General features: G+C 39.7%; 1 protein-coding gene across 1 annotated transcript; it reads right to left on the bottom strand.

Moving 5' to 3' along the window:
* Positions 1 to 657: 657 nt before the first annotated feature.
* BOD1L1 (biorientation of chromosomes in cell division 1 like 1) lies at positions 658 to 37,702 on the bottom strand. The gene is made up of 25 exons (XM_071556787.1): positions 37,070 to 37,702; positions 36,631 to 36,755; positions 35,143 to 35,333; positions 33,295 to 33,900; positions 32,686 to 32,832; positions 31,214 to 31,383; positions 30,121 to 30,244; positions 29,625 to 29,769; positions 28,926 to 29,001; positions 21,980 to 28,055; positions 19,866 to 19,933; positions 18,325 to 18,394; positions 15,792 to 15,835; positions 14,786 to 14,873; positions 13,662 to 13,741; positions 12,939 to 13,020; positions 12,197 to 12,270; positions 10,847 to 10,922; positions 10,732 to 10,766; positions 8,810 to 8,855; positions 5,665 to 5,699; positions 5,467 to 5,551; positions 4,870 to 5,023; positions 3,069 to 3,212; positions 658 to 1,901 (listed from the first exon to the last, which is right to left on the bottom strand). Exons 1-25 carry the CDS (start codon positions 37,262 to 37,264, stop codon positions 1,793 to 1,795), a joined length of 9,045 nt encoding a protein of 3,014 aa, XP_071412888.1. The 5' UTR covers positions 37,265 to 37,702; the 3' UTR covers positions 658 to 1,792.
* Between the last annotated feature and the right edge of the window lie 23,246 nt (positions 37,703 to 60,948).

Raw genomic sequence — 60,948 nt, 5'->3', positions numbered from 1 at the left:
GCTCCCATCTGAAGACTGGAAAGCACCCTTTGAAAAACACAGTTCAGCCTGGTGAGATAAAATCTACAGCTTTGGCCTATGTATACTGCAGGGAGCAAAGGGAGGAAAAAGGGGAAAAAACCGAAGATTCAACTTATCCTACAACTGCTTATGAAGAAGCGCATAAACATTACTATTAGTAATACATGGTAACTATCAAGCCGTATGTTAGCAAGGTATGTAATGGTATGGCAGCAGAGTTAAGGTAGAAAGCAAAAGCAGTTATTTTTCAGAGCCAAGTGTATTTTCTTCTTCTAGACTAATTTGCTTAGAAAAATATTACGTGTGTACTTGCTGTTATAGTGTACTAAGCCAGGTAAACAGTTACATATTTTCCCTACTGTTTATATATCTAAAATACAAGCGCCTGCAAACATTTTTCAAAGATACTAACCAGGTAATGCTTATAGTTAGGACTCCAACCAAACACATTTGTAAAAACAAGTTCCACAGCAAAACAATTAAAGGAAAATAAAATATAGCAACTCAGATTTTTGGCAAACATTTTATAATTTTTTATATAAAAATCTCAGTAAGAAACCTAGCAGAATATCTGACGGAAACATCTGCCTTACAACAAGTTCAAAAAAACCTCACAAAAGAAAAAAGAAAAAAAAGTAAAATTCCAATCCCCAAAATCTTTTTTAATTATAAACCAGAATATCAACAAAACACTTAAAATAATCTCAGATTGTTTGGCAATTTATCACATCATAACAAGAGACACATTTGATCATAAGAAAAGTTTAACTTTATATACAACGTCACTTGAACATTTGCTCTTACCAGAGTTAATATACATTAAAAAAAGATTCTGGCAATAATACCAGGTTCTATTTTTAATACCTGTGTATAAAATGTAACATAAAATGCTGAAGCTCTATAGTTAAGTGACTTTTGATTTCAATGGGTCCCTCTTTGTTGAAAAAGATAAATACTGAAAGAACATGTGTTTAGTTGCAAAATAAACTGTTCCATTTTAGAGTGGTGTTGGCTGTGAATAAAGCTAACCTAATACTATTTATTTCTTGAGGTCGGTAGTAAATTTACAAGTGAAAATATAATCTAGTAAGATTACATTTTAAATTTTATACTTTGTCACAAAATGTGAACAGAAAGGAGTCAAGTCCCTTTCACTATGCTAAACTACTTTAATGCATGCGAGAAAAATACTTTACCAACTGTCTGAGCGCATTTTAGAGAACTTCAGACTGTAGACAGCCCTGGGGGAGTGGAGGGGAAGTTTTCTACTGACATCTGCATAGAATGTAAAATATATAATTAAAAACCCCTAAGGTATATACTAAAGTTTACAGACCAATGCTTTCCATATAATAAATAAAATGTCCATCATTGATTAGATTCATACACAGAGTAAAATACAACCTATTTTTACAAGTTTATGTACAAAGTGTATTAGTAGGCACATGGGTGCCTTATAGATTGGAAGCATCTGCATTAGCTCATCACATTGGGTAACTCCAACTTTCCAAGTCAGTGATAAAATATATAGTTACTTTGTTTTTCATTCAGATACAAAGTAAACTTATTTTTCATCTGAAATAAATGTACATAATATTTTGTATAAACAATAGTTTATAAAGCTGTTTAAAATGTAACTTAAAAGTACTGCATTGTTTAACTTAGAGCTCTGAAACAAGCACGTGCAAATCCCTTTGCTTTAAAAAAAATAGAAGCACAGATGTTTTTTTTTCCTTTTGACTCTTCCACAAACAGTATGAGCTGGTAAAGATTATCGTTTTGCTTTCTTTACTGCTGTTTCCTCTGTTTTCTGCTGGCTTTTTCTCCGTACCACTGTTGGGCTGTCCTCCCTTTTACGCTTGGCAGGCTGCACCTTTAACCTGAAAAGAATTATTAGTAATTATTTTAACAATAGTAGGGCCTGTAAAACAAAAAGAGTGGTGAGGCACAATTCTGTTTAGAGGACTGAACTAATTTGTCCATCTCTATGAATTACGAGGATACATTATTTGAGAGATCTTACTATTAAAAACACTTGCATGTTCCCATCACACCTTAACAGGATACTGGGTACTCATTCTGTATTTTGGAGAGTGTTCCATATGTACAATTTGGGGCTAGAACTCTCCTTCTCTTTCTTTGGAGAGATTTGATTACATTACCTTGTACCCTGTCTTGCAAAGACAGAATAGCAGCAATAGTGGCTCAAGTCTTACATAGAGAAGAAGTAAAGGGCAGAGATCATGTACCCTCTCTTCTATTTAAGCATTCATCCATAAGCATACCACATTTCAGATGCAACTAATTGTAACTGTGCCTTAAACTCTTGGCCATTCTAACCATGCCAAGTAATGAACATGAGGTGAACTGTGACAGCCCATCAGTGCATGATACACGTGTGTCCCAGGTTCAACTTGAAGACACTGCCAACATCTCAAGAGAGGATAACAGCTACATGTGTTTGGCACATAACACATTAAAAAGTATACCAGAAAAGGAGGAAAAGCTTCGTATGAGGACTCAAAAGTTCGTATGAGGACTCAAAAGTTCGTATGAGGACTCAAAAGTTCGTATGAGGACTCAAAAGTTCGTATGAGGACTCAAAAGTTCGTATGAGGACTCAAAAGTTCGTATGAGGACTCTCAGAGTTTCTCCTCTTTTTATCAGCTAAACTTAGAAAGATCTTTGAAGCATTAGAATCATGTCATTGTATTTTGTTTTAATCTGAACTACTGATGTTCTTTATCCTCACCCAGAAAAAAAATCACAGCTGAAGTTAAAATACTGAATAACAGTATTTTCAGACTCCCCCAAGAGGTTTCTGAGTATGTAAAGAAAAAATCTAGTCTTCCAAATTTTGAAGAAAGGAAGAAAAAGAAAAAACATAAACAGAAGAAAATTCTTTAAAAGCTTCTATATATCACCAGAGAACAGAACAAAACTAGACTGCTGCTCAGATTTTGAAGCAGTATACTACATATATTACATACTGCCATGTAGTAGCTTCCAAAACAAATACTCGAAATAGATTCAACTTTAATACTTACTGTGTCAATGGAGGAGATTTATTAATTTTTGTATCACTTGGAGATCTTTTTTTAGCAGCTATTTTCTGTTGTTGTCTAGCAGAAACTGGACTTGGACTGCTGCCTTTAGAAGTTGCACGTGTGGTTGGCTTGCTGGGCTGTTTTCTGTAATACAAGAGAACGATGAATGTATAATATAACAAAATACTTTTACCAAGTCACTTCCTTCTTGCATTCCAAGTGCAGAAAACTAAGACTGCACAGCATTTGCAGTAAGTATATCAAAGTTGCCAAAAGGACCAGTGACAAAACCATATTTGTTGCTTGAAGACACAAACTTCAATACCAAACTCTGTATTTTCATATCAAATGTAGAATTAAAAGGCTACTTTGCTGACAATATTTAGCATTTAACTAAATAAATATACTCATTCCAAATTTGCAATAATTTTAGTATATAAGTGTCCATGTTTAAAAAACCAACGTGTTATGAACTCACTTGTTTAAGCTTAGGTATCTCACTACTTCAGAAACATGAAAAACTGGTCACTGGCAATTAACTTGATAGCTTGGAAAACAGGTTAAGTCAGTGAAACTGTTAATCCAGCAATGCTGACAATGAAGAAGCATCCTCTTCAAAAGAATTATTCCCAAATGCTACTTATAAAATGCAGACTTTATGTAGCACCTTAAGATAGAGATGCTTTGTTACCATTGGTGCTAGAAAGGTAGCATTAGAAATCTGAGACACAAACCCAAATCTATAAAAAAGTAGATGTTTCCACAATCTATCAGAATGAACCCACTAATATCTAAACCTTTATTACCATTTTAGAGTTAACAATTATGAGAGACAAAAGGAAGTCCCTCTACCTTCACCAAAACAAAACTATTTTTTACCAAGTGGTAGCGGTAAACCTTCATAGTTTTTACTAAAATGAAGATCACACAACTACTTGCTGATTCAGCTCTGAAATTATCAGCTCAAAATCATATTGCGAAATGTGCTTCAAATAAGGACCAAAAGTTAACATATAATACAATTAATATAACATATCTTTACGAGTGAATTAAAACTGGTCTATTTAAAGAAATCTCACCACCAACATAAAAACAAAAGTCTGCACTCCAGTTCTGTTCTGGAAGGCAGCAACATAAATCAGAACTTCCTAAAGCTGTTATCTTTCATTGTTTCTCCCAAAAAACCACGAGGATGAACTCTGCTAGAACTCAGTTTGCTTACACAAAGGCAGACCTGTGCTAAGGAAGATGAGAACAGCTTCATGAAAACGGAACTCTTGCCACCACCCTAGTCTTTTACAGTAATATTCCTCTCCAAGATTGCATATCACTGTACTAGAAATTAAATTCTCCAGCACTGCAGTGTCATGTATTTTAAAAAAGAAACAGACATGGATAATTATATTGTCACCCTGTTCCAACACCAAATGGTGAACTGCACAATCAAGACAGAGGTCCCATTTTTACTTATCAGAACTAAGTGTCCTCAGACTCAACTTCTCAGGCATCACTAGGATGAAGACTGTCAACAGGATCAATTCTTAACCTTCTTACATACTCAAGTATGCCTTTTTGAGACCCTGACAGTTTCCCAACCCCCTTCCCTTTTGTCTCTTCATCTCTACAAAAGCGGTGCCAGAATTAGAATCAAAATTATTTGGGAAGCTCTCATCAATTTAAAACAAATAAACAGAAAAAGGCAAAAAAATAGAAGTAACAGCCTCTTCCCTGAAACAAACCCCACAACAACTGAGAACAATGTAGAAAAAAGCTTGCTATTGGTGTGTCTATGGACAGTTACCTTTGAGCCTCTAATCTTGTGGCTGACCTCGTTGTGGCCCCGGAATGTGCATCATCATCTTCCTCACCATCTCCTTCCTCGCCTTCCTCTTGTTCTTTTAGTTCATCTTCAGAAGACACTACTTTCCGACGTTTTTTCTCTGACTCCAGTGTTTCTGCCCATGTAAAATTTTACACATGTGCTATAATTTTCCAAAAGCCCTCCAAAACAACATGAACACTCAATTTAGGAAAGGTATTCTAGTCATAAATCCCATTTTCAGTAATTTTCCATTTCCTTTATGCTTCAACATTTTTAATTCACACTTGTTTGACTCAATCTTGCCAACACATTCACCCTAGTTTACTTACATAGCTCATAGCCAGAAGTCATAGAAAATTCATGAGGCTTTATAGAACCATCTGGGATGTAGCAATTCTGACATGAGATTACAGTAATTTACACATATTTACATAATATTTACACCAGCTGTAACTCAATGATTTTTTCCTCAAGAAAGGAAAATTGAATAAAGCTTATCTTCTTGCTATTAGTAAAGAGAAAAGCACAGTAATATCTTCTCATTCTGTTAGAAGTAGTACAGTTTCATGCTTTTACCAGTTTCCTCTGACTGAACCAGCGAACGCCTGGGTTTTCTTCCCCTTTTACGCACAACCATTTCTGCTTTCTCAGCTTCATCTTCCTGAAAAAAAAAATGGAAGCAAGTAAGTCAAGAACAATTTACTTTATGGGGAAGACAGACATCTTTCATTACATACTGCTTTTAAATTTAGAAATTAAAATGGTTGCACTTACATTTGCTGTTTCTTTCTTATCAGATATGTCTGTACCTAAAAAGAAAGAACAAAACTTAATCCTGAACTTCAAATCTTTCACCAGTCAATTCAAAAGGGTGTTCTTGCATAATCTGTCAACTCTGCACAAACACCACAGAAACTCAGAAAACATTTGAAGTCTCTTTTTAATTTAGAATCTGGCTTTGTTGTATTTTGTTATATACAGAGACTGGGACAATGATTAATTTTTTTTAAGTACTAAGGCTTTATATGACTGACTGTATTTATTGCTTTGTTGTATATGCTGTTTTGTTTGTATGGGAAAGCAAAAGTTACTCACCCCCTTTTAATTACTGTCAACCAATTACAGAATCACAGAAAAATTTAGCTTGGAAGGGGCCTCTGGAGGTCATCTAGGACAACCTCCTGTTCAAAGCATGGCTAAATTAATTGATCTGATCGTATTGCTCAGGATCTTGTTCAGTCCCCTTTTGAAAGTGTACGTGGTTCCTCCAGGCAACCTGTTCTAGTGTTTAACTGTGCCCATGGTGAAGTACTAAGATGACTGTAGCTCAAAAAGACACTATTTAAAACCTGTCTAATACCTGGTATGCAAATTACACGACTCTCTGTTGAAGTATTTCTTTTTTCCAATTCAGTGTTTTTTACAGACTGGCCTGTGCATGTTAAAACATTTTTAACTCCACCTGGCCTCAGTGGTTACCACTTCTACCCTGGATAACTCTATGATAAGAAAGAGATTATTTTACAAGGCTTTTGAGCTTTGTCAAACCAAATTATGTCTAACTGCAAGGTTAACAATCCTTAGTGACAGAAGGAGAAGCAAATCAAATAAAAGGTTTTATATTTTTTTCCCCTTTCATAAAATTGCTATCTAATTTTGTGAAAAGCTATACAAAAGGTGATACAAACTCTAAATCCATCACCAATTAGACTCATAGAAAACAAAAGGACATCAATGCAATGAATCTAAAATAGACCTCAAAGAGCAGAACCATATTATAAAGTTCACACAGAAGCTTTCTGGCACTTTTGTTGAAGTTAACGGTGAAAAACTTTTACACAAAAGCAAAGGAAATAAAACACAAATATGTTTAAGTATTTAACAAACAAGTGCAATAAAACTTTGAACTGTCTACTGTATAGACCTCTTCTCACAACATAAATACAGACATAATGTATGTGTATGTATGTATGGCCAGGCTTTGCAAACAAAGATTCTGGAAGGGCTCTCCCCACATGGGTGTGCCCTTCGAGCCTGCAGAGTGGATTTTTTAGGTGAGGCACAGCGTGTGTGGAACTGGCCCCACCCTTTAACTCCTAAGGTTCATCTGCCACAGCCAAGTGAGCTTGGACAGTGACAGTGAAGTCCTCAGGACTAGAACTTACAGCCCCCGGTATTCCCAGGAGGTCTCCCATCCAAGTAGTAACCGGGGCTGACCCTGCTTGGCTTCCCAGATCTGACAGGATCGGGTGTCAGGGAGGCATTTAATTGCCTACTTATAATATATCCAGCAATTATTAGTTCTGTTGTGTTCAAAAGACAAACTAAAATTCTGGTACATTTTGGCAAATTTGGGCCAAATGTGTTTTTGACTGAAGAGTACTCCATCTGCATCCAAGACACGCCTTCCTTAACAGATACAACTCCAAGATGTGAAATGTAGTACATTTGACTAAAGATAAGTATAAAAATAATAAGACACAGAATTTAAAAATCTTAGTAATTTTAGAGCAGCAACTGCTGATTAGTACTAAATAATTAGTTTCAAGCTCAGTGTCAGTGTCATGGGAGGATGCTGCCTTCAGAAAACAGAAGTTTACCAACTTCATCTGCTACACTGACCAAAAAGAAACTCTCTGCACCCCACTCTATATCCAGGTCATCAGAAATCACCAGAGTAAGTGAACTGCACAGAGGGATTCTACTTTGTTTTCTTTTCACTGCCAGGGGTTTTCAAAGCCTTTTCTCACATAAATGCGAACAGAGGATGAAAAGTTTAAGTCTATTTCATCCATTTTATACACTCCTTGTAACATTGCTGTGACATCAACAGCCTTTTACCTGGAAACCGGAATTAAAACTTTTAATTACACAGTCAGGTATCTGTCCTTTTGAATAAAAAGCAAATCAGAATGCAGTTTGACTCCTGTGTCACATTCTTGTCTGTTCTCTTTGCAGGTTACAGGCGCCAAGTACCACACAACCAGGTAACCCTCCAGAGACAATTCTGAAGGATATGGATTAAAGCTGACATTTTAACGAATGTGGAGAAAATAGGAAACACTCCGTCTGTGCAGTGCAGGCAGATCTAACTGGAAACCTAAGCTTTTGGAAACTCCAAAGGACTTGGTTCGAAGATTTGTTTTCCAGGTTTGTTGCATGTTTGTTTGTATTTATTTAGAAACCATTTTTTAACCTGGCTTTCAGATTCATCTGCCTCCTGAAATGGGTCTTAAAGTCTGTTGAATGAATGGCCATAATTAAAAAGATACATTTAAACAACCAGTGCAATTCAGACTCTATACACAGGAAAAAATTAGGAAAGAAATAGGAAAGTATTTCAGTTAATTTGATTTTAGTTTGAGGTGCCAAAAGTACATTTTTGAGTCAAGCTAAGCAATCATTTTCTAAAGATCTTACAGCAGTTGTGAAAGGAGAAAGAAATACCCCCTCCTCAAGACAGCACTAAGCTCTTTAGACACACATCCACAGACAAGCCCATTAACTGAACAAAATTTTAAATTTTAAAAGAGTTAATGTAGTAAGTGTGATTGACAGTCACTGTATGAAAGAAAACAAGCAGAAAAGCTGCTAGGAACTAGTCTGATGGGGTACCTACCTTTCTCTGAAGCTCTGCCATGTGCCTAGTCACACAAATTAATTATTTGGTATATTCTGCAATGCATTATTCAGCTTTTAACAGTGCTGCTCCATCTTTCAACTAAGCTGCTCTTTATGAAATTAAAAACTTGGTAGCTCTTAGGGGCAAGTCTTCATCTGTTTACTCAGATATTTTCATTCATGAATAACACTGACCACCAGAGATGATGTTTAGGAAGGACATGTGATTTTCTTGAAAATCTTCATCTATTTCTTCCATCTTTTATTTCATATGTTAAAGCAGGTATCATTTGCTTACCTGTTTGAGGTGTTTTCCCTCTACTTGGAAAGGCAGAAAACTGCAGCTGAAATATAAAAAAGCGAGTTTCTTAATTTAAAGAAAATCAGGAAAATACAGCATTGTATTACATAATCACAGAAACCTGGTTACATGCATTGTAGAACTTATCTGTAAATCTAGAAAACATGGACACTCTAATGAGCACACAAAATTTGTACTCAGTTTAACAGGACACATTTTACCATTTCTGATAAAAATTGTAAACAAGTAAAGTTAGCCCACAAACAAATCATGGCAGTTTCAGTAACGTAACTGACACTAAAGTCATTGCAATAAAAGACCCAAAAGGTAAAAGCAGTTTCAGTCAAATACATTTCTGAGAGTTTAACTATCAACAATACAAAAATCAGTACAGTCACCTGATACAATCACAGATAACAAATTTACAGAACTACGAATCACCAAAATTTTTAATTTACTCAGAATGCAAAAAAAGCTATGTATAATTACACAATCTCTTATGACGACTGTCCAAAAATCCTATTCTTTCTTCACTGAACAACTCCACTAGGATGCCTACACTTCCTCTGAAGTAGCAATAAGTTCCCAAAGCAGCCCTGGGAGAACTGTCATGCAAAGGTACCCAATGTTACAGAACTCTTATCTCAGATGGGGAGCAAGTAATGCTTCTGCCAGAGCCAGCCTGTAACTGACTGCCACCAATCACTCATCACTAAGAGGTACAAGAACTTTAAAACAGTTGAACGAGAACAAGATGGTTCTGTTCCAGTACTGAGGGTGCCAAGGTACATCTATTTCTGAGGGTGACTTTAAGATTAGTTTTAATTTTTAATTGGGGAAAACCTCCCAAAACCAACCAAACAAAAATCATCCTGAAACACCAAAACAGAAAAACCAAATCCCACACATTCAAATTACATTTCATAAAATTAATATTGGAAAACAAATCAATTAGGAAATGTTAGAAGTTTTGAAACAAAACTCCAGCAGACCTGTAGAAGGGACAGGACTCAAAGGGCTGCCTGAAATGCTGTGAGGACACAGCAAGTGGGGACAAGAACTCCTGCTATCTACATCCCAGGACGCCAGCAGGTGCCTCACCAGGCAAGCACACAGAAAACACAAGTTTCAACACAACTTAATTTTTAAAATCATCCCTTTTCTACACTGTAATGTTGCTTCTGATATACAGGAAATCCCAAGGGAGGAGCCTTCCACCAGAATAAATTCAACTAGTCCTACTCCACAAATATGCCTGATCCATTACTACCCTGTGTTGTAATCCAATTGAATTGCAGAAACAATACCCACAGAACACTTTCTAAGCAGTGAATGTACTTCACAGGGGTTAAGAAATTAAACTACTGCTGAGCTTTAAATGACAGAGGAATGTTTCATGAGCTCTTAAGTTACCAACCAGCGTCTCTATCTCTTGAATAAACTATAACACAGGTAATACAACTGCTTTGCATAACACTTTATTTTACAGCTGTTAAGAGATACTATGAGCTATTATTATGATAGATTCAGTACAGGAAAAAAAATTCAAGTTTTTGAAACAAAGTCATGCTCACTCTTCATGACAAAATGACTCTCAGCACAAATTAAAAGACATGTGTGCACACAAAATTTCACCCTGCACATGGGTATATACTGCCAGCCAGTGTAACACTTGAGATTTGTATTAAGTGAACTAAGTTGGAAGCTGATAGGTTATTTGCTACATTCTGACTTAATACTGTATTTTGCTTAAAAATTTCAGCTATATTAGGAGATGCTATTCATAGTTTTTGTTTGCTTAGATGGAACTCAATTATCAAGGTTCCCATAAGATGTTTCTGAAATGCTAACTGGTAAACAGACAAATGGCTTTTGAATTACTGTGTTTAAAAGCACCCAAACAAAATAAAGGCACTTACATTCCCAGTGCTCATATCAGCTTTTGACTCCCCACCTGAGGGAAGAAATATGAGTTCAGAACTTGAATGTCACTATTTTCCTTGGTTTTCCACACAGGTATTATGAACTACTTACCACCAGGTTGTACTGCTTCAAGAGGGTATTTACGAGGCCGTCCCCTTTTCCTTTTCACTATTATAGGCTGATTTTCCTATTAAAGGACAAAAATATTTTAGTTACTGTAACTGACAATTTGAGCAATACAATACAAAGATTGCTGCTAACTGAATTCATAATGTGATAGTGGCAGAAGGAGTGCTGGTCAGTTAAAAAATACAGATAGAGCAGATTTCATAGGAAGAGACACTGCCTGTTATGAAATCAACTAATATAGCTGAAAGGAAACATCTTCCAAATATGCAAAATCGTCTGTGGCTGAGCTCAGGCACAAAGCATGCTTGACAATGCAGTGCCTTCTGCTCCTTTTTCCCCTAAACCTCTATCACTTGGTCTCACAAATGCTGCTGGGTTATCCTATCTAAGAACTCCAAATTTGGCATCTCTTTTCCCAGTGCCATATAGCACAGGCTACATCCCACAGCAGTTGAGCAGGCGCTATCAAACAGTTAATATCACAGTTATTCCAATACACAGATTGCTGATATTCTCTACCTACACGGGGTCTTTCGCAAAAAAAGGCCCCTGATTTTGAAGTTTAATTTTTGAAAGACAACTTTAAGTAACGAATATGGTCAGATGTTCAGACTGCAAAATATCCGATAATAGACTTTCTCCTGTGTACGAGGAAAGAAAATTAAATGCCTCATTCAGCATTTACTGAAGTCTAGCAGTATCTCTCCCAGAATAGTTCGTAAGGACTCAAGCCTTGAGCAAACAAACAAAAATATCTTCTTAAAATTTTCTTCCACTTCCAAATTTGAGGCAAAAAAAGCAAATGATGAAAACCAGGGCCTTTAAGAGAGCAGTGCCTATTTCTAGAGGCCAGCATCAATTTTCATCTCCAGGATTCAGACATTTGTTTACAACCACCATTGTAGAATACCACAAGTATATGCTTAAGTGATAATATAAACAGTTTTAAAACTGTTAAAAGATCCCATTTTTGTAAAGCCAAGTAATATTTGTTAATGACTAAACTATACACATCAATTTCAAGGCTTTCACAGAACTATACAATTACTACACAATACAACTCCATAGAATTGCTTTTAGGCAATTTGTAAATACTATTAAGTGTAGGAAGGGAGTTACTTCCACTTCAATAATCAGCCACTGATGTCTATGGTCTGTCAGTTTATAATTTGTGACACAGAGCTACATGAGTCTTTGGTACTTTACAGTACCAAACAAATTTCCACAACTATGTAGGTGAAGTCATAGTTTTAATATTGCTGTCAACAGAATACAAAGTACTTATTTTCAGTGTGAACTTGCACTGTAGTTTACATTAATAAAATCACTCACCTCTGGAGAATTTTCATTTGATTCTAGACAGTGTTTTTTGTTTTCAGACATTTCCTGTTCGATGGTAAATTCATCTTCACATATACAAAAAAAGAAAGAAAAAAAGGAAAAAAAGTTGTATACCTTTATTTTATTAGGCACAACAGGCAAAGAGAAAGGTGCAAACCACAACCTCTGCACTGAAATCACTATTTTATTCTCTAGCCCAAAATTCCCTAAAAACACCCATTAGATATTAATACTGTGGACACACAATCTTTTATTTTAGTGCAATTTATATATCAACTACAACAGTGCAACTTGCATGTTCTTCCCTAGTTTGTTTCTCTACAGAAGCAAACAGGATTAATGATGGTGAATTTTGATTTTGATGGTGAGTATGTCATGGATTTTTACATGAAAAGACACCTCCTGTGGTCTGAATTAAGAGAAGTTCTTGTCACAGAACCCTACTCATGCAATTTTTCCAATTAGCTTTCGTACCCAAGGTTCATACTGAAGCAATAATGTGAATGGATGATTGCACAGCAGAAACATCAAAACTTTTAAAGAACTAAGAACACCATTAAAGAACTAAGACTAATGCAGGATTTGATAGCAGTAATAGAACAGACATCAACTAGAGAATACATTCAAGTATTTGCTGGAATCAAGTTCCTAATATCTCTCGAAATCATTCAACTGAAAACAACTTAGCATTTACAATGGGTTCATAAAATTTGCCATAGCACAGTTTCATTACCTTTCTCTTCTGCAGTACTTTTAGGAGATGCATTAACTACATCAGTTTCTCTGGTCACTTCTGTATCACCTGAAATAATGTCCTACATTATTTTGAAACAAGAAAGAAAAGAGGATCTTACTACAGATTAAAGACCATTGTCAGTTACTTTACTAAAAAAGCACCACACTCCAATAGACAAGTAATTTTACTTATAAAGATTTTGTCATGTCTCTTAAACACTTTGATGCCGAGAAGCTTCATCAGAAATCAATGGGTGTGCTAGTCCCCAAAAAGTCTGCATGTACTCAAAGAGAACATCTATTTTGTCCTGAATTCCTGTTTCAATTCGGTAGGAATCAGTGCAAACCCAGAACTCACATAGAGTCTGATAGTCTCTTGATCTCAGATCAGTATGACCATGTAAACACTGAACAGACTGGACAACTGGGATCCAGCAAAGCTCCACGCTATCCTAGGCTCCCAACTATTGGGCACATCAGTCCATCACACCTCAAAGGGATTCAACAGAGACCTCTGCCTTTTTTCCTATTTTGTTTTTTAAATAGCTTCTGCCTCAAAAAGTATCATTTTCCAGTAATTTTGTATTCAAGACAACGCAAAAGTAGTTTACAGTTAATAATGAAGACATCTCCCAAAATAAACTGCTAAAGAAATAAAGACTTAGATTTTAATCTTATTTAAATTACAGTTGCAGAACATAAAAAAAATTCTTGAAAATACCTTGATGTTATCAGGTTTTGTTTTGGAACACTGACTTTGTTCATCATATTTTTTCACATCCTGAGCAATTAGCTGGTTGCCTGCAAAACGAAGTAACAACTGAAGTGTTAAAAAATGTCTTCTGCATTTGTTGTATTTTCATGCAACTCTTTTATCAGCTCATTGTTACTGAGATTCAGAAGTCAGAAAAGCAGCATCTTACAAAACAGGAGCAGAAGTTATTCCAACCACTCTTCAAAAAAGGAAGACAAAACTATTACAAGTGTGGTTTGTTTTGTTTGTTTGATGTTAAAGATAAGCTCAAAACTGAAATTTGACAGAAGAAATTTGACATCAAGAAACAGAACATCAACCTTAACTTCAACTCACCCCGAGACAGAGAAAGCAGTTAATGCTATCTGGGAGACACTAATGAATACATGACTCCTAATGGCTTTTAATTACTTATTTCATCAAATCAAAATTCTTAAAAGAACTGTAAAAGCTGTTATAAAAAATTATACTATTAATTTTACTACTTTTTTCTAAGTTGTTATGATGCTGAAAAGACAACAGCAGTTAAGGCCAGAGCTTGAACAGGTATTACATACTCTCAATTACTATGTCAATAAAATGTGTAACTTATTACTACATTAACTTCATCTAAATTTAACTTAGAAATGTTTCCCACTCAATAGACTGTATTCCTTCTCACCTTTTGCTTCTACACAAATAAAAGGTTACACTCAACCTTAGTTCTTTTCAACCTAAGGATGCATCCAGCCCCATGAAGTACACTCAATGTTTATATTTTCCTCTAATGATCAGCTTCCTTCCCTGTGTTTTATTTAAGAAGGATAGATGAGTATTTTGAAGACTCAACAAAATGTTTGTTCACTTATGATTGAAAAAGCTACTATAATACTCTGCTGTGCAGTAATTAAATTTATAATTAAATATTTAACAATATTCTTATCAAATATATTAAATGTAATATTAAAAGTAGTTTTGGGAAGATAAATCGCTTTGGAGATGGAAATTCCCCATATTCCATCCTTTCCTCCAAAATATCATTTTATGGCAGTAGAACTTCATTCTGCAGCAGAGAAGCTCTGCACAAATTCATGTAGTTCTGTATCACTTACACTTTTCTGTATCTTTTGTTTCTGAAGATTTACATTTTATTCCTCTGGATTTATGTTCTTCGGTTATCTGGGTATTCAAGTTTTCCACCTACACATAAAACACAAAGAAAGATAACTCCTTACCTTCTTTTTTTCCATAAAGTTTAAAAACACAGAAGGGAGAAACCTTTTTGTTCATGCTACTTTCACGTACAACATGCATTAAAATTTAAAATAGCAGTTTACAAAAGGCATTGATTCCTAGAGCTCAAGCAACATTACTTCTCCAGAACAACACCATGGAAGAATTTCTAACTCATAGTATTTTCAGAATTTGATTGATATTTTTACTGAAAAAAGTCTCAGAATTAATTAAGTACCATACTAAGTGTTTTAAAAGCAGTTTATCATGGCAAATCATGCAAAAATATTTCAGGATTTAAAAGAACACTGTCCTACATGCAGGAACAGTGGAAGTATCTCACTAGCACCAGACATGTGGCCAATCAGCATGACAATATAGTAATAAATAAATTTACTACTCAAGTTTAAGAAACTAAAAACACTTTTTCATCTTGCTAGCTGCATTAAATGCCTTGTTTCTGCTCCATGAGATACACTTTACATTTGCAACTTTCCCAGTTATCCCTTTTATACTTTTGAGTTCCTTCTGAAATCACAGAAGACTGCATTAAAATGGCATGTTTCTAGTCATGACCAAAAGCTCCGAGAATAATCCCTATTTTTTTTCCCTCTATTCTCATGGAGGACAATCAAGCTTATCTTTTCTGCCAGTTAACAGTCTTGAAATAGTCACAGACTGTGGACCAACAATACAGGATTTATTTACTGGCAGATTTGAAAGAATAATTAGACATCAACCTACACAGCTGCACAGTCTCAATACACATAGCATATACAAAAATAATATTTTCTTTTAGAGAATATTTAATGTAAATAGAAGTAAATGCAAGTATGGAAAAAGCAGCACAGACTTAGAGAATAAATTTAAGAAACAAGAACTTACATGACAAGTTTCTCTTTCTAAAGCAATATTCCTCTGCAGCAAATCTATTGAAAAATAATTACAACACAATCAGAAAAGCTAAGCACAAGCAAAGCATCACAGTATCCTCTACCTCACATCTCTAAAAGGATTCCCAAGAACCTAAAACTATATAAAACTTATTGTCAGTGTTGGAGATAAGAGACATCCAATCATCTTCTTTTTAACAAATACAAAAACACAAGACAAGAATATGGATTTCTAAAGCACAGGATAACTGAGAATCACTTTATGATTGAAATACAGGCAATCAAGGGGCTTTTATCTTTGAAATACATGATAACTTTTGACATTTCAAATGCATTTTAATGAATCAAAATTTCATCCATCAGAATCTTAGATGCTGGATCATGGGATGAAGTGAAACATGATCAAACCTATACTCCAGCGTTGCTCTTGCAGAGAACTAAGGTTTGCGTAATTGCAGTAGTGAGACCTGCAGCTGCTGGAGTGCACGTAAGGAAATTATCTAATTGCTAGGCTGTGCCACGCTCTAACTCCCATGAAGTAGAGCCTTAGCCTTCCATATCACAAAAATTGGGAGAATAATTATGAGTGCTGATTAGTGTTCTGGAGTTCGGAAAGAATTCTGTAACTTCCAATACATAAAGAAAATCACAAAGAAGCTGCTGTATTGAATGTTCTTAAAATCCGATTCATAAAAGCACTGAATTAATATTTTAATTAAAAAAAGCTGCTAAGGCATTCCAAGCAGCTTTCCTTTCAGCTACAGTAAGAACATAAACCTATAAATCCAATAAAAACTTTTTTACATACAGTTTTATATAATTTGTAGCTTATTTCTTCAATGTACCTATTTTAGCAACAATTATTCCACAGCTATACTGCTGAGTAGCACAGTGTCAAAAGAAGAGTTAGTTCCTACCCACTCAAACAGCAATGATTTGTTTACATTCCAAAGAATCTTGAACTACTAAACTACTGTGTCTGCTGTTCATACTCATGACAGGACACACATTTGTCTTTTAAACAACTTCCTTTTACGTACGTTGAGCTGTCTGTATATATGCATGCATATATACATACAGAGAGATTATTGTGGGGGAGAGAAAGAAAAAACTCTACAAAGAGCTACAAAGCATTATTCTTCAGTCCCTGTCATATCCAACATGATTTACACAAGAAATGGATTTTGGTTAAACATTTTACAAGAAACAAGATTATCACAACTAGTTCAATCTGCACATTTTAAATTTTAACTACTGTCTGTCTGGGAGACTGAGTGATGGAAAGTGGCACAGTATTACAGGCACTTCAAAGAAACCTCACAGTACAGAAAAACTGGTTCAAATTTTAGATCTGCAGGCCTGAAGTCCACATTCTTCTAACCCATGCTCTGGTTTACGTTTTCTTTCTTGTGATTAGATCATGTCTCTTATCACCCAGATGAATATACACCATTGTGAAACCAGGTATGTGAATCTGACCTACCCTGAGAATAAAAAAGAATTCCAAAGTTTTATACCAATGCTCTTATCTCACCTTACTCCTATTTTTGTTTTCCATTTGATAAATGGTTATTTTGGTATGCATGCCTAAAAATTTAGAAGTGAACTTAACAGTATGTCCTTTCAGAGCATTTAGGCTTTCAGCTGCAACTTTCCAGGAAAAAAACCCACATTTTTAACCTCCCTAGACAATTTTGCAATAGTAACGTTGGTACCTCTTGGGATTAATTTCAGTTCTGCTTGTTATTCCAATAACTGAGGATCAACTCTCATCTGGTAGTGCTGCAAACATCTTTGTAATGCATCTGGAGCACAAAGTCCATCAAGATGGGCACAAAGCAGGTGTTTGTTCCTATTTTCACAGGAAAGTCAAACAATTGCAACACATAATGTGGTTTTGGAAGAAATGGATTCTTGTTTTCCTTTGGTCCTACTGAAGATTCATATGTGGAAAAGGAATTACTGAGCACAAATCCAAGTTGGCTACTTGAGATTTCTAGCTAGATGACTACCTACTTATAACTGCTCTTCAAGCTTCAGTGGATGGCCACAAATATTTTAATCTTCTGGAGAGCAAGAAAGAAAAAAAACCCCAAATTTCTGTAAAGTCTCTGTGACTTGCCATATAGTACTTACTATTGTCATATCCTCACAGGGCCTGTCACAACATCCAGAAAACAGGATGTTCTAAATTCATAAGGAGAAAGCTATTCTTTGGGGAAGTTTCTACCTCTTTCCTGGCCAAACACTTTATGGTATTTACTGATTTTACACAGAATATTAGCAGTCTATTTTTTTAAAATTCTAAATGCTTTTCACCTTCCACTCTAGCATACTGGAAGAAAAGTCGGACCTTCCTTCTCATAAACCAAATTCAAAGCCACCTGAACTCCTAGAAACATTTCAAGATTTCTGAAGGCTTTCTTCAATTTCTCTTCATGTAGTATATAACACATCTGTAACCTTTCCATCATAACTAAGTCTTTTCAGCATGAAAAGTAAGTTGCTATCAGTAGAAAAATCACCTTTTTGTATTTCTTTAGTATGAAGATCCATACATCCCTCTTCGCTTCTTGCACTTTCAGGCTGATGTAACTAAACACAAAATCAAAAGAAACAGGTATTGCAGACATCCAGAACAAGTATGTCTCATTCCCCTCTCTCATTTAATGATGAACATTGTCTTATCATGATCAATAAAAAACTTCAAAAGCCTTTTTATTAAGACTTTAGTACAAATATTAGTAAAGAACATTGCCACAGCTAAGTCACATTACTGTTCCAACAGTGCAGTACCTGGACTTGACCTTAAGAGTCAACATTAGTACCAGAGATTAGTTAAAAAAAAAAGCAGATCTCAAGAAGTCAAGGTGCAATGCCTACTCCGAGTTCCAAGTACAAGTAGTATTCTAGAAACATTCACATATAGAGACAAAAAAGAATCTGCAATGTATAATGAGGTCCAGTGAATCCTTTTCAACCTGTGTTTTGGGCGCATTAGTTTGCTTGCTTTTTTTTAAAAAAAGAAACCGTACAGATCAGTATTAAGTTACTGCTGCATGGGTAATGCTGTATGGAGCTAAGTGTACTTAGGTCTGATCTGGACATTGCAAACTAAGCTACAGTTCCATATTACATGGCTCTACTGACTTTGAAACCATGTTATGCTGGTAAACAGTACAGCTGTTTGCAGATTGAACTCAATACTAATCAATAAATCCCACCAAACTGAAGTTGACTTGGGGTTTTCCTTAAGTGCATCCCAGGCATCAAACCTGTGGTTCAGAAACACTCAACTGGTCTAACAAGAAGCTGCTCCCAGAAGCCCTGTCGAGATCCACCTCTTTCACAGATGCCTGGGAGTCTCTGAACCACCTTATCCCTCAAAAAGTTTATTTTCAGAGTTGGGCAAGATATGAATATATAGATACACTCCTGCATCTGAACGAAGAATTGATCCATGTGGAATCCTGACTACTGTGGATCACAGCCTAGACACACAAATAGACTTAGCCTTGGTCTTACAGAAGCTATAGGTGACCATGAGCCCCAACACCCTGGATTATGCAGGGTGCCCCACTCTTCTGTAACAGCAGATAACGGGGCTGCAGTTATCAGAACAGAACAGCAGCAAGTGCTCCTCGAGCACACAGAGAATGGGCAAGTCTGAAAACTGGCAAGGAAGCAATACAATGAAATGAACAGCAGTCTATGTTTAGTGTTCCAAATAACTAAACTAACAACTGCCAGCTGTAAGAATTAGGGTATGTATGACTGTTTTACAAGCACCATCACAAGCAATGTGCACTCAGTATGACCAATTTTTAAAAAAGCAAACTAGGATGTTGTAGTCACAGAAGGAGTATAGCTGAGGGAGGCAATTAGTTCTAATACCGAATAACATGGACAGCCCACAATTTAAATGCCATCTGCCTAGAAAAGTACAGCTGACTAATCTGAAAAATTACTCCTTCAAAGTTTTGAAGTTTAAATACCAATTATGCTGCATAAAAATCAAAATATATAGTAAGAAACCTAGCAAAAATTCTCAAAATAACATAAATACCTTGTCAGTTTTCAAGTCACTTTCAAATTCTAGTTCTTCTGCCAACTTTGGTAAAGCTGCATTATTGCCTAATGAAATAAAAATACGTTGAAAATATCAGATTACATTATGCTGTGTTTATCCCATGTAAGAGTAGAATGCCATTTCCCAGGACCACCTCATGAAATCAGCACATCAATTTAAACCCTTCCCGTAGACAACGAAAACAACAGAAAGTCTGTTTGTAGCAAAGCAGCTCAATAAAACCCTGAATTGGCATCTGCAAGAACACAAGCACTTCTATGTTTTTCTTAAATACAAAAAGCTTGGAAAATATGGACTATCAGGATTTACCACAGCTTGCTTGCGAGATCTGACTTTGACTTTTTTTTTCTTGCTTTTCCTTTAAAAAGAAACCAACAACAGTTTTTTCAACCAAATTCCAAACAGCAAACTACCTCTGTATTAATGAATGAAGAGCTAGATGTTAATACTTAGGATAGTATTTGCTTTAAGTAACACATAGATCTAAATCCATAAGCTCTAGAACAATAACCACTGATATCATGCAGTTTCTATGGAGACTGAAAACTCAGTAGCTCCTGCAAGCATCAATGTAACTTTAAAAAATCTTAAAACCCCATCCATAATTTCCCACGGGAACACCTGTATGTTTACAACATCTGAAAAACAGGCCACGGCAAAGAGCATCTTCACATGACATCTACAGCCTTTTTGGAAACCTACTTCAGAAGCCTGTTTATACAGCTTTTCCTAAACAAATAGTTTTAAGAATTCATTAATGATCCATGTGAAGGGATAAACTGTGGTTGCAGTCCCCAGATTAAGTACCATTACCACTGGTACTTGCAGAGGCTACATCAATGGACAACAAGGACTGAGGCAAGCATCGAGAGAAACTGTGGCAATTTACACTTTCATGGCTCCTGTTTGTCTCTTGTGTAAACAACGAATAATATTGTCCAAGTTTACTAGATCAGCCTCTTTCCAAAATAAATTTGTAAGATCCTAAAATCTGCAGAGAGCTTTTTAAAGTTAAACACTTATAAAACTAGAGAATAAAGCCAATCTTTGGGAAGTTGGACCAAAACTCACATTATGCTTTTTTGAAATAACAGCAAAGACAGACATGAGAAGGCAAAAGCTTTACAAATAGTACTTGATCAGCATTATTCCACTTCCTGTGGTAGAAACAGATTATTCTAGTATTTTTCCAAAATTTTTAATGAAGTCATAAACTCGACTTGACTATGGCTATAATATCTACAGAAATTATTAATTTTCATAAACTTGGTGCTTCAGCTACCATGGGGGGTCAAAGAAGAGAAAGGTTGAAGACAGCAGGATGTTCATTATATGGTATTTTAGGAGCTAGCAACCAGGCAAGTACATTTCAAATGTTAGCTTCCAGAAAAATGGATCTGAATATACACTATATCCTTAATGCCATATACTCTAAGTTTTCTATTTAAAACAGACATCTATTATCATTGATCACTCAAAATACTTGTTTAGGATGACTGATTCTTTTGTACCCTAAAGGAGAACCATTTCAAGTGTATTCACAAGACAAAATTCAGTGTAAGACAATGAATCTGAACATGATCATTAAATAACCAGGCAGAGAAAATGTGCAGTTATGACTAAGCATGGCCACTCTTAACCATCAATATTGCTACAATGTTACATTTCAAAAATGACGAACATACATTAAATTAAATGCATGCTCTTTCCTAAAAAACATTCTTGAATTTTGTATACATTAATAACAAACCTACCTGTAGCTTCACAGTAATTACCTCTCGCAAACCACTTCATGTATTAGCTCACAGGTTTAAGTTGATGTATTTCAGTGTTTGTACTCTAATAATGTGTTTTCCAACACAACTCAGGTAATTGTGTTCAGGCTATACTCCCAGAATCACATGCTTATTTAAGTATTTGTCACCAATTCTTAAATGTATTATTAATAGCCATTTTGCAACCAAGAAAGCAATGAGGTATATTTGAACAGTGCAAGTTATTTCTAACTACACTAATGGTAAAATGCATCTATTTAAGACTGCTTTTAAACCAAAGAATGTAGAAAAAAAAAGACAGAAAGAAATCCTCACCTGCATTACTTTTTTGAACAGTAACTTCAATGCCAGGATCATCTATTTTGACCAAGTTTGTTTTATCATCACTGCCACATAGCTCTTTTACATTTAACAAAGGAAGGTCACTTTTCTGCCCTAATTCTGCTTCTATTGTTACTTCACTGTGGTTGGTGTTTACAGTCACTTCATTTGCAGAAACTAAGGAAAGAGCCTGTGTCTTAGGCAGGGAAGTCCTTATTTCAGAAAAGTCACTTTCTAGAACCAAGTTTGAGTTCAATTTATAGTTTACATTCTTTAGAGTTTCACTCTCTACTGCTGCTTCTGAAATCCTATCAGGGAGTTCTGATGTAACATCCTTGTGCAGAACATCTTCAGCTTGTCCTGCCTCCGAGGAAGGACTCTCAGCAGGCTCTGTACTGATCTCCACGCAAAGGGCTTCATCTACACTCATGAGGTTCACTGAATTTTCACCAGTTTCTGTGATTTCAGTGTCTGTGCTGGTCTGAGGCACTGCCGGTTCTGCCCTCACCGCACTCTCATCTGGTTCACCCTCCCCACCAATGACAAGCAAAGAATTCCTGTTTTTTTCTGGGCCTGTAGTCGATAGAATACATTCAGTCTGGTTAGCAGTATTAAAAATGTCTTCACTTTTGTCTTTTGCTTCTGTACTCTCAGGAGCAAGTTGACTTTCTTCTATGACTGTAAAGGTGAAGAGACTATCACATTCTTCCATGGTGCTCAGAGTGATCACTGCCTCCTCCTCCTTATCTCCTATACTTGAAGCAGTGTGTTGATCTTCATTGTCAGTGGCGACCCTCAGCACAGGAGCTCCACATTCTCCCACAAAAATGACAGAACCTTTGCTTTTCTGGTCTGCACTGAAAGCAGCTAACCCAAACTGTTCATCTACAGTTGCAGTGGTTTCCACAATCTTACATTCCTCTGATGCATTTGGAGAAAGAATGGCATCTTCATCTCCTTCTGCTACAACAAGCTGACTTTCAGCCTGCGGTGCTGCACTGATCAGGACTATCTCACATTCTTCTGTCATGCTTGTAGTGATCATAGCAGCTTCATACCTTCCTTCTGTTTCTGAAACAGTGAGTTTGTTTTCATCTTGCATAGCTACACTTGACATAGGAGCTTCAAAACATTCTGCTGTACTTGTAGAGATGATTACTGTTTCATTTTTTGACTCTGTGTCTGCTAGATGTTCAATTGCCTCTTCTGTGACTTCATCTGACATTAGGATTACTTGTTCTTCCACGACACTTGTGGAAATCATAGCACACTCATCTTTTTCTTCTTTACCACTAGCAGTTGGGTGACTTTCATCACCATTATCATCTGCCCCTATACTGGATTCACTAGGCATGGGAACCTCACATATTTCCATACCTATGGAAACCACGGCATTCTCATTTATTTCTTCTGTTTTCACAGAGGGGAGCTGACCATCATATTCAATAGTGGCACTTGACATAGGAGCCTCAAATTCCTCCACAATACTGGTGGAAATCATAGTGCATTCATCTTTTTCCTGCTTATGGCTAGAAGTATGCACACACTCATTAAGCTCTGCAGCTGTACTGGGCATAGGCACCTCTGTGTCTTCAGTGTCTATTAAGATCATAGAGCTTTCCTCACTTTCATTTGCTCTTGCAACAAGTGGACCTTCTTCAGCATCCATTGCTGAATGCAGGGGAGCATCTGCCACTGTACTAGTAGAGATGATATCACCTTTTACTTTTCTGTCACCAAGAGAAGTCTTATCTTCCTTTGGAACTGCACTACTTATAGAGGCATCAAGTTCTCTGCTGTCAGAAATAGTCATGGCATTCTCACGTTTGTCTTCAGCACCAAAATGAGTCTTATTTTGCACTGCCATAGCACTAGTCATGGGACCCTCACATTCCTCAGCATCTAAGGGAAGCAAGGTATCGTCATGGTTTGCTGTATGTGCAACCAAGGCATTCTCATCTGCAGCACCTGCACTGGTTACGCTGCTTTCAACAATCCCCTTATCATTTTTACAGTTTGTGCCATGATGAGCTTCTTTCTCTGCACTCATCATGCTGTCAACAGTAAGCTTATTCGTATTTGTGCCAGCCACTCCTGACTCAGCTTCCATTTGTTCAGCAACTATGCAGATAATGGAACTTCCACCTTCTTCTGCATCTATACAAATTAGTGCATTTTCACTTTCCACTCCTGTACAAGTAGAAGCATGCTCATTTTCTTCATTTCCTCTGCCTGTACTGGTCACAATGTCCTCACCTTCTTCATCCTCTTCTTTTGAGCCTGTACTAGTCACAAAACCTTCATCATCACATAGACCTACACTGACTGTAGCGATACTGGCTTCTTCCTTTGCCCTTATACTGTCCACTAAACTTTCACATTTTTCAGCTTCTACACAAACTGCAAATCCCTCATTGCTGTCTTCTAGGCCTGTGCAGACTCCTGAAATTTCAGCATCATCTTCTGGAGTTATGCCTGTGCTGGTCACTGTGCTTTCACCATTTACAGTATCCTCAGATTTGTCACCACTAGTTCCAGTTGTGGCACTGTTGTTTGTGACCATGGCAATACATGCACCAGATACAGTGCTTTCTCCTTGGGTATCTGTACCAGTCACAGAGCAGTTGAAGTTATGGCCACTTTCTTCTGCACCTGTGCAAGTCACAGTACCTTCATGTTCTTTCACTTGGCCAGCTGTCACACTGCCCCTAAATGCACCTGAACTGTCACCACTGGTTGACCCTTCACCAGTTTCCGTTCCTGCACTAGTTACAGCTCCATCACTCTCCACTTCACCTAAGCAGGATACAGAACTTCCAAGTTTGCCTGTATCTACACAAGTTGAGGTCTTTCGGTTTTCTTCAGAGCCTGCACTAGTCACAGCATCGTCTTTTTCTTCTGTCCCAGCACTATTCACACTGTCTTCAATTTCTACTCCACTTGCGTTGACTGAATTCTTATCACTTTCTTCTGCATAAACCATGGTGCAGTCATCATTTTCTTCTGTACTTGTCAGGAAACTTTCACTTTCTGCTAATCCTTCAGTGACAACGCTGCCACCACCTTCTTCAGCTGCTGCAACAGTACAGTCACCAGCATCTGCTCCTGTGATGAAACTGCAACCCTCACTACTTTTTACCCATGTGCCTGTTGTGAAACCTTCATCAGCCTCTATGCTTGTGCAGATTACCGTCACCTCACTTTCTTCTGAGCAAGTGGTTGTAGCATCATTGCCCTTTTCAGAATGTGATACACACTCAGCTCTTTCTTCTCCTGTACTAGTTGCCATTGCAGTGTTCTCAATGATCCTTTCTGTGCTAGTTCCTATCACAGTGGCTGGAGGTGTTTGTAGGCTGCTGTACAATGAACTAGGTTTACTGCTTCCTGCACTGGTACCTACTGCATTTCCTTCACTTTTGTCTTCCATGCCAACTATGCCTTTCCCTTCCTGCCCATTGGCTGTAACAGAGTCTTTGACAGCTTCCTCAGGAACTCTTTCAGGCACCAACACAGAGGAAGACTGTATCAGATCATCAGTATCATGCACCTCACTCCTTTCCACATGATCTATCACTGGATGGCTTCTTTCTCCCTTTGTGGAAGGATCTGTATTCAAGCACTTTCTTTCTTTTCTTCGTAGGGGAAGTTCTTTTGTTGATACATCTCCACAGTCTTCAATTATGTCAGACATCAAGTTTTCCTCTTTTATTTTCAACTCCCTATCCCGAGAGCTTTCTGACTTTGCTGCTTCATTGTAATCTCTCTGACTAGGTAACCCAGCTGTAATGTCTTCCATTGCCTGTTCATCAGGCTGAGGTACCTCATTATCTTTCCCTATACTGTTTGTCATGGTGTTGTCACTATTGTCTTTCATGACAGAACTTGGCACCGCACTATCTTGCTCCATGCATACAACCTGTGATGCATCATTTTTCAAAGTGGAAGTATCTTCCAATAGAGAAGTTCCATCAGAATTACGGCATTCTTTAGACATACTACCTAAGGAATCTGTAAAATTGGAGATACCCATATCCATGGACTTTGCATCAGCAGCATTTTTTCTGGAAGAATTAATTGCTAAAAGAACATCATTTGAATTAGATTTTATCACAGTTTTTAAATTCTTTGGTCTTCTGCTATCTTTTGAAGCTTGATCTTTACGGGACACTTTCTGTAAGACTCTACCACTTGTTTCACACCCAACACTTATTCTAGAAGCCCCTTTTTTACTGGGTCCTTGATCCATGGAAGCTTGTGTGGACAAAGTTTCTAAGGCACCGACTTGTTTATTAGAAATACCTTCTTGTTCAGTAGTTTTTTCAGCTGCAGGCATAAACTGTGATTCACAGCCTTCAGGATCTCCAAAGCTATGTTTCATTCCCTTATTTGAAATAGAACGAGATACTTTTTGTTTTGCTGCATTCTTGACATCTGTGGCTTGGATTGAGTTTTGAATGTTTTTTCCTTCAGTGTTAGATGTTTCCTGTACTTTTGTTTGTTTCAAATCAAGTTCCATGAGCTCTTCTGCATGACCAGAATCATTATTCATAGTTGCCTTTTGAGGGGCTGGAGCTTGGCTGCTTTCAGTTGTGCTAGATGATTGCTTCTCCGCCTTAAGTAAATCTTGGGTTGATATACTGCCTTTTCTATTTTCACAGGATACCTTTTTGCTCTGTTTTTTATCCACTGCCACTGTAACATTCAGTACTTTTTCATGCCCACTATCCATTTTAGTATCTTTATCTTCCAATTTGATGCACTCTTCCTTCTTCTTTATTTCCTTGTTGCTGTGCTTAAAGTTTCTGCTTTTGTGACCTTCAGCAGAGAACCTTCTTTCTAGTTTGGAATTACTTAAATCTTTATCACCTCTATATTTTTCTTTTATAGATCCTTTCTCTCCAGAATGTAACTTCACTCTGTGACTGAAGTCTTTTTGTGATCCCTGAGTCGACTGTGTGCCACTCACAAGCTCAGCCTCGGCACCACTCTCCTCAAAACCTTTGTCTTCATTCTTGGATTTGTGTTGCTTATCTGAATCTTTGTCTTCCAGGCTCTTATCTTTATCTAGTTTCTGTCCAGTCTCTTGTTTTGTTACATTTTCCTGCAATTCTGTTTCAGATGCTTTGAAATGTTTACTATGACCCTTTGACTTGGACTTTAACAAAATCTTGTCTTCTACAAGGCTCTTAGATCGTCGTCTATCTTTATGAACACCGTCTTCATGTTTTAAATTACAATCAGAGTTAGTTGATTCTATTTCATGTTTATCTTCCGAGTAGCTTTCGCTCCTTTTGTGTGATGCAGAAGCAAGTTGCTTTGAGGCACTTAGGGAATCCTTTTGTGGTTTAGAATCGCTCAGGGACCTTTTGGTCTTGCATTCTGCTCTTGATTTTTCTGTTGAGAGATGTCTGTCTTTTTTATTTTCTTTCCGCAGCAATTCTTCAGCTTTTATGTTTGATTCAGAAGTGGTTTTTCCATCTTTTCCTGTTACTGATATTTTCCGTTCACTTCGGTGTTTACTTTTTCTTTCAGATTTGTCATCTGAAGAAACCTTTACTTGTTGATTCTGTTTCTGGCCACCATCCTCTCCTTTCACACTTCTTTCAGATGAATGGAGTTCAATATCCTCATTTGATTTGTGAATACCATCTCCTTTAGATTTGTGCTTTAAAGAAACTTTATCGTCTAAAGCAGTTCTTTCTTTTTCATTTTTATCTCTGTAAGACTTGGCCTCTTTTTTGGCAGCATTTCTCGTGTGTAGAATTTCTGTGTCAGTATCTTTCTTGGGGTGTTTTTCATTTTTAGATATGGATTTCTGCTTCTGTGGTTCTTCAGTACTGACTTCTGTTCTGTCCAGCTGTCGTTTTGGATCCCGCGTTTCACTGTCCTGCTGGGCTCCCTCGGACTGAAGAGAAGTGGAGGTTTTTCTTCTGTGGTCTTTTTCTCCTTTAGAATCACTTTTGCTTTCCTCAGTTGAATGTCCCCACTCTGAAAGTCTTCTAAGTTGTTTAGACATTTCACTTTTCCCGTGATTATGCTTCAATTCTTTGGAGGAATTTTTTTCACAAGTCTACAAAAGAGATTTTTTATATATATATAAGTAAATGTTACACAGCTCCTTCACTATGTGACCAAACTGAACTGTTAAGGACAAACACCCCGTAAAAGCAATACCCCAGAGAATACACTTAACATTGTAATAAAAATTCACCTAAAATATAGTCAGTAAGGAAACGAAACTTGCCATTTTCAGTTCAACTATCTTCCATTGTGGCAAAAGCCAAAGGAAGAGAAGGTAACATTAAGCAGCATGTCTGAACTTTATTATCTTTTCTTTATAAAATCATTTACACAGATTTTTGAATGGACAATCATAATTTCAAGTACTCTGTAAGTTACTTTAAACAGCTATTATGCTGTCTGTTAAAACAAAACTGTAACTAAAAAACTAAAACTAAACAAAACACCAAAACCTACAAAAGATAAATCCAGCCTTCTATTTTAACTACCAACTACCACCTTTTTATGTAAATAATGTTATTGATAAAAATTCTCTTTCCTTTACAGTTTGGAGCACATTCAGTTTTTCTTTAATTTTCCAGTGAGAAGTTTAAACAGATCAAATTCCTCAAGTCGTTGCATGTAAGACCCTGCTCTTTTTTAAAACCCAACATATTTCACAGATTAGGGCTTAAACTTCATCTCATGTTCTACTACAACATGTATCAGCCCTGAATGCAGACTATGTATTTCAGTGGCTATTGGAATTCAGAAAGCATTACTACAGTGATGTCAGACCACTAATACAACTGAAAAAACTGTCAGGGAGAAACAAATTCATGAGAATGAATGCAATTGTATGCAGTTTAGTCTGAACATATGAAAAAAGTACTATTAGAATTAAGAAGGGAGACCATAAGGTTTATATTTAAACACATACCTCATTTGTCTTTTGCATTTCTTTAGAATCTTCTTCAGATGGCTCGTATTTCTTTCTGCAGCCATCTTCTGCATGCCTGAAACAGGTATTTGGACAGTTTAATAAAGAAAAATCAGTATCAGCCTAACATTACTTTGTAAACTTTCTGCTTTCAAAGCTGAAGGTGAGAGAGGAATGCCTACTAAAAATATAGAAATAGAACATGATCACCCAACTTCCGACTAGCCCGTTTGCCCAGGCTTCTTTCTCTTGTGAAATTACATCTATCAACTTAAAAACATCCTCTGCATACCAGGGCTTGAAAGCAGTATTAGTATGAGAATATTAGTATTGCTGTTCTCCCTGTAAAATGGGTAAGAGCTCTCCTTGCCCTGTATATACCTGTATGTAGACAGGTACACAGGTACCTTTCTACATGCATAAAATGTGAGTTTAAAGATGAAGCCAAGTTGGCTTACATATAAGAGGCACAAGCATGTAAAAGTTCTCCATTGTCATGCCTTTATTACCATTCTGTGTGTGTGCAGTCTGAGCTATAATATATTTGAGCAGCTCTAATTTGATTTTCTGCCTGAACTCCATGCTATTTGTAAGAAAATTATGTGACTATGTTAAGAGAAAATGGCTAAAGTGGATAAGGCTAAGTTGAAAACAATGAATATTCAAAACCTTAAATCTTTAGAGCAAATACATAAATACCTTGAATCTCTTTTTCTTTTTCTGCTCAAGGCCACTTTTTTTTCTAAAAATTTCTGTTCTTTAAGCACATCCTTAATGCTGGTACCAGTAGCTTTTGACTCTAGACTTTTTGATGAAGGTTCTTCTAAGTGCAAACCACTTTTTCCTAAACAAATACACAAATGGTGAAATACATATTCATGTTATTATGTTACTGTTTCATCTATAAACATGACTGAAAGCAGTACAGAGACTACTAATGTGTAGCAGAGAATATCAGTGTCTATGGGTATTAATTGAATTCAAGTAGAGTAAGGATATATGAAAAAGTGGAGATGAACTGTCATACTAATAATTCACATTATACATTTTTCTGTAACATCACTGTTGAAACTTTGGTTTATTAAGGGCAGGAAATGACTACTGACTATGACCATTCTTAAAAGTTGAATGTTTTCTTCTACAAAGTAAGGAAGAGCAGGCTGGTGGGGGCTAATCATATCTTTATTTCTCATACCTTTACAATTTTGATTTCCAGTTTTCAGGGATTTTGTTTTTATTGCAGCCTTCTGTTTACGTTTTTCTTCAAGTCTCTCTCTGTTAATTCGTCGTCTCAGGAGTCTCTCTTCTTTTTCTTTGGCCTAGAGATACAAACCAAGGAAAACAATGGTTTTAATTACGTCAAAAAACATTCTTTGACTGCAAATCTAAGTCTAAATCACATGGAAAACAGAACATTGTAGCTTGTGAAATTACCTGAGTTCCAGAGTTTCACTATTGCTTAACACTGCAGACTAAAGCTATGAGACCTTCTCAAAGAGCATATATTATTCTTTTTTACATATGTAATAGGTATATAGAATATATACATAGTGTATATACACTAAAGTATACATTAAATATGTAACTAGATATAACTGGCCAAAGGAGAAAATCTAAAAGAACTGCTGCTCCTGCTTCTGCATGTTGGTCCTTCTTTCACAGAACAGAGTGCATATGCTTAAATCTCTCCATTCTCAGTGGCTGGAGGCTTGCTACAAACTATTGATTTCATGGACAGCAAGAACTACATTTATAAAGAGTTAATGTAATTAAGCAGTCTGCAGTACTCAACAAAAGCCTGACCTACTCAGCATCCCACTGAAGGCAGGCTGTAGGTAGACATGGGCTATTTTTCCCACCCAAATTGTCACTATATGCATTAAAGCTACTGAAGATCATATTTTTCATTAAGTACAGCAGTTCTTATGCTGCCTATCGTATTACTCAGTTGAGAAAGAATTCATCTATTGCTGTGATTCTGTGAAGATACTGCATGTAATTAGCAAATCCTCTGTCAACATCAAAAGACTGTTTATTTTGGAGGAGGTAAAAGAAAAGTGTGTCACTGCTTTCACCACCAGAAGCCGTCCAACCATAACCAGCACAGTGAAGTGCAGTGCTGAAGGGCAGATCATGCCATAGTGATGGAAATCTGAAGGGCAATTGTAACACAAGGACAAAAAAAACCCCGAAAGTGAGAAGACTCCATGACTTCCCCTCACAAACCACCACCATATCACAAGTGGAATTTCTGCTCTAAAAAGAGCAGTAACAAATCCCACACTTACAATGGACTGACGGCGCTGTTCTACAGTTCGTTCATCATCAGAGTCACTAAAGTATTTGGAGTACAGGAAAGGCTTGTGAACGTACGCGTGGCGAGTGGGCTTGGCTTTCCCATCGTTCAGCTCATTACCATGAGGCTTCGTCTTACTTTGCCTCTTTTTCTCCTCTTCATCTAAAGAAAGGTTAGTGAGTGTAGAGATATATTGGTAAATTCGGGCAGTGCTTTCAACAAATTTTGAGAAGGCAAAGCTAATATTTTAACAATTGTTTTCTCTAAAAACAAATACTTAATAAATCCTGTTAACATCAAAATATCATTAGACTATGAAAAAATGCAAGGTGTATTAATGTATTTGTGTACATCATTCAGCCTTTCAAGACATGAAACCCATAATAAACTGGGACAAAACTATTGGGCTTACCCTCTCACCTGTAATGTCATTTTCCTTTTATATATATTTTGTAGCTTACTATGCATTAAAAAGCAGAATGTAATTTCGGCTAAGAATTAAATTAGGCTTCTTCCCACACCCCAAAAAATCTGTACAGTACTGGAGTACCTGAAAACTAGACAGGTTTACTGAAATACATAAACAAAACACTCTGTTGTTTACACCCATGTAAGCACTAGTCAACTAAAAATAAGTACATTTATTTCAGTTTTATCAGGATTATTAGAAATAATGCAAAACCACTTGTACTCCACGCTGTACAAATTATTTCTATTCTTGAAACATACTTAAGGCTTGTTTTCATTATATATTCATTCATAACTGAACAAAATCTGTCACATTTCAAAATAAGAACAAAGCCAGAGAACACGCAAGTAATTCAATGCTTCAGAGCAGAAAATGTAAGCTGTGAGCATACCAGAGAGAACTCATTCAGGTACTAAGGCATTCTGCATTATAAAATGGAAAGTTTTACTAATTGCAGAGGCCACGTCTGTACTAGGCAGGGAGAAGACAAAAAGGTAACCCAGTCAGTGAAATGATTTGGTGTTTCTGAACTTTTAAGACTAGATCCATTCCTGTTCCTTGTACTGTGGCCAAGTAGAATTCAGACATTCCTGCAATCCTAAAGCTCTAAAACCAACCTGATTTGCAAAGCCAGATACAACCACTAACCCAGTGCTACAAAGCACTCCAATGTTATACCAAGTTTGCAGCAGGATGGACGGGAAAAAGACCCAGAGAACAGTGGCATATTCTCCACTACGTGCTTTTGTCAACTACATCATACTGTAGCACAAGTTTTACAATGTTTAGAATATATCAAACTATTACAAATATTAAAAAAGTAAACCCACTACTTGTCTTTTGCAAATACAAGTATTACCCATTCGACAGTCAAACTCTATCTCATAGGTAAGTACAATAAAATATACAGCAAACCCTCAAGTTATGGTATGATGCACTCAATATAAGCTTTACATACGGCTTCTTGCTACTTAACAATCTAATTGTTTTACCACCTGATGTGATCTCCCCTTCTTCAGTACTGTCAGAAATTACAGGCTCCTCTTCACTTTCCTCTTCAAAGGAAGAAAGGTCACTGGTGTGGACAGAGCTGACCGTGATGTCACTGAGTACATCCATATCTGAATCTATTAATGAATTTTCTTGCAAAGGAAAAAATAGAAACAAAATGCTGTAATGCAGCACACTACATTTGTCGAACTTTTCTTACCAAAACAGCACTGAGAACAAAACTGTCATAAAAACTAGAAATAAGGAAACAAAATTATAACACCTTAATGAAATGTTATTAGGCTAACTCTGGTTTACTTGAAACAAAAATTACCGTAAGCACAACTATAAACTTTAAAATGAATACTGGAATTGTTCAGATAGCTTGGCAGATTAAGGCAGATGACCAATCACACACTTGAGGAATCAAAGCTTATGTGATTCCTAATTCAAGTACCTCAGTTAAGAAATATGGACAAGTCCAACTGTGGCTAGCTAAGACAAATTTACCAGGAAACTTACATTCCAAATATACTTCTGATTCAAATCCTGAACGCACTTAAAAAACCCACCTCATATTCATATTTTGAGGAAGAGCATTGCCCAAACCATACCTTCTTTAGTGCTTTCAGTTGTTTTATGTTTATTGCTATTTTTTTCAGGAACTAATGGTTTCACTGGTTCCGACTCTTTTGTTTGCTTTTCTTCTTTTGACTTTGCAGTATCATCGCTTTTCTTTCCATGGTCAGACTTCTTGTCAAGCTTTTCCTTCTTTTCTTTTCTTCTTTCACTTTTATCACTGCTATCTGGTTTCTTGTCACATTTATCCAATAATTTACTCTTTTGATCTTCACTTTCCTGTTGAGTATCTTTATTTGTAAAAGTCAAAATACTAGTGTCCTTTGCTGAATTCTTCATTTCTTCACTTTGGCAGGGAAGCTCATTTGAATCTTCAGACTTTGCAAGTGTTTCAGCCCCTTCTCCAGAAAGGTCACAAACTGCCTTCTCTCTGTCTGGCAAGTCCTCCATGTTTCTCTCTTTATCAGTGCTACCATCCACACTCTGCTGAGATGAGAGTTTTCTTGCAACTTTGTCATTGTTCTTGGAATTCTCTGTTGAAGCCCTGGCAGCACTTGCTTCTTGGTTAAGAGAAGTTATTGTTTCCAGAATGGACATTGCATCACTAGCTACATTAGCACTAGGAGCTGTAGCAGAGACACCTTGAGTAGTAAGAAAAAACAGTTTTACTTCACTATAGTTTCCGTAACTCTGTTCTGATAAAATGTTAAACAAGTGAAAAAACACAATAACTACTTTCTATAAAATATGCGTTATTAGCTAAAATATTTGACTAATTTTGCATTGAGAGATTTTAGTTAAGAAAGAAACAACCAGACAAAAAACTACATGAAGTTGCATTTCTGCAGCAATTATCATGGGATTACCAGAGATGCATTTTGCTCTGTGATAAATCTGCTCCTGAGGTCTACTGGGGAAAGTAAGGATTGTCAATGGGAAGGATGTTCTGAACATAATCCGTGTTCATCTTTACCAACACACTAAGTGGGATGATGACTCTGGATATATTTCACATATATAAGTTATATACATATATATATATATTCTACACATGCTGCAGCAAAACGTCTGTATCTTGCACCTCCAGTACCTCCATAAAAGTAATGAAAATCAGCTTCAGCATATTGATTATATAACAACAGGACTATTAGTTATACGTTATCACTTTTCCAACTCTGAAGATGAAAGAAAAGGGTTAACTGGACTAGCACTAAGAGCTGCAGCTGGCTTGTTAACCCACCCTAAAGGAAGTGGGCCTCACAGGAAAAAGACTTGGATTTAAATAACGAGTATAGTTATAAATACATTGACTGCTGTGGAGTGTCTTAGGAAGCAAAGAATGGACAGTAACATACAAGAGTGTTTAGAAGCTGATACCGGCAACATAATGAAAGCCCTGAAGAACAAGTGAAGTGCTTATAAACAAACTAAAGACTGGGTGATTTAGAAGACAACTAAAGCTCCTAAGAGGATCTGAATTATTCAGATTTTATGGCACACAGCAACTTCACTAAGACAGGTAACTGTCTCAGGTAATTTTTTGCCTATCAACCAATGGACTAAAAAATGGTATCGTTCCTCTCTTATCTATGTCCTATCTGATCCTATACTTGGAGGGCCAAACCCTGAGATCAACTTTTCTCCCTACAGTAAACTGACCCCTCGTAATCTCAAGCAGAAGTGACAGAGTGACATGGTCGTAACCGGGTGAGATCTCTCCTGCCTTCTATCTTTGTACACACAGTAACACACAGGTACTGCCTGGAGCTCAGCTTGCTAATACCAATCCTAACAATGTTACGCTAGCAGTAAACATAGCCAACATTTCTGCTCTCTCGAAACACACTGTTGATAATAAACTGCTCAAAGAAACGTCAGAATACCTTGTACTGTAACAGAAGCATCTGCTTTCTCCTCACTTGGAGCTGTACTGGGGCCTGCCTCCTCTTTGTGATTCAATGTGGCCAAAAATTCATGGACAGCTTTTTCCACCTGAGGTCTGAATGTGTGGTTGATCTTTGGGTCCACAACCTGAGAAATAATTCTGTCAATGCCAGATTCCAACATTCCAGACCTGAAATAAAGTTACACTAATTAGTAAGAAATACTAATTTTCAAGAATATATTAATGAAATATGACAATTTAGATGTGGGGTAAAAACTTGTTAAGAACCTCCTAGGAAGCAATACTGTTTTCTGAGCCTCACTGCAGCTGTGGATTTAGCCCGTGCCTAATCCATAACAAAAAACGTGCTAGAAAAAACAAAACAATCCAAGCACACAGAATTAACACAACAAACAGAATGTTGTTAAATCATTACTGGTTGTACCTACAAACGTTATTTAATTGCAAAAGACACATTTACGGAAAGAATTAAGAAGAAACCCAATATTGTCAATTCCTGTAGCATAAAAGAGATGAATTATAGAAGGCGCCAGACACAAACAGCTACTAGACCACTCACTGTCATCCTAAGATGCTTTCTGCCCAGTACAGTGTGGCAAGTTCTGCAGCTTTACAAAACACCCCTAAACTTCAGTAAAATAGAATAAATGGCAATAAAAAGCTTAATATCTATACTTTTATCTCTTTAGAGCCCTGTAATCTTTTGTCAGATACATAATGCCTCTTGTCCTCCCTGCTTCTTTAACAAGAAACAGCATCCACTCCTCTCCCTACAAACCACACAGCTCCTCAGTACAAGTTATCAGTGGTACCTCCACAGCACAACTGATTAAGTTTGTTCCTAAATCCCTGCTTTGATACAATTTCATGAGTAAACTCATGGTATTTTGAAGAAATTTTCTAGTGTTTCTTATGACTCTTAAGATTTGAGAAGAAAAAATGGAGGAACTTTCATGAAATAATGTAATATATATTAAAGACAGATTGGACACCATTTTGACACAACAGCAATTCTTAAAAACCTCTTCTCTGTCCAGCTAGATTCACATCCAGGTTTTGTTTATGACTTTAGCTTTGTACTCTGCAGAACTTAGCCTGTCAAATACCTTTAATTTTCCCTAGCTCTAACTATGATAGGTGCAACTTTATTAATACCTCCCCTAAAAGAAAAAGTAAGTTTTAGCTAGGCCATTACATTCCAAGACAAAATCAAGGTTTCTGCTCCTGCATCAACTGGGAAGAGATACAAAGGTATCAGGATGTAATTGTGACTAATGCTGATAGTAAGGTACTATCTGAAGCAAAACCACATTTTAAACATTAGAAAAACCCACAACCCCCCCGCCCGAGGGCGCTTCTTCAGAAGTTTCTTTGAATAAACTAAGACACTTTACACTGACCCAGAGTCTCCAACACCTATCACGTACACAGGCATGTTCAGAGAAACTCCAGAGCTGCCACTTACTTGAGAACCTGCTGCCTAATGTTATTTCTCAGCTGGTTTTTGTTGAGATGAGGACTCCAGGTATGAGTCGCCAAATGATTGGAAACAAAGTTGTCAACGCGCTGTCTCAGGTTCTGGTAGGCAGGCTAGAAAGCAACAGCAGAGAGGTTGGACTGCAGGGGTCGGATAAGCGGCCGGTCACGCTCCCGGGGCCGGGCAGGCACGGCCGGACCCCGCCGGTCCCACCCCTCGCGGTGATGGCAGCGCGTTGAACGCTGTTACCACAGCCACGGCGCCGGCCCGGCCGTGTGTGGAGCCGCGACGGGAGAGCCGCGCCGCCCTCCCGCCCAGCGCGGCGGCTCCGGCTCTGCTCCTGGAGCCCCGCGGCCGCTCCGTCCCGGACCGGCCCCAGCCCGGGGCCCAGGGACCCCCGCGAGCCGCCGGTACCGCCCGCCCGCACCTTGGTGTCCACGTCGGCCAGGCAGTCGCGTCGGAACTGGTCGAAGAGCCCCTGGCTCTTGAGGTGGCTGACGATCATGGAGACCAGCTCGGGTTCGGCCGTGCCGCCCCCCGCGCCGGCCCCGGCCCCCGGCAGCGGCGGCGGCTGCTGAGGGGGCGGCGGCGGCGGCGGAGGGGGCTGGGGGTTGGTGGCCATGGGGGCGGCTGCGGCTGCCGGCGGTGCCGGCCGGGCCCCGGGACGGGGCTGCTCACCGAGCAGCGGCGGCGCTGACCCCGGAAGCGGAAGGGGCCGGCGGGAGGAAGCGGCGCGGGGGGAGGCGGGGGCGCCGCCGCCGAGAGCGGCGCCATGGGCACGGGGCGAGACTGGCGGGGCCGCGCAGCCGCCGCGGGGCCTGTGCGGGGGCGAACAGGGCAGGGCGGGGAGGGGCGGGGCCCCCGCGCCGGCGGGGCCTCGACCCGCAGGGCCCAGGCAGGGGCTGGATGGGGTGGGGAGAGGGGCAGCCGCGCTCGGTTCCCCTCCGCCTCGCCTCGGTCCCAGCCCGCGGCGCGGCCGCCGCTGGGCGCTTCGGGCGCTGCGGGCGCGGCCCCCGCCCCGGCCGGCCGGCGCCGCTGCCGCACTCCCGGCGGCGCCCCCGCGGCCCCGCCCCGCGCAGCCCCGCCCCTTCCTGCGCCCGCCGCCATCGCCGTGCCCGCGGCGCGCGCGCTTCCTCCCTGAGGCGTGGGGCGGGGCCGCGCCCGGCGGGAACCGGGATCTGCCGCAGGAACCGGGACCGGGACCGGGACCGCGCCCGGCGGGAACAGGGACCTGCCGCGGAAAGCGGGAGCGGGGCCGCGCCCGGCGGGAACCGGGACTTGCCGCGGGAGCCGCCGCCGTTGCATCCCATCCCGGGCGTCACCCGGCACGGCCCCGGTCTTTCCGCGGGATGTGCCACTGTGCGCTCACTTGTCTGCCCCTCGGCGAGGCGGGCGGGAGGTGACGTTTAAAATATTTGGATTTAAACTTGCCGCCTTTACACTTCAGTGTATTGTCGTGTGCATTTGTGGGAGCACAAAATGTGGGAAGATTGGTTGGGAAATCTTCCGCCCCTTGGAAAACCAACAGAACTTGAGAACGACGCCACTAACAGAGTTGAATAAACGTCTGCAGACATCGCTGTCCCTTGCATTTAAAAGAAATATAGATTGCATATGTAAACCTTGCTCGGTATCGAGAGTGTAAAACCTATGTCAAATTACTCTTTGTTCTTCTCCCCTTGTTTCATGAATAATGGATTAGCTTTAGGCCTCTGCCATAGACAGATACACAAACTGTAAATTCCTTAGTTAAGAGCTATTTGCATGTTGCCTGCCCCTGGATTATAGAACCCTATATTAAGCAAGAAGCTGTACAATAAAATGTCTTTATTCCTCCTTCCGAATAAAGTCCGTTTTTGACCGTCTCAAATGGCGCACAACGGTGAGGCTTGAAGTCTCGGCTCCCAATATTTGGAAGCTAGCCGTCCAGAGCCCGTTGGCAGTAGCAGGAGAAGCGGCGCCTCCGTTCCGGGGACGGTGCGTGGTCGAATTTCGAAAGGGTTCCGGAACTAAGTCCCTGCAAGGATTTGCGCAGGTGAGCGACCACGAACAGAAGCTTAAAAGAGCTTCAGGGATAATAAGAAAAATGGGGGGAAATCTATCTTCAGAGCAGAAACATGTATACTCGATCATGAAAAGCCTGCTTAACCAACACGGCTCAAATATTGATGAACAATCTTTACAGAACTTACTGCTCTGGGCTCAGGCTAACGTGCCTGATTTAAATTCAACGAACAGTTTTGATGATGCTAAGTGGGATAATATTGGCGTTCTCCTTTGGGAAGCGGCCACTATGGGCGATGACAAAGCTGCAAAGGTCTTACACCCTTGGCGTGTTGTTTTTGAAACTGTAAAAGCCCATACTGCTAAAAAATCGCAGCTCCCTGAAACCAGCGACACAGATGCGGAAACACCAGGTGCTCGCACACCTCCGCCTGTTGCTGAGGAGGAGAAGCCCATTTTCCCAGCCATGCAGCCACTTAGCGAATCGTTGCCTGCCTCGCAGCAGTGGGGACAGAATACCAGCAATAAGCTGGACCGCCCAGCGCTACTGCCACCGCCTCGCACTGAAACGAACCCTTGCTATTCGGCTGCCGGAGGAAGCCTCGCTGCCGCAGTGGGTCCTAACCCCAATGAAAATCCCTGGGACCCTGGTCCACGTAACCTGACTGAGGACCCAATATTGTACCCTCCAAACCCCATGCTCAGGCAAGAGTGCCTAAGGCAAGATGCTCCACCTGTCCAAAATTCTGGGGTATTAAGAGCCTTCCCAGTGTTTATGCATCCAAGACAGCCCGCGTATTGGGAACCAGTCCCTTACCCACTGATAAAAGACTTAAGAAAGTCAGCAATTGATTATGGCTTGTCGGCACCCTTTACTATGGGAGTTTTGGACAATTTGTTTAATAGCTTTGTTCTGACTCCTCATGACTGCTCCTCTATTGCAAGAATGACTCTGAGCACAGTGCAATTTGCCTTGTTTGAAGATGAGTGGAGGAGCCTTGCAAAAAAAGCAGCAGAATGCATTTTAGCTGCTAACGGGGTGCCAGTGGCAAATTCGATAAACAGGCTTATGGGAGAAGGTCCGTATGCCAATGTTGCTGTGCAAACCCGTATGCCTCTGCCTGATTTAAACCTTGCAAAAGATCTGGCACTACAAGCCTTTCATAAAATTTCTAACACAACTGCCCAAACTCCGTCCTTCACTACAGTGCAGCAAGGACTAAGAGAGCCATTTTATGAATTTGCCAATCGGCTCCGAGATGCAATTAATAAACAAATTGATAACAAATTGGCACAGGATGCACTGTTCCAAAAACTTGCTGTAGAGCAAGCTAACTCTGAGTGCCAAAAAATACTACGTGGCATGCGAGAACCAACTATTACTGATATGATACAGGCTTGCAACTATGTCAGCTCGCAAGCTCCAGCCTCTGATGCCCCTGCCCCTCCTGCCGGAGTCTTAATGGCTTGTCAACAACCCTCTGCTCCAAGGTATCAAGAGCCCTGCTATGAGTGCGGTCAACCCGGCCATCTGCGAAAAAATTGCCCAAAAAAGAAACAAGATAGCCAATCATCCCTTTGTCATCGCTGTCAAAAGGGGTCATTTTGCCAAAGATTGCCACTCTAAAACAACTAAGGAAGGCGTACCTTTGCCTCCGAGGGGGGGGAATAGATACAGGTCGGGAAACTGGAAGACGAGCGCCCGCGGGAGCAGCGCGATGACAAAAAATGCCCCCGAAATCAATGTCAGTCTGTCGTCTCAGTCACCTCACTGCACCCCCATGCCTCAGACAGCGCAGGAGTGGACTTGGCACCACCAACAACAGTGATTTTGCTTGATAACAAAGTTCAAATTGTTCCCTCTGGAGTTAAAGGTCCCCCAAGCCATGGATGCAGTGCTCTTCTAATCGGCCAATCATCTGCCTCGGCGAGTGGAGTCTTTGTTCTACCAGGTGTCATCGATTTGGATTTCCTCGGGGAGATTAAAATCATGCTGTGGACACCCTCTCCGCCTGCCTGCATCGAGAAAGGTACACGCATCGCTCAGCTGATTTTGATACACGCACACCCCCCTGGCAAAAGCATCCGACAGAGGGGAACTGAAGGGTTTGCATCCACAGGTAATGCACTGACACCAAGCAGCCACATAAACTGGTCACAGAGCCTGTCTTTAGACCGGCCAACAATGCGCTGTTCAATTTACAATTCCACCCTGAAAGAATCTGTTTGCCTTAATGGCTTAGCTGACACAGGAGCAGATTCAACTGTAATCTCTGCCCAGCAGTGGCCTTCGTCTTGGCCACTTATCACTCCAAACATGGGGATTACTGGAGTGGCTGGAGTTGTTATGCCTCAACAAAGCCTATACCCAGTAGTTGTCACAGGCCCAGAAGGCAGAACAGCCACTGTCAAACCTTTTGTCTTAAATCTCTCTATTAACCTTTGGGGAAGAGATGCTTTAGCTCAATGGGGAATTGGACTCAGTTCAAATTTATCCTAAGGGCCACTGACATGCAGCTTGTCCCCACTCTCACCTGGAAATCAGATATTCCTAGATGGGTATCTCAGTGGCCTATTACAAAAGACAAATTGCTGCATCTTCACTCCATAATAAAAGAACAGCTTCAAGCTGGACATATTAGTCCTACTACAAGCCCCTGGAATTCTCCAATATTCGTGGTTCAGAAAAAGAGTGGCCGGTGGAGGCTCTTGCACGACTTACGATGCATTAATGAGGTGATTGAACCAATGGGAGCATTACAGCCAGGTCTGCCATCCCCAGCAATGCTGCCACAAAATTGGCCTTTGACTGTTATTGATTTAAAAGACTGTTTCTTGACCATTGCCCTGCACCCAAAGGATGCCGAACGTTTTGCTTTCTCAGTCCCCTCGCTTAATGCCAGTGAGCCGTATGCCCGATATCATTGGAACGTTTTACCACAGGGCATGAAAAACTCTCCAACAATATGCCAGCTGTATGTAGCTGCAGCCCTATCCCCTGTACGTTTGCAACATCCAGAAGTGCTCATATACCACTTTATGGACGATATTTTGGTTTGTGGACCTAATACAGATATGATGCAAAAAGCCCTTGCAGACACAGTCAAAGCAGTCACAAACCATGGGCTCCAAATAGCTCCAGAAAAAATTCAACGAGAAGCCCCTTGGCATTATCTAGGATGGAAAATCACAGAAACCTCAATTCAGCCTCAACGTGCTTCTATTACAACTTCAGTGCAAACCCTGAATGATTTGCAAACTTTGCTAGGAGCCATTAACTGGCTTCGTCCAGTTTTAGGCATTACCACAGATGAACTGCATCCCTTGTTCGACTTGTTAAAGGGAGATCCTGACTTAACATCACCTCGACAGCTGACCTCGGAAGCGCGCGCAGCACTGCAAGCAATTGAACAAAAACTAAACTCCAGGCAAGGTGACAGACGCCTCCCCAGTGAGCCTGTAGTGCTTGTCATCTTAAAGGGACCTAAACAGCCTTATGGATTGTTAGGACAATTGTATCAAGGGAATGCGAAGTTTTGTTTGTGGGAATGGATTTTTTTGGTTCACCAGTTTTCAAAAACAGTTACCACATTGCCAGAAATGATTTCTAAATTGTGCTTTAAAGGTCGTAAAAGGTGTAGAGATCTTACTGGATGTGATCCCCAAACTGTGTATTTGCCAATGACTACAGAGCATTTAGAAGAACTGCAGATGCTAAGTATTGATTTTCAAACTGCTTTAGCTGATTATCATGGTAAATTAAGTATTCATTTACCTGCTTGTGCTTTTTACAGAGGCTTGATAACATTCCCTTGAAACTCAGAGCTCACTTGTCTCCTGTTCCATTACCAAATGCCCAGACTGTCTTTACTGGTGGCTCTGGGAAGACTGGGAAGGCCGTAGTGGTTTGGCAAAAAGATGGCCAGTGGCAACAAGATATTCATAAAGCTCAAGGTTCACTCCAAGTTGTTGAGCTGTCTGCAGTTGTTCGTGCTCTCTCTCTGTTTACAGGTGCTTTAAACATAGTTTCAGATTCTCAGTATGTCGTGGGAGTCGTCAGAAGGATCAAGTTCTCCTACCTCAAAGAAATCACTAACCAAGCTTTGTTTTCTTTGTTTAAACAGCTAATGCATGTTATTCACACCAGGCAAGCACCATTCTTTATCATGCATGTTCGCTCTCACACTCTTTTGCCAGGACCCATTACTGAAGGGAACAGACATGCAGACACGCTGGCTGGAACTGTTATTGTCCCTCAGCGTGTAGAACAAGCAAAATTATCTCATGACTTTTTTCACCAGAATGCTAAAGCTCTAAGAAAAGAATTCAAACTTACTGTGGAGCAAGCCCGTGCTATAATCGCTTCTTGCCCAGATTGTCAATTAAATACTCCTCTAGCCCCAGAGGGAGTGAATCCTCGTGGCTTAGAGCCTTTACAGATCTGGCAAACAGATGTCACACATATACCATCTTTTGGAAAATTAAAATATGTTCATGTCTCTATTGATACTTTTTCAGGTTTCTTAGTGGCAACAGCACACTCAGGTGAGAAAAGTCGAGATGTCCAGAAGCATTTCCTAGCTGCATTTGCACATATGGGTATACCAAAACAGGTAAAAACAGATAATGGGCCCTCATATGTGTCTAAACAAACCAAAGATTTTTTTGCACTGTGGGGCATAGATCATGTTACAGGAATTCCTCACTCTCCCACAGGACAAGCCATTGTGGAACGTGCCCATAGCACCCTAAAAAATATGCTGCAAAAACAAAAGAGGGGGAGTGCAGGTCTGACCCCACAAGAGTGTTTAAACAAAGCCTTGTTTGTGCTGAATTTCTTAAACAGGCTAGTAGAAGATTCACCCCCAGTGCAGCGACACTTTGTGCCTGCACACATTTCTGATAAAGCTAAGGCTGAGGTAATGTTTAAAGACCCGCTTTCAGGGCAATGGCAAGGCCCATGCCCACTGATCACTTGGGGAAAAGGGTATGCATGTATTTTAACAGATCACGGACCGAGATGGATCTCGTCACGCTTTGTGCGGCCATCTCAGTTGCCAGCCTCCTGACCTCAGCGATGCCAGCAAGAATGCCTCCTCCAGCACCGGTTCCACCCAAACGGCTCACCTCCAGTAGAAAAAATGTTTGGACAACCCTCGCTAAGGCCACTGGAACTGACACGCTGTGTATGTCAGTTGCCACCCCTACGAATCCGTTCCGCACCTGTCTGGTAGGAATTCCACTCTCCAAAAAGGAGTGGGTTGCTTTTCTGATAAATAACCAACCCCCATGCACATACCCAGAAATTCACAATGTACCTATAGACAGCTGCCATAAAATAACAGACCAAAGTCAGCTCAAAAAACCATATCAAAACCACTTTATAAATTTGACTGTAGAGCCCCAGGAATTAGAAGTCCTTGGCAGTTTAACTGCCCCAATGTGCTTCCATTTTTACCCTGAGAATTCACACATACATAACCCATTAGCTATAGATAATTCCCCTGTGGGAACTTATCACAATGACAGTTTCTGGTGCAAGCAGCGTTTCTCTGCAGTAAACATTAAATCCAAAACCTTTCCTATTGGGTTGCCAGATGATTTGTTTTTGATCTGTGGAGAAAGGGTATGGAAAGGCATTCCTAGCAGAGCTGAAGGGGGACCTTGTACATTAGGTAAGCTGGCTCTGTTTAATCCAGTCAAAACTCCCTTACCCCTAAAAGAACTCTCTCATAACAAACGCCTTAAGCGTTCCTTTGACAAGAAGGATTTTAATACACATGGCTTTAAAGCTGATTGTGACTCGGAAGTAGTTTTTTGGAATCATGCACAAAGGTTTTTTAGTAGCTTTTTGCTGCCAGGTATTGGAGCAGGACATGCTCTCTCAACCCTGGACAAAATGGGGTGTTGCCTCGCGAAAGAAGCAAATGCCACCAGCTCTGCTCTTGAAGATTTGCTGACAGATGTTAGCTCTGTCAGGCAGGCTTCCCTGCAAAACAGAGCGGCCATTGACTTCCTTCTGCTTGCCCACGGACATGGTTGTGAAGATTTTGAAGGGCTTTGTTGTATGAACTTAAGTGATCATTCCGAGTCCATTCACAAGAGCATTGATAAGCTAAAGGCTTTAGCCAGTCAGTTAAGAGAACAATGAGAATAGTATAAGTAATTTGTTTGATTGGTTAGATGTTTTTAGTATTAGTGCAAATCTTAAAAAAATAATTATTGTAGCATTGTTTGGAATCTTTATATTTGTTTGTATCTTGTTGTGTGTTCCCTGTTTGCTGTCTTATATTCAGAAAATGATTAGTAAAAGTTTTTCTCGAGTCTTTGTTTTCCAGCAACTAAATACAAAGGGAGGAGTTGTGGGAGCACAAAATGTGGGAAGATTGGTTGGGAAATCTTCCGCCCCTTGGAAAACCAACAGAACTTGAGAACGACGCCACTAACAGAGTTGAATAAGCGTCTGCAGACATCGCTGTCCCTTGCATTTAAAAGAAATATAGATTGCATATGTAAACCTTGCTCGGTATCGAGAGTGTAAAACCTATGTCAAATTACTCTTTGTAATAGATGAATTAATTAATTTGCTAGAAACCAAATCAAATAGTATTTTTAATTTTGTTTTAAATGTAAAATTAAATATGCCTGAAAACTTGGAGGATTGTAAAAACCAGAAAGACAGCTTCCCGGCAGAAAGAACAATGCCTTATCGGAGAATGGCTCGGTGCTTAACAAGGAATGTAGAGTACTCACTGTGGAGAAAAGGAAAGATTCCCCAGTTTCGATACCTCTCAGCCCGGTGCCTTCCCCCCCTCCTTCCCCTACAGGTTTTTCTAGCCCCAAACAGTTTCGCCCTGCTAAGAAAAATACCTCCCTGCCTTTTTTTACCGTTTCTAGCCCTAAGAATTCCCTTCTTCTCCTCAGCCACATTGTCACACCGGGACCCTGCTAGCCAAAACCCCCCCCCACTGAATCTCCGGGGAAGACCCGTGCCCTGCAAACCCCCCCCGGTTCGTCCCGTTCCCCTCCTAAGCCAGCACCCGGGAAAAACCCCCACTTCCTCTCAGCCTCTCCATCTTTCCCGGTACAAGCCTTTCCTGGCCATACATGCCCGGTTTCACTCCCAAAACACCCAAAACTCAGAGCCACCAGTTTTTCTCTTTTCCCCTACGGCCCCGGTCAGTCTCAACCCCCACGCCGGCCGTGCTAGAAAGCCCTGGCTGTCTCCATATTCTGCCAAGGTGCCTGCCAGCCATGTCGCTGGAAACCAGGTCCCACAGAGCACCCCCAAAAGTCCCAGTATCACGGTCACCCACAGCGCAAGCCCTGCCAAGCTCCCCGCCAGTCCCCCCCCCAAAGGAAGGCTGTGCAGCCCCCACACCTGGCCCCAGCTACCCCATGCCAAGGCAGGAGCGCAGTGGAGGTGGACAAGCAGAGATAGCCGCCGCCCTGGGGAGTTTCTCCAGCTAGCCACGCTGCCGGACAAATCAGCCCCACTGGGGAAGTCCCGCCGCCCATGCTAAAAGCTGAACCAGCGTGGGGAGCCTGCGACCAAGCATGCCAGCGGGCGCCGGCTTGGCACGAGCCGACCCCCGTCTGAACGTACAGCATTGCAACCCTTCCTGCTGTGTACGATCGAACAGGACATCATGCCAAAGCCTGCAGTTTGTCCCTTGCCAAGTACCCCGGACTGTACAGCCACATGGAAACCCCCCCACTCCTGGGCACCATGAGGCAAAAGGTATTGCGAAACACGGCCGGACCTGGTTGAGGACTGCAACTGTTACAACGCACAGAACTGAGCCTGCGCAAACGAGAAGCGATTGCGAAACTGTTATGTAACACATGGAAACTGCGCCTGCGCAAAGGGGGCGTGGCCTACGCCAGAAAAAGTGAATATAAGCAGAGCCCTGGATGAAAGCCAAATGTGAACCTTTGGGAGCTGGTCTCCTGGGTCACCCGGTGCTCTGCTATCCTGCAAGCACTGTGTTGCTCCTCTCCTTGCCTTCACAAAGAGCTGTAATCACTGAGGCTAAGGCCTACAGAGCTGAACGCTGCAATCACTGAGGCTAAGGCCTACAGAGCTAGATACTAAAATCACTTAATAAAATCACTACCTTTTTTTTTTTTAATAAATGCTATTAACCTTTTTTTTTCCTTATAAAATAAAATAAACGTTGATTTATCTAGCCAACGCCTTGGTGCCTATAACACTCTTTGTTCTTCTCCCCTTGTTTCATGAATAATGGATTAGCTTTAGGCCTCTGCTGTAGACAGATATACAAACTGTAAATTCTTTAGTTAAGAACTATTTGCATGTTGCCTGCCCCTGGATTATAGAACCCTATATTAAGCAAGAAGCTGTACAATAAAATGTCTTTATTCCTCCTTCCGAATAAAGTCCGTTTTTGACCGTCTCATGCATTTGTGATACAAATGTTTTCAGGCCGTCTCTTGTTTGCTGGTTAATTTTTAGGGTGTTTTTTGCGTGTCTCAGCGTTAATGGTCACCACTGTCCAATGTGGTGAGATGAGAGATTCAGATTAAATGTTAGAAAAAATTTTTCAGTGTTTGAGTGGTCGGGCGTTGGAATAGGTTGCCCAGGGAGGTGCTGCAGTCACCATCCTGGAAGGTGCCTAAGGGATATCTGCATCTGGCACTGGGTGATAAGGTTTGGTGGTTTGCTGGTTGCAGTGATAATGCGAGTTGGACTTGATCTTTAAATGTCTCTTCCAGCCTTGACGCTTCTGTTGTTCTGTGTGCTGCCCTGAGGTCAGTGGCTCCAACTGCACTTGTCATTCTTCTGAGTATCTGCTGTTTTCATGTCTTTGAAGCTGAATTCAGTGCAGACTGTGGGCTGGTAATTCCCTTTATGACTAAAACAGGACCTCAGAGGCAGGAGGGACAGTTCTGTCCTACTATGTGTGGTTTAGCTTTCCAGGATTTTCTTGTGTAGATCTTAGGTCTTCTCTTGCCTAGAGAGTCTCTTGTTCCTTAGGTTCTTCTTCCCTGAAGTCCTGTCCTAACTAGGATGGGTAAGAATGAAAGGAAGTGCAAAAATGTACTTAAAAAGAGAAAAAGTGACTGGACTTCGCAGTAATAGTATTTAGGTTATACAAATTTTGTGACATAGTCAACATCTTGTCCAGCTACAAATGTCAGGAATTGCCCTTTGTAGTAATTATTAAAAATTGATTTGACTGTGAAGGCAAGTGTGTCAGGATTGTCATTGCAGACTTAAATGCAGGTTAGAAGTGTAAAGCTTGCTGCTAGTTTTCCTATTGTAAACTAAATACTCCCAGACTGTTGAGAGCTCCGCAAGTCAGAAAAAAATTCTCAGAAATATTTTAAAAGTATTGCAAGATTTTAACATCTGGATTTAAAAATTTAAAATCAATTAATGTTTAAAAAAATCTGGCCTCTATCTGTGTAGTTTCATATTTTCTGCGTGGACACCTAGGAGGAGTAATGCACCAAAGCTTAAGGAGGATGGGGAATCTGCAGCTTAGAGCCTGGTACAACCCTACTGGTATATACAAATGTGCCACCTACTAACTCTGTTGTATTTCTTCTCAATAAAGAAAGTTTCTTCACTGCTGACTAAAGATCATGTAGCAGTAAACAAGAAAGGAAGGACATAATTTTAGTAAATCCATCTCTTAATTTCAGGCTTTACTGAGAAGTTAACATTTTCAGAATTTTGTATTAGGAAAAGGCATTTTGGTTCCTCGTTCCCAATCAAAGATAGTGCAGAAGATCTGAAAAAATATTATTTTAACAGCACAAGCAAGATCCTTGACTCGCCTTGCAGAACATGTGCCATTAACACACAAGGTATCACAGGCAACCTGGAATAGCTGTGGCCTGTCTTGGACTTTAGCACTCTGAAGGATACATACAAGGGAGCAGGAATCCATTAATGAGATTTGGGAATTTAAAGGCTATCAGAGATCAGTTATACCCAGTTGTCTGAAACTATTGAAACAAGTGGTCCAATGTTATAATTGATTTAACAGCTGAATGTAAAAAATTGTTCTGTGCTCTGAATTATGTCCCATCCTGTGTTTATGCAACTTACAGAGTGTTGCAGGCTTATCAGATACTGTACTTATCAAAGGAAGTATTTTCATCTGAAGTGCTGGCTGAAAATTGCTTATTCGTTGTGTTCAGCTGTACCTTGTCCTACAGGAAAATGCTGCAAAGGAAATTAGAAGGTTCCTGGAAATAAACAAAAAGGAATTTAAGTTAAACAAAAATCAACCCTTTGTTGTTTTGTTTTAAGAATGTTGAGGTGTGATTGGTTACATGAAGTCTTGTGTGCTAATAAAAAGATGCATTATTTATTAGTTGTGTTGAAGTATAGCTATACAAAGAATTACGAATGTATGGCTAAATGTTAAGTCATATTGCTGTTTTCAGTGAGCTCACAAATGTACTTACATGTTTAAGTGTAATTTTTTTCTGTTCCACAACTATTTAGTATTTGTTTATTTTGTACTCAATATTTATCTTTTTAGCTTACTGTTGTTATTACTGTTATTTGATGTAGTTCACTTAGTGATGCCTGATGTCCAGTGCTAGTAAAAAAATGTTTTTATTTGTGAGGTAACAGATTGAAAAAACTCAACAGATAAACAGAAATGAGTTAAAGTAACAGAAATAGGAGTGATTATAGGGACTTGAGATTTCTTCAGTAATTTGTCATTCTGAATTGAGTACTCTCTTCGTTTACTTTCGTAGCCCGTTAAATTTCCTAAGTTTGCACATGCTTCATATATTCTCTTACGCTTGTAACATTTTTTTCTCCAGACAGTCTCAAGAGTGCCTCTCCTTAATTTTTGCTTTTTCCATATTCACCTTTTCCCTCAATTTTCAGTTATATAAACAGTTGAATTACATATAGTTTCAGCTTGGCTTATGTCTTACACTGCAGATTTTCTGGACATTGAATTACAGTGTTTCTGAAGTAATTTGGAATACTTCTGATGTTGAAATCTGTGATCCCTAATCACAGTATGGGAATCTTTGTTTTATACTCTGGGTTCTGACTGGAGTATTTTACTTTCAGTGAAATGTTTTTCTTTTTACAAAGTCATGTCACTATTATTTATTCATTTATTCATATCTAGCAACTTGCAGCCCATGCTATACATATTTACAATCTGGTAATGACTACAGTTGCTTTTGCATTGTCTTTTAGGAGATATTATAATTTTTAAATATTTTTGACATATATTTAATGTGAGAAGTTTTACTTTCTTCATATATTCTTACTTAAGTAGGTGTTTCTTAGTTCCAGCTGCAGTTCCTAAATTTCAGGCAACATTTAAATTTCTGAAGAAATACTAAGATACGAGAGAAACAAAAAGGAGATGTGTATGATATCATGGGAGCAAAAAGTTTGCATGGCTGCAAGAGGACACTGGAGAAGCACACAAAAATACAAGTCACAAAATGCAGAGAAAGTGCTTGTGGCCTGGAATATGCCTGCACTGTGTGCTGCCAGGGACTGGGAGAGTATTTTACTCTCTTTCTAGCTCTAGGATTGCTTTTGGTCTCCCTGAATCTGACACAGGACTGTAAGGCTGGGCAGACTCATTTCAGCCCTTGCTGTCATGGCAGCAAGCCACACAGCTTGTGATTTCAGCTTAACATCTTTTTGTCTCGGGTTATAGTTGTAATTGGAGACAAATGTCATGATTATGCCATATGTGAAGCAGAAAATCTGTTCCTAAATATAATGTATGTAGTAAAATACAATGTTGAGTTTGGAAATGCTGTTACTGATAGTAGTGTCAGTCAAAATAAAGCACCTGCAGCACCTGTTCTATCTTTTTTGACAGTGTTGCAGAATTTGTATTCTGTGAATGCTGACCACAGGCATCAAATTCAGAGTGGCCAACATGGCCAATGGATTCTATGAGTGTTAATAGAATTAAACTATCTTAAAGTCAGTTCATACCATAGTTGATAAAAATGGTAGCTGAACTTGGCAGGTTAGCTGATGTTTTCTGGCTTGTTTTTTTAATTTTGTTGCCCTTTTATTTGGTGGGATTTTTTTGTTGTTGTTTTTGTTTTCAGTAACACTTTCTTTGTGCAATTTTTTTTTCCTCAGAAACTTTGTTCATGCCATGTATGCTGATAATCAATCTAAATTTATGAAGTATCTGACATGCAGGTGACAGCTGTATTAAGAAAGTAAAAAGAAGATAGAAGTCCTTCAGTTTGCATAGGAGTCAAGTACCAATCTGAATGAGTTTGGTTTTGATAGGAGATGCTCTTTCTTTGTGATGAACTCAGCTGCAAAATTCTGTGCTCTCAGAAGGTAAAGTATTGCTGTCAATGTTCAGCTTACAAGGTTGATGTTCCTGTAGTCTTTCACAGACAACGGTACACAGCACAGAAAGGTGAGCTTTTTAGAAACAGTTTGAGTTTTCAAGAGAAAATAAAGACTTTACCAGGAACAACTGAAATGCCTGAACAGATTCTTGGATAGTTAAAACTCTAAAGCTGCCTAACACCAGCAAGAGATCTGTCATGGATGAATGACTCACTTTTTTCTCTACATATGTAGTACCATGTCTGCATTGCACCATCTGTGTTACCACTGTTGCTCCATTCTCCAAGGTTTATTTTCTTTTAGTGTGTAGCTTACTGGTAGGTTGTTTTTTATGGCACAATAAACCCCAGAAATGTGGATGATGAATTGATTTGTTTTATAAATGTGCATGGCCTGATGCATATTTCACATTTGCTTCTCCCTGTGCATAAATAGTGTACTTTTGTGATAGTCTCTAGTTAGAGAAAGCCTCAGATTTTTGGATGCTTCCTGTTATGGGATTTTTTCAAAAAATGCAGAATTATTATGCCTAGGAGCAGCACTAGCAATCACAATCTAGTCCACTCTGTTTTGAAACAGCAGAGGAGTGGTGCCAGCATTGCTGAGGTTTTATGCTTCATCGATAAGAGCATATGTGGCTTCAGCTGAGCTGTGGCATGAAATGCCATAGTTGCAAGACTGAAAAATGTAGGCAGGACAGAGACGTTGCTTTCAGCTGTGATGTGATCAGAGTGATGTAACGGTGGATGATGAGGACACCAAATATTGGTGAGAGGTCTTCGGCTCCGAGAGGCTAAGTGATATGAAGCTCTAGTGATAATAGCTCTTTTAGATCCTGCCCCTCAAAGCCCTGGGTGGCTCCCTCCGCACTGATCCTGCGCAGAACCCCAGAGAGACTCCACACTCAGGCTCAGTGGCAATGAAGGAAGGAACTTTATTGGGAGTACAGGGGTTATATAGGGTTTATGGGAAGGTTCTGGAATAAGAGGTGGTACCAAGCTTCCCATTGGCCCCAGGGGTATGCAAACGAGCGATCAAAAATGGACCAATGGGGAACAGGGGTGAAACTTCATAATAACCAATAATCAAACAGGGAAAACCACTGCAATGCAGCAAAAGGGAACCAATGGGAAAGAGTGGCGGGAAAGGAACCCTGAGGGATTGTAGGAAGAAGAAACTAGGATAGGTATGACTAAGGGAAAAACAATAGGGAGAACATATTAATAGCACAATTTATCCAACTGGGGAATTGTTCATGTATGGTGCATGGTGATCCATATCCTTATAAATTCTCTGCACAACATCAGTGTTGAGGACCTTAGGTTCAGCGTCCTCATCAATCCCCCTTTTATAATATCTCTGCCATTTAAGAAAGTCGGGGTCTTCACCCACTGTGATGTCCAAATCCTTACATGGGAATAGTCGCAGTAGATGAAATGTTCTTGAATTTCGGTGAATGGAGGATATGATTTTGTCATCCTTTTTTTGTATATAAATAAGAACATTTTGATTAACTGTTGGTTAATAAAATATGCTTGAAGTGCTCTTTCTGGTTTCACAACCATGTTTCTTTCCAGGTGTTAGTCATGTTTTTATTTGTTCAAGCACATATATACATGTATATATATATTTTTTTTTTATTTGGCACTGGCAACTAGGCCCTGTGTAAAAGGTGTAACTTAGTGGCTTAAGTGAATTATCTGTGGAGCAGCAAAGGTATTTTGATTCAATTGGAGGCTGCCTGTCCTAAGTGTTTTTCACAGACAAACCTTTGGCAAGTGCAGAAATAAAAACAGTGACTGGACAACACGTATTACAGGGATGAAAGGAAAGCTTTTATTTAAAGTAAGCTGTCATGACCTTGCGCTGACACCTCTAGAACCTTTTAGTCACTTGTAAAGAATTTCCTTGAACAGAACTAAAACTACTGTGAGATCCTGGTTCTCCCACCCAAGCTGAGCAGGGTCGTTGTTGTCAGTGATACTTAAGTTCAATAGGGACAGCACATGACTCATGTGGCTCAAAGTGGCTCATGAAATAAACAGACTGAAGTGCTCCTTAGAAATGTTAAGGGTTTCATGTTCAGTAGGTAATGCTACTGGTTGTATTTGCTGGGAAGACTGTCTGGTTAAAGTTTGAAAAAAGCTTGTGAAGTCTTCTGAGTCATATTTCAGCAACCCACATTTTCTAATACTTTTTCATTGATGTGCAGAGAAATGAACCCATCTTTATTTAGCTTAATATGTAAGTTTAACATGTAAAAGTGTTTAAAGTTACACATCAGAGTGTAACTTTATCTGAAAGGTTAAGATTATTTTTTCCAGTTTCAGAACTTCAGTGTGGCACCAAGTTTGCACATAATGCTTTTAAAGGACAGTATTTTGAAGGTGCAGCTACTCCTCCTCTGCCTTTTTTATTTCATGGCTCTGTGAAGGCCAAGAAATTGAGTTCCTGGATGCCCAAGTTCTGTGAGAAGATGGGTAGGGCCTGTTTAGCAAGTGACATTTGACTGCTAAAAAAATTACTGTCAGAAATAATACACAGAGTTACTTGATTTGTTGGGATTTTTTTTATTGTAACCAGAAAGAAATCTTAAAGAAAAATGGAGCCTTGACCTGCCTGTGAGAGGAAAGCCCATCTGTGTGGCCATGGCTGTGATCGGTGGTACAGAGCTTTGTGCAGTTCCATTTTGTGGCAGTGGGAAAGGAGAGGTGCACTACAGCTTTCTTACCTCTTCACAAGCAATCAATGGGTAACTGATGCAATATGGTTGGAATTGTTATTGGCATCTAGGGGATTGGATATCTAATTCCTGCTAACATGATTGATGATTTCAGCATATTTTTTTTCTTTTTTGAAATGTAGGTTCCTACATGCTAAAGAAATACCACTTTATTTCTCCATTGAGATGAAAAATGTTAGAATGAGTGACTGTGCTCTCCTTAATAGAGTTTTTACTTTGCTGTTTGTTTTTGCTATTTGTCTACAGGGAGACAGGAAAAAACTTAATGGAGACTTGCTCTCCAGAGAGAGCACAAGAGATTATACACTATACACTCTTTCACTTTTGCCCAAATGTAATTTTAATGGTAAGTTAAAATGGTAGAGCTTAAACATGAAAGCAGAGTGAGTGGATACACAAAAGCATGACACCTTTTGTATCAGCATTCTTTGCTGACTACAGCAAGGTGAAATCAAGGTGGAGGCATTGCTTAAATGGGATGCATGAAGCTTAAAGTAGAGCTGATGGACTGAATTTTACATTAATTTATACCTAATGTAGTTCCATTGAAGTCAGCAGGGAGATGGATCAAAGCAGGACTTTGCTGCTAAATAATAGGGTGCTCTAAATTCCTCATGCCACTATTTCTGCAACCGTAGTTGTAATCCTGAAGTGAATGCGAGTTACTGTTTTTAGTGCAAAAATAGTGTTTTCTGCAGAAAATTGTCATGGGTTTGTTTAGAAAAATAATAAAAATAATAAAAAATACTGGTCTTTTTGACTTGTTCTTTTGTGTTGAGCATGCCACAGGTCCAGAGGAAAAGAAGTGGCGAGGAAAAGGAATGGCGAGTCACCTTTCAACAGCATTTTTCAGGAGCGGTGGGGTAGAGGGATAGAAATAAGATGAGTAATTTTGTTTGTGTTGACCTGCTTTCCATGCTTAGTTCCTGGTACGACAGAGCCATTAAGAGAACTCTATCCAAAATCATTGTCCATAAAGGGCTGGTGCGAAGGAGTTGTGGGTGAAACACCATCCCGCTGGATCCAGCTACAAATTGGGGTAGTAGGTCAGGTACATTTAAGGGTGTTCCCCATTCTCAATCTGCTGCAGATCCCACTGGATACCCCAGCAGCACGCCTGGCATCTTTGCTTGTCTCTCCATCGAGGGGACAGAGAGTAGAAGGAGAGCGTTTCCCACCTGAGGCTGGTCCCACTGTAAATTCAGGTGGTATGCACAAATGAGAGTCTGGAGACTTATTGCCAACCCAGAGAAGCACCTCCCAACTATTGCACTTCAAGGCCAAGGGCACCCCTTGGGACTTGTTCTGAAGAATGTGTAAAATGCAAGGAAAAAAAACTCCTCAGTGAAACAGCAGAAATAATAATGATTGCTCAAAATCTTTCCTATTGATTTGCACAAAGATGATAGGAATTTAATGTCTTTTAAGATTTGTGCTTTTCTGCCAGATTTCATTAAAATTGGCCAACCGTTTCAAAAGTTGTGGGGCAGAGATTGGGGAAAGACTGACAAATAGTGAAATTGTTTCCTGGGGAAAAAAATAGGAGCCTGGATCGACTATGATATATTGTATATGGAGATAACCAGCTCTGCATCTATGCAGAGACCAGCTGCTTTCTGAATAGGAACTGATACAGGAGTCAGACAAGGAGAAACAATCTGAGACACACTGGGGAGCGTGACAAATGCAAGATTTTCCATTTAATTTGTTTAACTGGAGGAAAATGGAAAGTCAGGGAAAAATATTAACAGTATTACCAATGCTAAGCCCAAACATTCAATTTTGATCCTACAGTAGGAAGAGAGCATTTTAAAAGTTTATTCTTGTGAATGTGTACAAGAGTAAGAAATCTGAATGCATAGGTGTTTTTAGCTTTGCTCATACCAAGGTTTGAAACCTTTCTGAAATGGAGAAGTGGCATGTTTGCTCCAGCAACGGGATTAGTAAACACACATTTATGCTCAGTAAAAAAGGAGCTACTGAGGCTATAAAGGGGTAAAACAACTCTGCAAGAGCCTTTTTTTCCTCTTAGGGGTATGTTGGCTAGAAGGGAGATGGGTGGCTGAGGAACTGTTGCCATCACAGAGCTGCTGGATCCAGCAGGCTTGGCTGCAGCCCCTTCCAAGAGGAGAGGGCAGGACTCCTATGTCTGCAGCCTCTTCTGCAGGCGTTGCCTCAGGTATCACAAACCTGTCCTTTTTGTATTTTACCCCATGGTCTTTTTTGCTATGTGTTAGTAATCATCCCCTGACTGGCTTTGTTAATGTCATACAGCTTGTTTTGTAAAAGGAATTCTTAAGAGAGCAGTGTTGCACTTCACTGGATTTATTTTTGTCACTAGAAATATCTTAAAGCTGTCTTCTTTTGCTGCAGGCTGTTTTCTCCAGCTGTATGGTATGCTTTGCATAAAGGCAGTTCTAACTTTTTCTCATTATACACTGACTTGAAAGGCATATTCTTTGCTTTTATCAGTAAGGTGCTGGGAATATTTTGGGCAATGCCCCTCTGTCCTGTATGTTGTGTGACAGCAGATCAATATGGGGAAACCTGATTATCCAAAGTACCTACTTGCCTGGAGTTCTTCAAAGTGTCTTACAGTTTAAACTTCAAGAAAGGCAGGGTTAGAAAAACAATGAAAGGCTTAGGGAATTAAAATACAAACTATATGCCAGTCGTCCTCTGCTCTCTCTTCTCTGCAACCTAAACTCTACTTCCTTCTCTGTTGTAAGGACTCTGGAGCAAGAACCCACTCTGTCTTTCACAGTTGCAGTAACACCAGTGTTTCCAGCTAGTGCTAGTAGGTGCTTTGGTAGAGAGAAGGAAATGCTTCCACCAGCTGCAGGGGCACTAGGTGGTTTTTGACTTGCTGAAAATGTGTGTCAGGTTTGGAGGCTAGTAACTGGGGTGCCTAGCGTGAGAAATGATAACATCTCTCCTTGGACCTCAGACTGCTCTGCTGCCCTCAAGTGATATACACAGTGGGATATTTTGCAGTGTTTATCACTGATACAAAATATTCCAATCCTGCCAAGGCTGCTGGCATCAAAGGAAATTATCTAAAGTAGTCACAATTTCCTCAGTCTGAATGCTGAGAATAGATGAATGTTTATTTCTTTGACTCTTCGTAAGTCTAAATTCCTTTCCCAAGACTGTTTGATTTCTCTTGTGAGAAAACAGTCTGAAATTTTCCAGAATTTTGATTGTATCTACTGCTGTCCATTAATGAAAAAAGCACCAGCTTCCAACTCTTCCTCCACTGAAGCAGAATGAGTAATTGCCCTCACTGGAGTAGGATAATTCAATAGTCTTTTCCTAATTTCTAAAGTAAGAACGAGGGAGACCATGAAGTAGTGCACCACTGAGAGGAAAGGAGCTTCTCAGAACTGGCGCTTCCAGATCAGTCTGTTAGATAGTCCCACAATCTGTGTATTCATATGAACAGAACAACTCTCTGTATCCTGTTCTGTGTGTCTCTCCCAGCATGAGCATGGAAGGTGTTTTTTCAACTTTGATTACTAGCTGATTGCTAATATCAGTTTTATATAAAAACTAATACAAAGGTGTTCCTGGCGAGATTTTGCATTTTATTCTGTACTTCTCTTTGTCCTTCTGTACTTGCTTGTTTCAGCCAAATTTTTGATTTACTGCTTGTTGAAAAGACTCTGAAGAGACAAGATCATAAAAAATATGATGTACACAGACTCCCCATAAACTAAAATCCTATGCAGCATAACAGAACTTTACAAGCCCACGATAAAATATCTCCAGAGAGATATTTTAAAAGAGAGAAGAAAGATACATGAACTTTCAAAACTCAATAAAGGCTGGTAATAGTGAAAGTTTGTGAAATCTACCATTTCTGAAAAACTACTATAGCACTAGATTATGCCTTGACATTAGTTGTAGAAGAATAGTACTGCATGTAAATCAGAGTGGGATTTTACCTTATATGTAGCAGAGGAGGGAAGGACAGAGTTGCCATATGCCATATTTCTCACTTTGCCTGAGGGATGGATTAAAATAACTTATTAGACAAGTAATCCAAATCTCTGGGAGAGGTGAAAATATTTCTAGATTACTTTTCTGATATTAAATGTGTCAGAGTAAATGGGAGGAAAGAGGGTGGAGGGTGGGGGCGGGAAACAGGTTACTATATCTGTTTCCTCTATAGAATTATTCTCAAATTCTCTTCTTGTCACAAAATAGCAGAGAGTCTGCTGTCTAGGAATTTCAATGAACCAACCTTTCCTTCCTTCCTTCCTTCCTTCCTTCCTTCCTTCCTTCCTTCCTTCCTTCCTTCCTTCCTTCCTTCCTTCCTTCCTTCCTTCCTTCCTTCCTTCCTTCCTTCCTTCCTTCCTTCCTTCCTTCCTTCCTTCCTTCCTTCCTTCCTTCCTTCCTTCCTTCCTTCCTTCCTTCCTTCCTTCCTTCCTTCCTTCCTTCCTTCCTTCCTTCCTTCCTTCCTTCCTTTCCTTCCTTTCCTTCCTTTCCTTCCTTTCCTTCCTTTCCTTCCTTTCCTTCCTTTCCTTCCTTTCCTTCCTTTCCTTCCTTCCTTTCCTTCCTTCCTTTCCTTCCTTCCTTTCCTTCCCTCCCCTCTCTCCCCTTCCTTCTGTGGAAATACTGCTCTGTATACTCATGATGGTATTTGAGATGGCTATTTCCACTAGCATGTGAGCAAGCTAGGAAAATGTAAATAGTGCACTAAATGAACAGAGATTTTGTATAATTTTAAATATTAATTTTGTGCAGTTTTAGATCCTTTTCCTTCTGGTCAGACAAAGGATACTTATGGATACCAGAATTATTCCATATACTCTTCTAAGCTTTTTCTTCTATTCTTCAAACCAGCTCCCCACAGACACATTTGTATAAACAGAAGCATGCTAATTAAAATTGCCAAGGAGACATGATCTATTTAAAGTCTCAAAGCACAATTTTACTTTTAGCCTTCATATTGTGATAGTGTAAGAGAGCAAAGTTTCTCTTCAAGGTTTAAATATAATGAAGTGAGAATTTTCGTTAAGTATGTGCTATTTGGCTGCATGCTGCTCTTATCTCCGCTAGCATGCACCTGATTTCCTTTTGTATCTTGCTTTTGTTCGTTTGTAAATCTCCAGCAGTCTTTCATGTTTTTTAAAGGACTGCAAAACTCATTAAAACTTTCCAGTTGTTTATTTCCTTGTGCTTTCTCATTTAACCCTCTTTTCACAGTTCCTTCAGTGTGACGTAAAGTAACAAGCTTTAAACAGTTCAGGCCTGTTTACTGCTGTCTATACTGATAGCATTTGCAGGTCTATTTATTGTAAATATTTATTTCTTAGGCCAACATACAGGCTTAGGTTCTGTCGATTTGTTTGGGGTTTTTTTTTCAATCTAATGTCTTCATTACCCACACAAGGACCATATAATTCCATTTCTTCTGGTTCATAACAATACTATCCACTTTTCTTTCCAGGATAACAGTTCTCTTATATTTTTTTCTCCTTGTGTCTTCTCTGCAATGCTGTATATATCAAAATTTTCCATTGGGGACATCTGTGTAACTCAATAGCTTTGTGTATTTGAACCTTGTTCCTTAGGTCTTCAGTGGAAGAAGCTCTCCGGTGTTTATACAAAGGGGCACATTCCCTCCTGTAGTCAATAAACTTAAATTTGTTGTTGAGGAAAGTGTTCCCACATTTTCTGTGACAAGAGACAGGCAGTAATCTCCTGAGCTTATCCTACCTGCCTCAGCCCCAAATTCACCTTCACAACAAAGCACTCTGTGCAGTGGTGTGTGACTTACACATTTTGGCTAGAGTCTCTGAAGCAGGCAGAATTCCTAGGTCCTCATCAAAAACACATATAATAGCCAATTTGGGATTTGTGTGCTACTTGCTGCAAAATGATAATTCTGAGACAAATATCAGCAGCTTGCTTAGTGGGTGATAAGTCTCTTGGCTGGAGGGACAGGAGAAAGCAACAGAGTAGTTGAATGAATGGCCAATACGTACTTGTACAAAATAAATAACTTGCTTAAAAGTCATGAACACAAGTTGGCAGTAGGAAACCTGAAGGTTCATTATATATGCTTGTGCCTGCAGCACAGGAAAGTTCTTTTCACTGAGCATTATTGCAGCAACATTTTTTTCCACAATATATTTTCTGAAAATTTGGGAACTCCTGGTTTTGCTTAACATATGGTTTTGAATAGACAAGACTAGACTAGACTACACTAGAGTATTTCAATTGGAAGGGACCTGCAACAACCATCTCGTCCAACTTTCTGACCACTTCTGGGCTGAGCAAAAGTTAAAGCATGTTGTTAAGGGCATTGTCCAAAGCCATTTAAACACTGACAGGCCTGGGGCATTGATCACCTATCTGGGAAGCCTGTCCCAGTGCTCACCCACGGACTCAGTAAAGAAAAGCTTCTCAATGTCCAGTCTGAACCTTCCCCGGCACAGCTCTGAACCATTGCAACTTGTCCTGTCATGTGATCCCAGACCCTCTCTGTCCCTCTCCACTTCCCCTCCTCAGAAACCTGCGGGGCACAATGAGGTTGCTCCTCAGCCTCATTTTCCAAACTAGACAAGCCCAGAGTCTTCAGCTGCTCCTCACAGTACATTTCTTCCAGCCCTTTCACCAACTTTGCTGCCCTTCTCTGGATGCATTTGAGTACCTGAACAATGTTCTTAAATTGTGCGGTCCAGCGCAGCACACAGCACACCAGGTGAGGCCACACCAGCACTGAGCACAGCAGGACAGTCACCTCTTTTGACCCGCTAGTCATGCTGTGTTTGATCCACCCCAAGATGGGGTTTGCCCTTGGGGCTACCATGGCCACTGCTGGCTCACATTGTGCCCTTCCTTCAGGGCTGCTCTCCAGACAGTCTTCTCATTTATGTTTGTGCCTGGCATTACTCCATCCCAGGTGCAGAGTCCAGCATTTCAACTTGTTAAATTTCATGCCATTAATCACAGCCTAGTGCTCCAATTTGTCTAGATCCCTCTGCAAGGCATCTCTGTCAAGAGAATCAACAGCACCTCTCAGTTTAGCATCATCAGCAAACTTGCTAATGGTGCATTCAACTCCTGCATCCAGATCATTGATATTGAACAGAACTGAACCTAGAAATGAAGCCTGAGACAACCCCACTGATGACTGTATTGTTCTTTAAATATCTTTTAATAGTACTTAGTATGAGCTTCCCCATGATTTACCCAGGAACTGAGGTTAGAC

This window comes from Pithys albifrons, chromosome 5 (genome assembly GCF_047495875.1).
Source record: "Pithys albifrons albifrons isolate INPA30051 chromosome 5, PitAlb_v1, whole genome shotgun sequence".
NCBI classification, from domain to species: domain Eukaryota; kingdom Metazoa; phylum Chordata; class Aves; order Passeriformes; family Thamnophilidae; genus Pithys; species Pithys albifrons.
The sequence above is the reverse complement of the archived record's forward strand: the minus strand, read 5'-3'. Positions and strand labels throughout refer to the sequence as shown.

Excerpts from the sequence above, each read along its gene's own strand:
- BOD1L1 (XM_071556787.1), bottom strand. The coding sequence starts at position 37,264 with ATGGCCACCAACCCCCAGCCCCCTCCGCCGCCGCCGCCGCCCCCTCAG. Across the intron at positions 31,384-32,685 it reads AGAAGGGGAGATCACATCAG|ATGAAGAGGAGAAAAAGAGG; the intron begins GTGGTAAAACAA and ends ACCTTTCTTTAG. Across the intron at positions 1,902-3,068 it reads AAATCTCCTCCATTGACACA|GTTAAAGGTGCAGCCTGCCA; the intron begins GTAAGTATTAAA and ends AATTCTTTTCAG.